Source organism: Lactuca virosa, chromosome 4, assembly GCF_052849685.1.
Source record: "Lactuca virosa cultivar CGN04683 chromosome 4, Lactuca_virosa_CGN04683_v6, whole genome shotgun sequence".
Classification (NCBI taxonomy): domain Eukaryota; kingdom Viridiplantae; phylum Streptophyta; class Magnoliopsida; order Asterales; family Asteraceae; genus Lactuca; species Lactuca virosa.
In genome coordinates, this window is record NC_136429.1 from 334,137,892 (window position 1) to 334,209,980 (window position 72,089).

Genomic DNA, 72,089 nt, shown 5'->3' on the forward strand with positions numbered 1-72,089 from the left:
ATGATTTTGATAAAGTTTTATCAAAGCATCTCGTATCAGAAATCTGAACTTTGGTAAGAAAGTCAATAAAGTATTGATTTCTAGAAGTCCAGCTAATTTCTGAGTACATGTCAAAGCTAGTGGGAGCATAAGTGTTATGCTAATAATCATCATGTTAGTGGGAGCATGATAATTATTGTTAGTGTTGCAAGTTAGCAATGTTAATTATAGAAAACAAAAGTTTCAATTCGTGAGGCTGCAGGGATTGAAAAAGTTGTTTTTCTATAATTAAGGGAGAGGATATACTTCATTTCAGTTCTAAAGGCTTAGATTGAGACCTTAATCATCTTTAGTCAAGAATATATATATATGAATTTCATGTTGGATTGGTTCAACTTAAGGAAATTCTATATATTGCGTTCTCAAAATTCGATTATGATTACGGCATCCCTCTTCATAGTCAAATTTTGAAAACATGGCAAATAAAAATATTGTAGCAAAAGACTGGTCTAGAATCATGTCTTTATGTGAGACATCATGAATCGTGTACCATTTGCTTTGGGTACAGGATCGATTGCATGTGCTATAATATTTGTCATTTCAAAATTTTTCCAAATGCCCAGAGGCATTAAGAAGGGAAAAGGTCTAGAACTGGATATGACTAAAATGATTAAGCAATTGTCGAGGACAATCTGAGGTTTACCAAAGATTGGTTGCTCAGGGACAGTTGGAAGTATAGTGCTAATTTTGGAAGGACCATATTGACATATTCTGAAAAGAGGCATCTCTTATTCAGAAGTGATAGTCAAAATGAGAATATGGAGTTGTCTCCATAGGTGGAAGTTATCTGTGTAAGATTAGAAAACTTAATGCAAGAAGCATGTCCAAAGCAATGTACTTTGAATATGAGACTTAGTTTCCATGGAGTTGATCTCCATTGGAATACCTTATAATGACTGTTGACAAGTCTTTGTGACTTTGTACATATTCATTACAGGAGGGTCAGTGCATATAAGTTTAAAATCTAAACAGATTTCGATAAATGATAGGAATTTGAAATTCTCATATTTTTCGATAAAGATTTGGGAGTGTGAAATTAGAATCATTGAAATTATGTTCAATTGGTTTATTTCACAAAGTAAGGATCATAGACAAACATAGAGTGCATACTTGGTGTATGGCAAAGCTATTGTTTAAGAAAAACATAGTGTACATGCTTGGAGCATGGGACAACTAGTGTTTTTAATTCAAGTATAAAGTTGATAAAACCGAAACAATGAATAATGAGTAATCAGTATGGTGATAAATAAAAGTGTTTATTTATATTCATAGGGTTTGATACCATATTTGATTCATTTATTCTTGTGTTTCACTTTGCATGTTTTGACTTCCAGAATAACTAAGTCGCTCTTCCTGAATGATTAAGTTATTCAAACCATCCACAGTCGGTCATATGTTGGAAGTAGATATGAATCAAGACTGTCATGGGTTGGTTTGTAGAGGTCCAAGTTGGTGGACAAAGTGGTGCTATAACACTCATGAGTGCTCATAAGTTCTGAGTATTGGATTCAACCCGCGCTCATTTGAATCACTTCATGGATTTTATCACGAGTGATCATGAGACGATAATATCTTATATTCTTCAAACCTAGAGATATGAGTTGTTAGTATGAGTTGGTTATACATTGATTGCACGAAAACGCATTGGTAACTCGATGTTATAAAACGTGCCTTTGTGTATGATTCAACAAGTAGTAGAACAAGCCATATGAGTCGAAGTTTATCCATTCCTTTTACCTTCGGGATAAAAGCGATATCTGTGGGCCCCTCGATGATTTAGCGATGACACATATGAGTGCTTGGCCAAGCCAGGACTGATTTGATTTGTTCAATCAGTCAGTCATCATAAATCGAAAATCGGGAAACAACAAATGGACAGAGAGAATGATTATAATCCATGTCTCAGTCCATATGATATCTAGAATGGAGGAATATATGATCCCTTATCTAATGGACGCGTCATTGATTTGTTCAGAGTTCGACAGTGGCTTTAAGAGCTACGATTGCTAGTCGGGTTATGAAGTCGTACTTGCAATAATAGTTTTAGACTTATCCAAGTGGGAGACTGTTGGATTAGATGTCTAAGCCCATAACTATTATTGGTATGTACTTGACCCGAGAATAGCATGGTCCATTTAGGTTGCATATCATCAGGACAATTTGTTAGGATGGACTTTTGAGAGAAGGTTATTTATGGTTTATTAATATATTATAAGTTATAATATATTAATATGAAATCATATGTTTTAATTAGTATCGATCAAGAATTAATTTGGAATTAATTTAGTGATCAAAAGAGACTAATTAAATCTATGGGGACTAATTATGATAATTAGTTATATTTATATGTGTTGGGCTTATGATCCATGTTGGACCAAGTTTATGTATGGATACATAAAGAGTTGGGCCACATGAACCATGGATCATAAAACCCATGGGTATGGATTATGGGTTATACCCATGACCCTTGGAATCCTACATATAAATAGGTTACTCCATAGCCAAAATCACCACTTCTTTTCTTAGAGAAATATGGAGGTGTTTTGGTGCATGAAATTCTCTCTCAAGAGCCACCTTTGTCCAAGGTGTGTTGTGATTCCATTTGAGGCATTTCATACTATTGGTGATAAGCTTTTAAGGCCAAATACATCAAGACTTCAAGCCGCATAAAAGGTATGTTTCCCTAACTAGTATATTATATGGTTTATGTCAAATGCATGCTAGTTATAGGTTTAATGCCTTGGAAATCATTTGCATGTATAATAGAGAAAACATAGATCCAAGGTATTTAGGGTTGTATGTGCACCATAGGATGTTGTAGTATACTAAAACCCAACAACAAGGAAGTAGAAGAAGCCTTGAATTGTAAAAAGGCCTTGTTTCCCTTATGGACGAAAGAGACACTTATCAATCAAGTTATAGAGTTTCCACCAGTTTATTGGTTGGAACCTGTTGCTTCGTTTGACTGTGATAATTCAAAGGACTCGCAGTTTGACATGCCAATTACAAGGAAGGCATTCACATTCCATTGTTTTGATTCAACTGCTGAGGTTCCTTTTCCTCATCCTAAGGTTGACCGAGAGCTGATTGACTTCTATTTGAAGTATGGGCAACCACAATACTTGACTTGGAGTGCACAGAAGATCATTACAGTCAAGGTACTCAAACCTTCACCTGCTGGGAGATTTATAAATGTCAATTTCAAGATCACTCGTGGTACAGCAAACATAGTGTCGACTATCTCTCTAGCAGACCTTCCTAATCTCAATCCCCATGATTGGATTTTGCTATACAACATTCTGCTCACTAATCCGAAGGAATATGAGCCCATTCTAGAACACTTGAAGAGAATGTTGGCCTCCTATATCCATGAAGTTGCACCTATGGATCGGGAGATAGAAAAAGTTATGAACAAGAAGCCAACAGTCAAGCCTACACCAAAGCCAGGGGATGTGAACAAGATGAAGATGGGCCAAATAGATTCAACACATCTCACTGTGATGTTTACTAAAGGTGAAGCTCACAGATTTTTGTTTGCTCTGGTTGATAAGCACTTATTTTCTACTGACTGCTTGGAGCACATCATCAACATAATACATCGGTGCAAGCAAAATTCAGAGGCTGACAGGAAGAATTTTACAGACATGCTTCGGTGGTACATTACATTTCGCTATCATCTTTTGGCCATCATACCGAAGGTGTTTAAGACTGTGAAGAAGACTTCTGTTGTTCAACAGAATTGAGGTTTCGGCTCCAAAGACGCAAAGGGGGAGATTGTTGAGTCCATTTGTGTTGCGTCACGGGCATTACGTTTTGCATCCGGATTGGGCCTGTCCATCTGTGATTATCTAGATTAGCTAGTAGGGTTATACTATATATATGCATGCATGTATGCATTATACGATGCTGATAATTACTTTCATAACTTTTGTAACCCTAACCGCCTCTACAGTAGCAGTTCTTAATCGAGCTCTTCTGAGGTGTTAAAGTTTTAATCATTCGACACATTCAAAGTCATTCTTGTATTCGTATTTACATTCTTAATTGTTTGCTTGCATAGAATCTAACGATACTAATAGAACTTTGTTCTAACACACTGAAGCACGACGTGAACCTCCTATGTTCACGTTGTGTACCCAGTCTGAACACAGAAAATTTCTGAAACTGTTCCGGCTTATCGTCCGGCTTTAACGTTTCCATCTCAAGCTAATCTTAGTCCACTGGAAAGGGAACATTTGGAGTTTATCAAGGAAGTAAAGGGTAATCTTATTAATACTCCTTTTATCGAATCATTATCCAAAATTCCTGAATACGCAAAGTTTCTATAAGACTTGATAGATACTCGTCAGCAATTGAAGAAGACTTCCACAGTTATTCTTAGTGATAAAAGCTCAAAAGTTGTATTAGGAGAGATACCTAAGAAGATGGGAGAACCTGGACGCCTCACTCTTCCATGTGAGTTTGGAAATAATTTGAAGACTTATGTTTTAGCTGATTCTGGGGCTAGCATAAATTTGATGCCTTATTCCTTTTATCAGAAGTTGCATATTCAGAAGATGAAGGCTACAAAGATGACTATTCACATGGTCAATCGTTCAGTGACTCATCCTAGGGGGATTGTAGAAGACATCCTGGTGAAAATTGGGAAATTTGTTTTCCCGGTTGATTTTGTGGTAATGGATATGAAACAAGATGTTAATATCCCAATCATTCTTGGTCGCCCATTACTTAATATTGCTAGAGCCTTGGTTGATGTTCGTGAATCAAAGCTTACTTTGAGGGTTGGTAATGAAGAGGAAACTTTTTGAGTACAAGATGGATTCCAAGGAAGTGATGTTCAAGGTGAGGTCTTCAACATTGATGAAGATGATGAAATTGAAGAATTAGAGAAGCTCATGGAGGACGAAATCAAGACTGTTAGGTCATAATTATGTGGTTTGGGCTAGGCAATTATCTATGTATAGGGTTTGGTTGTATGTTTGCGATTGTGTAGGTGTTCACGGCCATGAACCTGTTCACGGCCGTGAACCATGTGTGCGCCCAGTCTATTCCACTATATATATAGTGGCAGAGTCTGTCAGAGAGAGTAGACGTTGTCAGAGTGTTTACGGTCATAGTGTGTATTCTCAAGGTGTACCAGATGTTTCTTCTAATAGACGTGTGCATTGCTTGATAATCTTCTTCTTGTGTTGACCGTAAACTTATCTTGGACCAAAAAGTATTGTTTGACCGTAAACAGTTAACCGTGAATTAAGTATACGGCCGTAAACAGATTCCGGCCGTAAACACTTATATTGTTCTAACATTTTGTTTTCAAGTATCTTTTCATTTAATCAAGAAAATTAAAAATATGGATTCACTAAACTCTCACCAAGAACTTGATTCCGTTATGGGCATAACCACGCGCATCCCACGTTTGTTATCTGCTGAGGGTTTGCCGGAATGGAAATATCGTATGGAAAAATATATCAAGATGAAAGATTTCAAGATTTGGAGATGCATCTTGAAAGGACCTATCAGAATCACCACAACACTCCCGGATGAAACAATCGTTGACAAGGATGCCGAAGACTATACCGATGAAGAATTTGATAAAGTTGAACAGCAATAGAAAGCACTTGCTACACTCACTATGGCTTTGTCACCAGAGATTGCTCAGGGTTTCTATGAATACAAGTCTGTGAAACAAAGTCGCCAGGATATGCTGAGACAAAAGTTCAATATGTTCAACCACATTGTTGGAGAAACCCTGGAAGCTCAACTTCAACGATTCATCACATTGACCACTGAAATGAGTTCGGTTGGGATCTCAGTGCCAAAATCTGAAATCAACAAGAAACTATTGAATTATCTTCCAAAGGCATGGGATGAATGTTGTTGTCATCAAGAAAACAAAAGATCTTAACCGAATTAGTCTGGCTGAAATCATGGCCATCATCAAAGCATGTGATCTTGATGAAAAACAGAGATAGATTAATCACATTAATTCATACTCCACTGCTAATATCGGGATTCAATCCAACAATGCTTTCTCATCCTTCACCACTTTTCAAACTCAGCCGTTTGTTGCTCCTCAACCATTATCATATGCCACTCCATTCATGTCAAGTGTTCAACCTCAAATATCTTATCCATAAGTTGCTTCTTCTTCAAAATCAACTGCTCCAGCTTCTGCTCCCAAGGAAAATATTGAAAATTTGGCTCTTGCTACTGGTCTTGTCAATTGCTACAATGCTTTCGTGGCTGACGAGCTACCTCCTTAACTATCTTTTGCTGATTTGGATCAAATTCATCCCGAAGATGTTGAGGAGATGGACATCACATGGCAAATTGCTATGGCGGTGTTTACGGCCAAACAGTTCTCAAAGAAGACAAGCAAAAATAATTAGGGAATAAATGCTGAAAAGAAGGTGGGCTTCAACAAAGGCAAACTTCGCTGCTTCAACTGCCATGAGCCTAGTCATTTTGCCAGAAACTGCCCGAAGCCTGACAGGAGGGAAAACAACGAAAGAACTATGGTGCCAGTGGGAAGCAGCAGAGGAGCTACCATCATCAACCAAACCGCAAATCTTGTTGTGGTAGCTCAGTCGTTTGACTGGAACGACCAAATTTAGGCCCTGAACATCTCAGGAGCTGAAAATGTGCATCTTGCCCAGATCAACGACATTACAGAAGCAGAAGTTGAGGTGGACTCAGAGGCGTAAATGATGGATCTACAATTTGCGTTCATGGTTCAAACTATGCCAGAGCCTGCAAAGCCAGAGGTCAGTGAAATCACTTGCTCTCCATCTTGTATTAAAACTATCAAATTTTTACGTGAACAGGTTGATTTGATGCGTAGAGAGATAGAGGAACTAAAGTATGAGGGATATCAACTTAGGAAAGGCCAGAAACCACTGAAAGATTAATTAGAGGCCAAAACAAGTGATTATAAGAAATTACAGGCATAATACAGTGACAAATGTGTTCATTATAAATATCTTAAAAAAGATTTTGATGCCTTAACTGCAGAATTTGACACATTGAAGACTCGTTTTGCAAATGCCGATTTTAACTTCAAGAAATTCGATGTGTCAAGTGAAAGAGTTGCAACAATAATTGAAAAACAAATGAAATGGAAGGATCATAAGCAAGTAGGAATAGGTTATGAGAGTGTCCCTCCCCCATTCAATCACACTTATGTTAACACTCCATTAACTCAAACTGAAATAGACAGAGAACCATTCATGGTATATGGTAAACCAGCTGCTGAACAGGCGACAGAATGTAGTTCTAGGAAATTAGATACTAACATTTCTACTTCATGTGCAGATTCATCTTTAAGTCAGGAAAAGCAAGAGGCTGGAGAGAAAGTGTCTGAAAATAATTTGGTGTCAAAATTTGGTGTTTCTATTGACTCTGTGTCTGATGTTAAAACTGATATTTTAATTTGTGATGATTTGGTGTTAAACTCTAATGTTTCTGATAAATGTGGTGATTTTTTTTGTGAAATCTACTGAATCTGAATCTGACACTAGCACATCCACATCTTCTACATCTCTCACACAATCTGACTCATGCACTTGCACGTGTGGGAAAGTTAGAAAAGTCAACAAGAGCATGAAATTTGATAAAGGCTGTACCAGGTCTAATGATAATAAGCAAATTTGTTTCAACTGTGGTACTGCCGGCCACATTGCTAGCAATTGTCCCAACATGACATTTGTGCATTTTTCTACACCGAGAAGAGAAAACGAGTCTCGAGGAAGGTCTCTAACGAGAAAGTCCTCAAGATTTCGTCTTCGTGATGATGATCGGAAAATTCATAATGATATGAAAAGGGCTGATCTTAAAACGAACAAACAGGTTTTCACTAAACCAGCCACGGGTGCTTTGCCGAAATCGAATACGGCTAAGCCAAGGTCGATTTCGTCAAAGGGTGCGTCTGGATCCCCGACTAATCCTAGCCGAAGATCTAAATTCTCAAAGCAAAATAAAAATATTTCTAAATCACCTGTAATTTCTTCAAAACTTAACTATCAGTGGGTGCCCAAATCTACACTTGTCCAATCATCATCATCTTCTGACGGTGCATCTGATTCTAATTCAAAAATGAAAAATCAAAATGATAAATCTGTGAATGTCAAGGGTAAAACCAGGGATGTAATGAACTGGGTCCCTAAATCTAAATGATCCCGCTCATTGTGCAGGAACAGCTGCGGAGGAATGTCACCAGAGCGTGGTATGTCGACAACGGTTGTTCCAGGCACATGACAGGAGACATTTCCCAACTGCACGTCATTCAGACTCTTAATGGGGACTATGTTTCCTTCGTGGGAGGAGATGGAGAGAAGATCACACAGAAAGGAACAGTTACAAATGGAGTTATGAGTTTTGAGAACGTCATCTACGCTCATGAGTTAAAGTGTAGCTTGTTGAGTGTCTCACAGATCAGCTTATGGACTACGGTTTGAATTTTCTTGAGACCCATATTTTCTAAAAATGCTACGTTTTGAGGACTGATTTTTATTTTTAGGTAGTTTAAATTTGCGCATTTAAATTCCATTCTCTCCTATGCACAAATTTAGGTGAAGAAATAAAAACAAAACAAAAATCAGAAAATTCAAAAATATAAAAATAAAAAAAATTAGAAAATCCAAAAATAGCTGGTCTGTAGGTGATGTGTTGGGAAGTGATATATTCATGTGATAAACAGACAATTTGAATCTGTGTAATGTACCAAAGTTGAATTGTCTAGGCTCTGTGTTCGATGCGCTGGTAGGCACGAAAGATTTAAATGGACTTGACTAGGTATAGATGAACTTAAGGAATCTAGAGACTTGACAAATCTTAACTTAGATAGTTCCATTTAGCCTGACAATGCAACTCTTGGGTAGGTTGAGCAGGGAGATATACATGAGAATCCATCGGTTACACTAAATAATATGTATCTAGAACCGTGGTTTACTTTTCCTTGATGTGCAGACTTTGTCCTTAATTTCGGTATTGACGGGGCGACTGGGGAATTCCGATAAATTAGGTCTGTAGAAGGTTATTTTCTTGCTTTCTTTCTGTTAGTCATATGTTGTCTCCTCTGTGTGATCGAAAGATCTGACCTGCACTGCAACATATGCAATTCTATTTCTCTGCATCTTCTATATATGCAATTCTTCCTGTCTGTTACTCATATGTTGTCTCCTTTACGTGATTAACAATCTGACCTAGTACACAACATATGCACCATTCTACTTCTCAATCCCTCCAAACTCTAGTTAGTCATATGTTTCACCCTATCCGTGATTGGAAGAGATGCGACCTCGGTGTATAACATATGCATTCTAAATCTGACTTCTCCCATAATAATTGGCTGCTCACCTAAAGTAAGGAGTAATTTGGAAGTCCCTGATTATTGGGATATATCAGGAAGCGGGAAACATGTTCTAGTACATCTAAAATTGAACAATCACTAGGTTGTCTGTAGATCTCGCTGCTCAATTTAGGTGGACAACAATATCCTTGGTCTTCATCAAATGAATGGTCCTTAGGAATTTTATCTAGAAACATAAGGTCACAATGCCTTGTCATTTATAGTATGTCAAAATTTTGTCACAATCTTTCGTGTTTAAGTGGACCACAATACCAGCGATTAACCAGATCTATTCATGAAAAGGGAGGTACCAATAAACGATTAATGATGTCTAATAACTTTGAACCCAAACTCACAAAAATATTATTAGCATGGATGAAAGAGAAATTAGTGTTAATTCATTTTAATTTCAAATTTTTAATTTTAAAATTTTTAAGTCTTCAAAATGTCTTATTTTTGAAAATTTTGGATGTATTTGGTTTGCAACTCATGGGTTTTGAGCAGGATAATGATATAAGGTTAAGCAGTGAAGACCTCGATGCTTTCTTTAACACTTTCCATGATGTTGTGCAACCTGCAACGGAGACAGAAGGAGTTAGTGGTGTTCTCAAAGTGACATCTCCAACTTTTGATCAGATGGCCGACACCTTTCAACCGATATGGATACGACTTCAAGGATTCCTCCCCTTCTAGTTTTCACTCCAACTCCGGTGCCGTCTGAAAGTGATATTGAATTGACAAATGCCTCCCAGCCTCTGTTGAAAAGGAGGCGAGCTTATCTGAAACTCGGAGTGCTTATTAGAGATCAAGCCCTGCCAACGTAGCCTACAACTACAGCCGCCGCTACACCATCACAGTCAGCCCAAGTTGATATTCAGGAAGGTCCAAGCACTATTTTTGAAACCGGGAGTTCTTCAGCTCCTGGGGATTCCTTCCCTCCAAGGCCTATGCATGGCGCTGCCTCTAAGAGGCTCGCCAAGTTCTTGGAGGAACATGATGATGATCCTAATCCTCACGGAAAAGACATATCTACCAGGGAAGGCAGCTCATGGGGAGTGGACCCATCTGTCCCAGAGATAAGAGAGGAGATCACTAGTATTAAACAGAAAATCATCGAGGAAGACGTTCTGATCGGAAACCTCGATATTCGAATTTTCGAGCTTGAAGAAGAAAACTTTCAGACGTCTAAACATATCTCCGATCTCCAACTTGATCTTGGTGCCCTATCAACAGACTACTTTGACTTGAAGAACAAGCTTATTGCAAAATTTGGTGACAAGTTCAAGACCACAGTCGAAGATCCTAGCACAACTGCAGTGATCAAGTTTCGAGATAACGATAACGCTATTCGTCTTGTTGATGCTAAGAATCTTCTGCGGTTCAAGAAGCGAGACATACACACCTTGGTGATGCTGATCAAGAAGACCTGAGTTCATGCTAGTCCCAAACCAAGGGGGAGATTGTTAGGTCATAATTATGTGGTTTGGGCTAGGAAATTATCTATGTATAGGGTTTGGTTGTATGTTTGCGGTTGTGTAGGTGTTCACGGCCGTGAACCTGTTCACGGCCGTGAACCATGTGTGCGGCCAGTCTGTTCCTATATATATATATATAGTGTCAGAGTCTGTCAGAGAGAGTAGACGTTGTCAGAGTGTTTACGGTCATAGTGTGTATTCTCAGGGTGTACCAGACGTTTCTTCTAATAGACGTGTGCATTGCTTGATAATCTTCTTCTTGTTGTTATTGATTGCTTACTGTTTTGATCACTGGTTTGGATCATTGGATTGGGACTCTATAAAGACAATTCAACAAGTCAAACGCACCAAACCAAGAGCATTCATTCTACTTGTTTTTGAAGTGTTTGCTTATAAGACACAAACATCTTTGGTGTGTGAGGAAAGCAATGATTTTTCGAGTGATGAAGACGAGGTTAGTTCAAAGGAGACGAGTCCGGTAGTGAAAGAAGAAATGATTCCTATGGATCTGAAGAATGAAGAAAAATTGGAGACTAAAGGGATCAAAAGAAAGCTTGATGTGGACGAGGTGAAGGCTAAAAAGGAGAACTCGAAGAAGGCGTACATTAGACGCGTTCAAGCTTACAAGAGGCGATAGAAAGAGCAGAAGGTTCAGGTAGTGATGGACTGTTCTGACAGCTCAAAGTAGGGAGGCACGGAGTCCGGCTCACGACTCCATTAAAAAGAAGCGCTTCTCGGGAGGCAACCGGAGCTCGGTTTGAATTTTCTTTCCTTTTTAGTTTTTGAAATTTTTAGTTTTTAGGAAAATCAATTGTATCATGTAAATCATTTTATGCATGGTAAAACACTAAGTGTGGGGTCCCTAATTTAAGTGGTAATTAATTAAGATTTGTAGTCAATAAAAATTGGATAAATTCGCCCAGACAGACTTCACGACGTGAGTCACTATGATTCACGACGTGAGTCCAGGAAGGCTTACGGATTACATCTGTTAGCCCAATACATGTCCCAACGCAGTTGTTAATTAATTTAATGGCCCAACCGTGCAACCCAAGACGACTCACGACGTGAATCTTAAGGATTTCACGACGTGAATTTTGAATGAACACATGACCACAGTTAAGGGACAGGAGAAATATGACTTATCCCACTTTCTTTATTCCTCACGAAGTGAAGCTGTCTTTGGTCGCCCCTCTACTTGATTTCGGTCGAATCTCGTTCCTTTTACTTGTGTGCTCACGTAATCTTCCAATTTAGGTAAACTAATCTTACTTACATTATTTATTTTTGACCTATTTGGTTGATTTAGGGGTTAGGGTTTGCATTTCATTTGAATATCAAAATCAATACCCTAAATATGTGAAATCTTTACTGCATGTGACTGGAATGTGTTTAGACTTGTTCTAGGAATAAACCCCAACCATTATTTTGGCCTGATTTGAACACTGCATTGACCGATGCTGACTTGAATGGACGAACTCACGACGTGAATCTTAAATGATTCACGACGTGAATCCTGGGCACCATCAGACCAATTTTCTATTTCATTCTAATCTATTGGATCTTACTTGTTTGGTTGTTTGTTGTTTCTTTTTGCATAAATGGCTCCTAGACGCGAGGTTCCAACAGGGGTGGCTAGTTTACACCTATTTTACGTTTTCCCAACAACTTTATCACGGGATGTTTTTATACGATGCAATAACCGGTTAGGATGGTTGTACAACCGGGAAATCACTCTTGCACCCACTGTTAATTGGTCAAGATTGAGGGAGATTGGCATTGTTGATCGGTTGTCCCCGTTTCTTACGAAATTATTTGTGGGAAATGGATTTTCTTTTACATGCAAAGGATGGCAAAATTTGTTTGCTATTCAGGAAAGGGCATATAAGGAGCTATGTGTGGAGTTCTTTTCGACTGTGGCATTCCATGAGAATGTCCAAGATCCTACCTACCAACAAGCCCTTGTTTTTCGTGTCGGCGGAGAATACCGGGAATGCAGTTTGGTTGAGTTCTCGTGGAGAATGGGGTTATATAAGGCCCAAGAAGCCATGACTCCTGAGTTTGTGATGTTTTTGTAGGAGGCTGCCTGAGGTTATGAGAATGGGGCATCAGGGGTCGATTTTTGGAACAACATCGCATCCGAAGTTTTCAATTTCGGGGTGTAGCCGGAAAGCAGCATCAAATCACCCATTCACCGCCTTATCCACCGAATCATCACATTTTCTATCAACCACAGACGCCATGGGGACAAGGTTACCAAGATGAACTTGTTCTTTTTATGATCCATTTTACATCCGGGAGTGTGTTGCAACATCCCGTACTTTCTGGCCCACTGCTTGGCGGATTATGCCGTGAATTCCCGCGCCGGGAGCCCTATTTGTGGAGGCCATTTTATTACCCATTTGGCCCGGTCCTACGGTGTTATAGTTGCAGACATCACAAGATCTTTGACTTGTATGGAGGGGAATGAATTTACCTTGGGATATTTGGAGACGATGAGGGTGGTAAGGAATTATGGATCACATTGGGGAATTGTGAATTCTGATGATGATGGTGATGAGCAGCCGAGTGACCAACCCAAGCAACAGCCGCAACCGAGACCTCGCCGACGGAATGTGCGAGCATATAGAGATACGGGACGAGTTCAAAGGTTTGAAGGAGGAATTCCCACCGACCCATTCCAAAGTCGGGTGGGTTCATATTTAGACAACCTTCGTGGGGGTGTTACATATAATACCCAACTTATCGAGGGTATTTATTCCCATTTGGGTGTGATTCGACCACCCACCGTGCCGCCACATTGCCCGTATATCCCGACATGGGAAGAACTATGGATGCCACGAGGGGATGGAGCCGGTGCTAGCGGAGCGCAAGAGGATGAAGATGACGATTGATCATTTTATTTTGTTTATTTTTAGTTTTTAGTTTAATTTAGTTTGATTTGTTTTTTTCTTTTGTTTTTCGAATTTGATTTGGCTTGTAAAACTCTTTAAATTATATTTTTACTCTTCTATTTCCTTTGCTTACTATTTCAGATTTGCTAAAAGGAGTCACGGGAAGGGAAAGTCGAGATGAGAGCGTTTACGTCTAGCCCAACGTCATTTAGAGTTTAGAGGCGAGAGTCGAGACCCACGATTAGAAATAAGTGTGGGGTGAGTCACGATAGAGGATAAAGTTAGAGAAGAGTCATAAAATCATGCATTAGAAAGGTCTTAATCCATTAAGACATTTGGTTGAAGGCAGAATCACTTTCTGTTTGACCAATACACACATCGTGAATCTTTAATGTTCATGCTATGAGTCAGATTCTCAATGGTTTCCAAATTTTACGTTTTAGCGACTTCACATCGTGGCTCTTAGGATTCACGTCGTGAATCTTGTTTTTTTTTTTTACAAAAATGAAGACAATTGGTGGATTTTATCTCATGGGTCACCATTCTTCTTCTTGGGGTTATTATGAAGACAATTATGGCTCAGTTTTTCAACCATCCAATGTGGCGTTTGCTTTCCCAAATTGTTCTTTCTACTTTGGAGGTGTCCAACACATTTGTTGAAGACTGAAGGCTCGATTCTATATTTTGATGACACATCTACATATCTCGCAAGTTTCAAAATCCAAGTTCTTTATTCAAAGAAGAGGTCCATATTCAAGATGCAAACTTCATCCACACGATTAGAGTTCGATCTTGCCACTTCTATCCCAGGGGAGTCTGTTCCTTTTTCTCCCTTTTATTGCTTTTAATTTATGTCATGCATACAATGAGGGCATTGTATGTAATAAGTGTGGGGTAGGGTGTTGAAAAAGTTAATTGCTAGAAAATTTGGTAAAATTTAAAAATTTAGAAATAAATTTTAATAGGTTTGAAATAATAATCTAATAATTAATCTAGTAATGATAATTTAAACTTAAGTTGCTAGTGCTGTGTGGGATGATTTGATGAGAGCTCAAATGTTTAGTTGAGCCAATATACGTTATAGTGCATTTGTGGCCCCCTTCATTCTAGTGAAATCATGGGACAAAAACATAACCTCGCTTAGTTTGAGGATCGAAATATGTTTAGCATCGTGTACCAGAAATGTATCCAGGAAGACCAATACCTTAACCAATAAAGGTTGAAGTTGAGTGCCCCTGCTTAAGCATGTAGGTTTTGAGTGAAAAAAGTGAGTACATGTAAAAAAAGAGAGGGAAATTACCAAAAAGTGAAAGAGTGTAAGAATTTTTGGAGCAATAGAAGTATAAAGTATGAAGATCAAAGGTCATAAATTTTGAAGAAATTTAAAAGTTGAAGATACCAAAAATCACACAAAAAGGTGGTGAATTCAAAGAAATTGAAGATCGGTTATCAAAGAAGTAAAGAATTCAAGAGCTCCATATTGTGGTATTTAAAAGTTGTAATTTCTAGATTATGTATGATTGGGTAGCTTTACAAAAATACCTTAAGGTTAGAAAGTTTTCTGAGGATGGATTCGGAGGGATGCATAAAATAAGCGTTGTTCATAAGAAGTGGGCAAGTGTTTATGAGGATTGTGAGTATTTCGAATTAGGGGGGTCTTTAGGAAAATTTTAGACACAAATGCATGCGTTGAGGTCTTGGCATAATGGATGAGTTTGAGTTGGATTGTTCTATGTGATGTTAGTGATAAAGGTTTGAGTTTTAAAATAATTAGATTTGCTTGAGGGCAAGCAAAGAATAAGTGTGGGGTATTTTGATATTGCCATATTTATACATGTTTGAGGGCAATATTTATTTACATTTTTATTGATATTTTGGTTATTAGCATAGAATAATGGTACTTATAAGCTTAAATTATATTTTGCACCCAAATAGAAGCATTTTTGGAGAAAAGGACTTAAATTGACAAAACATGGAACTTTGGAGGCTTGGAGAATAAAAGAGAAGGAAGCTTACGTAATCTTCTATATTCACATCGTGAGGTTTATAGATTCACGACGTGAGCACGAATCTTCCAGAAGATAAACAACGTGAAGAGTAGTCCTTGTCCAACACGTATATCTACTATTCACGTCGTGAGACATATCCATTCACAACGTGAGTGCGGAAAAATCAGAAACTATATATACTCTTGCTCATTACGTATGGAGGGACTTTTGGATGATTGAGGAAGTTCCTGGAGATGAATTGCAGAAGGAGAAGTGTTCTGGAATTGGCTTTCAACACCAAAGGAGAAGAGAAGTTCATAATTGGATTCTATTTTTGGTACCTTAATTATGTTTTTAAGTATGAGTTATTTGAGTTTGTTTGCTAGTATGTCCAGCTAAATCTAGCTGCTTCTGTTAGCTAGATGAAGCTGGAACTCATGGTTTTAATACTCTAGCTTTGATTTACTTGTTGGTTAAGACTTGTGTTTGATTGTTTGAACCTAGCATGTTTGATTTAATATTTGTTTGCTTTACATTCTTGTTCTGTGTAGTTAGTGAATATGAATCTGCATGAATTTGAATACCTAATAATTCAGTGAACACTAGGTTATTAGAGCTAAGATCAAACCAATCTTAGAAAAGTAATTAATTATTAAAATTAGGTTGTGCTAGAGAACTCGTATTATGACCATAAGTGTGTTTTTCAAATCAATCTTACATGGCTCCAATTCCATTTAATAATTGATTATGTGTTAACTATTGTGTGACTATACATAGATTTACATGAATTAATTAATGTTAATAGATTTAGAACTAAATTGCTAATACTATCTTAATTGGTAACCAACAGTAATTGTCATAGCTAATTTATAAACCATTGAGGGAAAGTGGATTCGAACTAACAGAAGTGCTTTGTTTACTGATTGAATTTGTGTTAAAGAATTAAGTTCATCTAAACTTGCAAAATTAGATAAATCCCCTTTCTTTGTTAGTATTTAGGTTAATTTAGTAGTAGATAGATTAATTAGTCAAAATCTTTCCTGTGATCGACACCCGACTTACCCGACTATTCTATAATTTGACTAGGTATACTTCCTAGGTGCAATTTAGTTAGTTAAGTTAGTTAGGTTATAAATATAAAATTAGGTGTAGCTATTTGCACGCATCAGAAGCTCATAGTCTGAACAAATCAAGAACCAATAGCGGATTGTGTGTTAGTAGCCAAGGAGGTGATTATTATGGTAAGGTAGAGGAAATTTTGGAAGTCGAGTACCCTGGTTACCTAATTAAAACCACGGTTTTGTTTAAATGTCATTCGTACGATCCAACACCTAACATAGGAGTTAAGGTTCAGAAATAATATAACTTGGTCGAGATAAACGTCAAAAGAAAATACAACAAGTTCGAGCCATTTGTTTTAGCCATGCAAGCCACTCAAGTGTGTTACATTCCTTACCCAAGTTCGAAAACAAACAACTCGGACTGGTGGGCTGTATTTAAAGTGAAACCTCGTGGTGGGACTGATGAAAATCATCCTCAGAAAGACGTTGCTTTCCAAGAAGATGAAGTTGAATCAAATGAAATCATTATACCAAGTGCAGCCGATACAAACAATTATGATGTAAGTATTAGACTGGATGTCTAAACCAATAACTAAATTAGTATAATCTTGAATTATTAGCAAAGTCCTTTTGGGTTGCCCTCAAACTTAGTACTTAACTGGAATTCTTTTTGGAGAGAGAGACTGGTTTATTAATTTATTATATGGTTAATAAATTAATTTGAAATCAAAATAAATAATTTATTAATATATTATGAGAATAATATATTAATTAGAAATACTATTGTTTAATTAAAAAGTTAGTTAGAAATTAATTGGAATTAATTTTAGGATTAATTAGACTAATTACAAGTGAAAGGACTAAGGGTGACAATGTTCAAAAGTTTAACATTGACCAATTCTAGAGCCTCCCATAGAAGGGACGGTTTCTAGAGAGTTTCTAGAGGTTCTTTAGATCTTTTCTTGGGCTCTAAAGAAGCATGCATGCCTTATGGGAAAGCAAAAGGATTAGGGTTATCTAAAAGGAACCTGCCTTATCTTTAGCCTCCATGTCACCTATATAAACCATCTTGGCTTTGATTTTCAAAAAGTAGCTCATTCCATAGCGAAAATCCAAAAATTTACTTCCCTCTCCTCTCTCCTCGTAAGCCTCCAACTAGCTAGGGTTTGGGTGTGAGCCATTAGAGGCACGAGACTTCTGGTGCTCGCTTTTTGAAGACCAACAAAGAAGGAATATTATTTTATTTGCAATAATAAACTAAATGTATGTATTTTTCTAATACCCCTTTCTCATTTTCGAAAATAGTAACATACTTTTAGGGTTCTTGATATTCAATAGTTGTTTGCAAATCATAGTGAGAACATAGATCATGTAGGTTGCATGTGAACTTAGGGTTTATGTTTTTCTGCCAAAGTAAGATTTTTGTAACCTAAAAAACTCGTCAGTGGTATCAGAGCCATTGTTCTCATTGACCTTACACAAAGTTGAATAGATCAAAATTAGGGTTTATAGAAACTAAACCCTAAGGAGACAATTTTCGAAAATCCCAAGGGTTCTTGAAACCCTAACCTCCACCCTCATATTTTTGATTTTAGCGAAGGTTATAGAAACCCTAGCCTCCTTTGCCCATTTACAAAAATTGAGGTACCCCTTTTAGGGTTTATGTTGTTTCCTTATTTGTTATTTTAAAAGCATTAAAATTTGAACAATTAAAACCTGATAAACCCTAGCCTATTTTCGAAAATCATAAGGCATAGGATTATGATTAAATTTGAATTTTTTATTAATTGGTTTATTATGAATAATTATTTAATCCGTAATGATTTAATTAATTTAATTAATTGCTTAATTAAAGGATAAAGATTAATCAAAATTGGTTTATTTTTAAATTAAATTAATTTTATTAATTTCGAAAAAATTTAAATCTAAACCTATTTTAGAAAAGTTTTAAAATACACCTTATACTATAATTAAAAGTTTAATTTACTATATATATTTGACAACGTCGGTCAAATCAATAGTAGACCTCATTCACGAAACCATACTATAAATGGAGTTTAAAGAAGCGACTTATAAAATGACCACCATTGGGTATCCATTCTTACCCACGGCTCTGTTGTATGGTGGAGGGTTGTTAGCCGAATGAGTTTCGTAGGACATAATCTCATTATTAACTATGATGATATAAAGTAACTAAAGTATTTTTATAAAATCTCACTCTTAGTTACTTTAGGAAAGATGTGAAAAGTATGCTAATCCATTAAATTGCACATTATGCTTTATATGTAGTTAGTGGAGTGTGTGTGGTTAACTGACACACTAATAGTGACTATAAAGATGACTGTGCATCCCGCAATTATCATTATTAACGGAGCGAGTGTGGTTAACCGGCATCTTAATTAGAGATGATAAATGACATCGAGAGTGCCAAGGATATTTGTATGGTTATTTACATCTTGTTTTTGATCCTCGGTATCCCATTCACAAATGGAACAACATAATCTGAGATTAAACATGCCATTTATATATTCAATGAATCTCAAAAGATCAAGGAGTTTCATAGTTCGAAATTGGTAATTTGCTTTTACCTACCTTTATAAATTCGCAATAAGATTTCGATATCCCTCTTCTTAGTTGTGAATTGTTATTTTGGATCCTAGCCTTAAATATTAACTATGGGTTAAAATATTAAGGATTATTGTCATCTAACTAAAACTTTTTTCTCTATAGATGTCTATTTCTGGTGATGCTTGTGCTCCTCCAAACTATTCCCTTAATTTTTCGCTTCTCTCGATTGTGTCCAAGGTGACATTGGATAGCACCAACTACAATGATTTGATGTGCAACATCAAGATAGCTATTCGATGTGAGGGAAAATAGTATGCCCTTGGGAAACAACTTATCGATATCGATGAAGCCATTGCTACTCCTGAAGAAATAGCCTCCTACAAGAAACACTATGACGATGCGACTAAGGTGGCTTGCATCATGGTTACCACCATGATTCCCGAGTTGCAAAAGTTCTACGAGGACTACTGGCCATACGGGATGAACTTGGATCTTGTGTAAAAGTTTAACAAGAGAGCTCGCCAAGAAATGTATGAGGTCCTTAAAGCTTTAATGGCTTGCAAATTGAAGGAAGGAGAGTCTTTTTGCAACTATGTACAAAGAATGCAAAGACACGTGGAGCGCCTTAAAAGGCTTAATGTGAATTTCGATGAGGAGTTGGCCATTGACATGGTCCTTAACTCCTTGCATCCTTGTTATGATCAGTTCATCATGGCTTATCATTTGAACAACACAAAAACCACATTGGCCCAACTCCACAACATGTTGCGAACTAGCTGAGTCAGGAATGAAGAAGAACCAAACTCCTACTTCTACAAATGCCTCTGTCCTTTCCATTGGGAAAAACAAAGGAAAGGTATTCCAGCAGAATTGGAAGGGCAAGGCCCATGTTGGTTCGTCTAGCAATGACCCAAAATTAAAGCCCAATTAGTGATCCCAAAGAGGCCATTTGCTTCTATTGCAATGATAAGAGACATTGGAAATGAAGCTCCCCAAGTACTTGCCGGACATCAAGGATGGAAAAGTGAAGCCATCGTCAACAAGTATTTACAATATTCAAACTAATAACTCACAACCTACTTGTTCTTGGGTCCTTGATACATGATGTAGTTTTCACATTTGTTTTGATTTGCAGGGACTAAGAGAAAGTGAATGTGGAGCATGGAAGGATGAATCTAATCATGGGAAATAGGCGATCTTATTTTGTTACCAAGACTTAAACTTATAGTCTTATGCTTAGTAGTGATGTTAGATCAGATTTCGTTAATTGTTGTTATTCATCATAAATGACACGAAACATTAATTCTCTTCATGCACTTTTTAGACAACGTTTTCGATATTCGTTTAATGACATGAATGGATCGATTTTGGTTTATAAAAATGACATTTTTATATTTGAAGCTTTACCTTGTAATGGTGTGTATGAAACTGTGATTTATGTTGATAACATATGATATGTAATAGTGTATTACATATTTATTCGTCTAATGGTTTAGACAAGGAATGTTTGTGGCATTGTCGTCTTGGGCATATTAACAAGAAATGCATCGCCCAACTCCAAAAGGATGGAGTGTTGGAATCATTTGACTTAAGGCCAAATGATGAATGTGAATCTTGTCTTTTGGGGAAGATGACAAAATCACCTTTCACTGGATCTTGTGAAAGAGGTGAAGGTTTGATGGATCTCATACACACAGATGTGTGTGGGCCCTTCAGATCCGCCATAAGGGATGCTAATCGATTTTATGTGACATTTACATATGATTATAGAAGATATGATTATATATACTTAATCAAGCATAAATCAAGAATCTTTGAAAAGTTCAAAGAGTTTAAACATGAAGTCGAGAATCAATTGGATAGGAAGATAAATATGCTCCGATTTGAAAGAGGCAGAGAGTATCTTAGTATCAAGTTCCACGAATATCTCAAAGAATGTGGAATTGTTTCACAATTGACTCCTCCCAAGACACCACAACTTCATGTTGTGGCTGAGAGGTGTAATCGTACCTTGTTAGACATGATTCATTCCATGATGAGTCGAGCTTATCTTCCCATTTCTTTTTGGGGGTATACCTTAGAGACAGCCTGCCATATCCTTAATCTTGTCCCTACCACGAAGGTTGCCAAAACATCTCACGAGGTGGGGACAGAAAAAGTTCCCTTGTTAGTACATATCAAGGTTTGTCGTTGTGAAGGTTTCGTTAGACGAGAGATTCGGGAAAAGCTAGAACCTAGATGTGAGAGATGTATTTACATTGGCTACCCATAAAAGTCTTTTGGATATTTGTTCTACAGACCTACTGAGAATTTGGTTTTTGTAGCACAAAGAGGAGTCTTTCGCAAGAGAAAGCTCATATGTAAAGAGAGTAATGAGAGTACAATTGACCTTGAAGAGATTCAAGACTCAACAAATTAAGGAACCTTAGAAGATACTAGCGCTCAACCATAGGGTGAGACTCCTATTGAACCCATTGAAAATTAAGGAACCTTAGAAGATACTAGCATGCCACCAACTATGTATGGTTTCCATATAACGTCACATGGTGATACGTTTATCAGTGATCGTACATTGGTAAAGTTAGATGATCCAACTAACTACAAGGAAACAATGGAAGGCCCTGAAGTTGCTAAGTGGAAAGAGGCAATGGATAGCTAGATCATGTCCAAGTATGATAAAAAAAGTTTGGAATTTGGTTGATCAAGAACCTGGTCGAAAAACAGTTGGTTGCAAATGGATCTTCAAGAAGAAGACTGTCATAGATGGAAAGGTACACACTTTTAAGGCATGACTGGTTGTGAAGGGATCTACTGAAACCCCAGGGATTAAATATGATGATACTGATAGGATTTAGGTAAAAAAAATAAACTTAAAACCCTTAAGTTCACATGCAACCTAAGGATCTATGGCGTGCCTATAATGGTTCACACCCAAGCTAGAAAGAAGGAAGACTATAGGGAGAGGAGAGGGGATAGTAGAATTTTGGCTATCCCTGAAGGAGAAAGAGTGGCTAAAATTAGGAGTCCTAAGGGTCCTTACACAGTGGCAGAAGGAAACCCTAGATAACCCTGATTTGAATATTTAATTAATATTTCAAATATGGTGTTTATCTTATTCCTTATTTATCCACATAGGATATTCTAGAAACCCTATAATATCCTCCCAAAACCGTCCACCCCTAGGGTTGGAAGGTTCTGGAGCCTTTTGTTCAACTATTGAACAATTGAACTTTAGACCCCGCACTTTCAATTAATGATATTAATCCCAAAATTTATTCCAGTTAATTTTTTTTATCAATTATTAATTAAATAATAACTTTTCTAATTAATATATTATTTTCATAATACATTAACAAACATTTTATATCAATTTATTAATCACAAAATAAATTAATCTCTCTCTCTCTCTCTAAAAGTCATCATTTCCAATTGCTAGGTTTTAGGGCAACCCAAAAGGAATGTGTTACTATCAATTCAAGTATATATCAATTATAGTTATGGAATTAGACACCTAATCCAACAGATACCTTCTCACCAGTGGCCAAGATAAAGTATATTAGGATAATTCTTGCCATAGCTGCCTTTAATGATTATGAAATATGGCAGATGGATGTCAAAACTGCTTTCCTTAACGGGAAGAAGGTATGCTCAGTTTACTGAAATGAGTCGAGTCCCATATGCTTTGGCTGTAGGATCGATTATGTATAATATGACTTGTACTCGCCCTGATGTGTCTTTTTCTTTAAGTATGCTCAGTTGCTTTCAAGGAAATCCTGGCAGAGCTTATTGGACAGCAGTGAAGAACATTCTCATATGTCTACGAAGGACAAAGGATCTTATTCTAGTCCTTGGTGGCACTGATGCATTAAGAGTAAGTGGGTACAGTGACGCCAACTCTCAAATAGATAAAGATAATCTTCGTTCTCAATATGGTTGGGTGTTTTTGTTAAATGGATGACCAGTCACTTGGAAAGGTTCCAAGTAGGATAGGGTGGTTGATTCTACTTGTGAATCAGAGTACATAGCAACAAGTGAAGCATCAAAGGAAGTGGCTTGGCTAAAGAATTTCATTAGTGATCTCGAAGTAGTTCCGACCATTCATGAGCCAATGTAACTTTTTTCCGATAATGAAGGAGTAGTTGCTTTGACCAAAGAACTGAGAGATCATGGTAGATCAATCCATATCGACAGAAAGTACCATTATATCATACATAGAGTTGTAGAAGGTAATCTCATAGTAAAGAGAGTTTCGTCAGAATAGAATCATGCAGATCCTCTCACAAAGGCTCTGAGTAGGGTTAAGCATATACAAAATGCTAGGAACATTGATTTGAGAGATGACATTAGTTTTACTAATTATATGATTAGGTTGAAACTTGTAAAAAATAAAATGTAATTGATTTTGGTGATTGAATAATAGAGACTATTTATGAGTTTGTTTACTACCTTTGGCAATTAGTTATTCTTGTGTTTCATTTTGCATGTTTTACTTCCTGAATAATTTGATTATTCGAAACTCCATAGTCGCTCATACTTTAGGAAGTAAGTAGTGAATGAAGACTTTCATGAATTGGATTGTAGATTGTCTGAGTAGTTTACACATGGCAATTGTGTTGCTACATCATTCATGAGTACTTAGAAAATAGATGCTTGAGTATTGGATAAACCCACACTCAGAGAATTACTTCATGGATTATATCACGAGTAATTCCAAGACTATAATATCTTATATTCTTAAATGGAGATATATGAGTTGTAATTTGCAAGTCGGTTGTATATTGGTATTGCGAAAACACATCTGTAACTTGATGTTATAAAACTTAGTGTCATGTGCAATTTGGTGAGTAAAGGATAAAAGCTTATGTGTAAAAAATGTATTCGTTTCTTTTTCCCTAACGAGAAAAGGGATATCTTTGGGCCCCTCGGTGATTTGGTGTTGACTTATAGTGTTGGGCCCAGTCAGGACTTAATTGGTGTGTTCAATTAGAAGTCTTATGATGTCATCACAAATTAGGAAATCTAGAAACAAAATTTTGGATAATGAGATTGGTTCTAATCCGTGTATCATATCCATATGATATCTTTTAAAACGAAGAAATATTTGATCACTTATCTAAGAACCAATATATGATCGGATCAAAGTTCAACAGTTGCTTTGAAAAACACACTTTGCTGTTTGATTTAGAAGTTGTAGCTGTAATTTAGTTTTAGAATTATCCAAGTGGGCGACTGTTGGATTAGGTGTCTAAGCCAATAACTAAATTAGTATAATCTTGAATTATTATCAAGGTCCATTTGGGTTGCCCTCAAACCTAGTAATTGACTGGAATGCTTTTTGGAGAGAGAGAGAGATTGATTTATTAATTTATTATATGGTTAATAAATTAATTAGAAATCAAAATAAATAATTTATTAATATATATGATAATAATATATTTATTACACATAATATTGTTTAATTAAAAAAATTAGTTAGGAGTTAATTGGAATTAATTCGATTGATTAAAATTGGAAGGACTAAAGGTGACAATGTTCAAAAGTTGAACAATGACCAATTCTAGAACCTCCCACATAGGGGACATTTTCTAGAGGTTCTTTAGAGCTTTTCTTGGTCTCGAAGGAAGATCTGATGCCTTAGGAGGAAATCAAAAAAGATTAGGGTTATTCCAAATGAATCTGTCTTATCTTTAGCCTCCCTGTCTCCTATATAAATCCCCTTGGGTTTGATTTTCGAAACCCACCTCATTCTAAACAAATAATCCTAAACTCTCTTTCCCTCTCATCTCTTATCTTAAGCCTCCAACTTGTTAGGGTTTGGGTGTGAGCCACTAGAGACACAAGACTTCTGGTGACTGCTTTCTGATGACCGACAGAGAAGGAATATTAGTTTGTTTGCTATAATAAACTAAATGAATGTATTTTTCTAATACCCTTTCTCATTTTCAAAAATTATGAAAATAGCAACATACTTTTAGGGTTCTTGATATTAAATAGTTTTTTGCAAATCATAGTGAGAACATAGATCCTTTAGGTTGCATATGAACTTAGGGTTTAACTTTTCCGCTAAAAAAAGATTTTTGTAACCTATAAAACCAATCAGTAAGATCGTGTCGGAGGTAGGGTTTGTTTGGTATTCAAAGTATGTTGTTAGGAAAACCCACTTTAAACACCTTACAAAATCTAACATAGACATCATTCCCGTAAGTAGATCAATCAATATTATGATTGGAATCACTGATAAATATTATTTATACATTTATAGTAACGACTAAAAATATAAATATGAGTTACACTTAAGCGTAGTAAGTGCAGCTTAACTTATAGGAATTTCTAGCGTTAATTTAAAAAGTCGTGGGTAGAACCTCGACCCGAAAGCTTCTTTTTGTCAACGTCTCGCTAAAGTGTTCCACAAACTTAAGGAAAATCAGACTCAAAGGTCGAGAGAGGTAAGATAGAAAGGAGATGGGAGTTGTGAGCAAAAGAGTTGAATTGTGGCTTCTATTTATAGGGAAATACAGGGGGAATGTCGCACCATATTAGAAGGCACGCTGCGTCTTCAGTTGACGCATCCAGTATCGGTTGGTGCCACATGTCAGCATTTCAATGGTCCATGTCAGTCTGTTAACACTGCCTCCGACTAATCCATGTGTCATCATATCGTGGCGCCATGTGTCCTAATCACGTGGTGCCAAGTCGACGTGTCGGTTGGAAGACCCGAATCTCACTCGGCCACATGGCGCACTCCGGTACTGCCACGTCATCACAAACATGTATTTTTTGAAAACTTTGAAAGGCTAAAACTTTCGTATACACGCTCCATTTTCGATGTTTTTAATATCCATGTGTAGGTAATCTTGAGTACTGCAACTTTCATGTATGCATCAACAACTAATTCTCAGTTTATTTGAAATTCATATTTTGATAAAGATTAAACTGTTAAGGTCCGTGCAAAAATCATAACTACTTCATACGAACTCCGTTCTCGACTGTCTCTATATCGACGTCTTTGTTTTTACGAGATCTTCAACTCTCAACCGATCTAAATTTTGATTTCTGTGTCGCACACTGTTATATTGTGTCGCATCGAAACTTCAAAAAATCATAATTTCCTCTTACGAAATCAGATTTGGACGTTCTCTATATCTACGAAAAATTTATTAACGTCTACTGCATTTTATGATAGTTATTTTGGTTAAAAAGTAATATATTTCCACTTCAAATTTTATAAATAGTCGTTTATATTAAATTCTACTGTAAAATCAAAACGAGATTTTATAATTACATTGGAGAGGAAGCAATAACTTTCAATGGCGGGATTCCAATTTTCTCTTGGAGGGAAAGGAATTTTCATGACGATAGAAATTTTTCGATGGAAGGATGAGTTCATCGTGTTATATGCCCAATTTTTTGCCAAATTCTAAACACTACACATTTTGGTATAAACATTGCATCTAGTTTATTTATATATAATTTTTATTAAATAAATAATTAAAATTTTTATTTATTCTGTTATGTATAATATAGCATGTATGATTTTAGGAAACTTTTAATGGCATATTTTAATTTTGTGGCATTAATAACTTCGTATATTAATAACAAAAAATATAAAATGTCACTAAAACTAGTATTTTTTTTGGTGATATGTACAAAGTGCCATTAAAAACATAAATTAGTGGCACAAAAATCAAATGTCATCAAAAGCAACGACATTTTGTTTGTAGTGGTACCAAGCCTAAGCTGCTTCTCACCGGAAGCAAAAGACAGAAGCAAAGCAAAAGCATGAAGCAAAACGAAGCCGAAAAAACTAAACCTTTTTTTTTTAACGACAAATTTTATTAAGGAAGGCCCCAATTAGAAAGTGGCTAGAAGCAAAACCAACAAACAAGAGAAAACATAAGAGTTATAAAGCACAATTTCAAGTACAATTTCAGGTACAATGAAATGGAAATGTGATACGATGTTGGCAACCTGAGTTTATGGTATCCGGCTAAACCCAGTTAGCCAACATCATGGCAAATTAGCCAACATTAAAGCGGATTAACCCCAGCTGGAAACTAACAATTGTTCCTAACCCATGTATTGATTTAATATGTATAATAATTGTTTCGTGTCTAACGGGGAATTTGTTTGTCATTATAGGCCTACAAACAGTTCAACAGTTCCACTTGATATAAATTAACATCATTATTTAACTTAGATTAAGATAAGTCAAATAATGAGAACGGTTCAAAACCAAATCATCTACCGATCGTTAATCTGCAAATTCATTTAACAAAATTTAATTTAATTCAAAATCAACTCACCCAGCAGCAAAGACTGCTTCTGTTTACAAAACTAGAATAAAAAAATATATATATAATATCATACAAAGAATTGAAGTGTAATCAAACACCCACAATCGGTGTGTTTAGTAATCTAATAATATACGGCCATCTGGAGCTTCGCCTGAGTGGACAGCCGAGATCTTTTTGCAGGGTGAGGGCTTTCCACCTCCTCATCGGCATATCCTGACAAACTATTTTCCGGCAACGCCGGCAGATTCAAGTCAAAACCGCGTTGGCTATGATAGGAAGAGGTGACGCCGGTGCTGACGTGTCCACCGCCAACGGTACCTTCGTAGTGACACCTCTTATGCCCACCCAACGCTTGTCCTGTGGAGAAACACCGGTGGCAGATAGAACATTCGTGACTCCTCCCACTACCGCTAGTTGATGCAGTAGTTGAGGTGGTTGTGACGGAGGAGTATTGTTCCATGACGTCACCTCCACCGGCGTTGTTCTTCCTGTGACTAGCTTTATGGCCACCGAGAGCCTGATAACTACCAAAACCCTTGTCACACACGTTACACTTGTAACTAGTTTTCGAATGATGTAGATGACTCCTTTTCTCAGGTGGATCGACTGTAATTCTCCGGCGAATTGGTTGAGGAGTAGAATCAGACCCACGAGCGAGAAGCATGAGACATAGAGCGAGGTACTCTTCCTCAGTAGGCGGGTGATCAGTTCGGGGACGTTTGGATCGTTTTCCTTTAGTCCATGACTCCAAATGGCGAAGATGATTGAAGGAGTCCTGACGGAATAAAGGAGCAGGTCCGGGAGTTGGAGAATTCAGAGCTTCAAGCGCCATTAGAGAGATGAAGAAAGTTACAGAGAAAAGAGAGAGAGAGAGAGAGATGGAGGTGTGGATTGAGTGAAGAGAATTTTGGGGGTATTATAAAGGGGTGAGGGGTGGGAGGGAAGTTGCGTGAGGAGTGTGGAGGTTTGAGTGCCAAATGGAGTGAAGTCGGTTATGAATGTTCGCGTGTTGTTGGGGAGAGTTGTGTGCGTGTAACAATTAAGAAACGACTGGCCACCCAACTATCTCATAAGTCATAATTAATTACAAGGGTTTGCCACCGGATCCATTATGTTCAGTCACTTTATGTAAGTATTAGATATATGATCAAAGTCAACAACTTAGAGGTTTAGCCAAATCACATGTGAAAAGGTGTTTGTTTTTATAATATTCATCTTAGCCTACTGCCCATTTACAAGTCAACACCATATCATATAATTTTACCATTTAATTTATTTAACTTTAAATCCATATAATGCAAAACTTAAATAAATATCAACTAGATATTTCCACACATTCGTCATTTGACTAAACCATACAATATAGATAAAATATAAATGCTTTAAAGATCAAGGAACTTTTATGTTATGAACATTTCTAACATAGTCGGGTGTAACTAAACAGCAATAGTTGTATTCAACACATTTTGATACACCGGGACTAATATGGTACATGACCAATCGTACATGTACCCTCCTCGGACAATAGTTTCCGCTTGTGGATTGGGATTGCCGAACCACAAATGATCATTTTGAATGACTAAACTAGACTTGTTTGTCGGTATGTTACATATGACCGAACGCCACTTGTGATGAGGAATACAATCTACACGATAGAAGAAGTAATTAACGAACCCAATGCATTCACTATCAATGCCAGCAAGATTGTAACGCCCGTGTTTCTAGGCTAAGCATTAGTATGATGATGTAATAGTCTAGGTCAACCATTGTAACTCATTTTGAAGTAATAATGATGAATTACTTGAATATTATGTGAATTATGTGATTTTATGTGATTATACTTGGTTGCAAAGATATAATAAAAATGAGCGTCAAAAATAAAATGTTAGATAATCCTGATATCTATCAAGAAAGTTGTGGTAGTCGTGACAAGGATTTCGGAGATATAAAGAACGCGGAAATCCGAGTTATAACGAAGAAGTTATGACCTGTTGAAGTTTCGCGACAAAACCGGCACGACACAGGGAATCGTAAAAAGTGAGTTTGCGATAGAGTACTTTTTAGCTCTAGAGTTCTAAATGAAAGTTGTAGAGTACGTCTCCACCTTCGCGTGGATATAAACAACGTCAAAACGGAGCTCGTATGCAAAAGTTATGACCTTCCGAAGATGCAGCTGTCTGAGAGCATGACACGTGTCAGAAACCTTAATTTGACTGAGCTCACGACGTGAGCATATAAATTCACGATGTGAGGAGTCAAAACGCCACTTTTTAAGGTTAGAATGCAGATGACAAGTCTACGTTCAAAACTCACGATGTGAGCATGATTTCTCACGACATGAGGAGTCAAACGGACACCATTCGAAGCTAGGGACACATGGCGAAGCTACAAGGTGATACAGCCATGGATCATGACGTGAGCATTGATTCTCACGACGTGAGAGACCAAAAATCAGCCTATAAATAGCCATTTCGACCGCAAGGCTCGTTACACTTTCTACTTTCATTCTCTCTCGTTTCCGAAGGCCATTTCCGCTTCCCGAGCCCGACGATCACCAACCGCTGACCGTTTCTAGATAGATTCTATTAAAGCACGGTACAAGTTAGTGCATATTATTTTCATCTTACACATAGGTATGAAGTATTTTATAGAAATTACATGCTATGTGTGCATATTATCTGTTTACTTGAGATCTATGTTGGATGAAAGATTTAAACTTTGTTTTTCAGATCTAAACCTTTTCTTCATATCTGAACTGTTCATGTATTTTATATCTAAAAATATGTTGGGTAAAACATGGGTAGATGAAATAGTTGGTCTGTGGTGAAAAATGAGTTGGAAGATGAGATGAGAGGTGATATAGATCATGAGATGAGGGTGAGAGGTGAAAAGTGAGAAGAGCCTTTACCCAAACGTTGGCCCTGTCATCTAGTAGAGTATGGATGACAACCATGGACTATTATAGACGGTCCGTGGAACACTAGCATGCTCGCAACCTGTAGGTGTTGTGAACGATATGTTCACTGGTGTACTCTAAAAACCCATTGACATGTATATCGGGTGGATTCCCGAAAATAATACTGTTGACAAATGGGCTATGGACTTAGCACCCGTTGGATGAACCCTGACAACTATGGATTTAGTGCCTGTTGTATAAACCCTGGCGACGATGTATTTCGTGCCTATTCCTTAGGAAAATTCCTTAGGAATGAGTGGTAGATAATTCTTAGGGTAGACCCTTAAGAAATAAAGAAGATAATGGGGATGGATAATTGGGTTAATTGTTTGATGATAAAACATAATAACTTTATTATTGTGGGTTGAAAACCCTATGTACTCACTAGGTTTCCCAACCTGACCCACTCAGTTTATTTGTATCACTGGTGTCGATACGAAGCCACATTACACTGAGAGATTAAAGGAGATGTAAATCACTAGTGTAAATGAATGTAAGTGCTGTTTATGCTTATGTTTGATCGGATGCATGGTCTATTGCCGACCGGATCTGAAAATTTTATGTGTTCAGATTTCTAAACGTTTAATTACGATATTAGAACTGGCATGTAATTTTTCAGAGTAATAAGGAAGATTACACAGCTAAACCTTCTCTCTCTATATTCTCGTCCTGGTGCAATGAACGCCTTCTTCCATGAACATAACGTCATGGTGAAGACTCATAGTGAACTGAGTAAATGGAGGAAACGAGGAGTCTTACGATAGTGAATGACACTTATCGGAAGATATCGTAAGAGAGGTATCTTGTCTTTATAATACGTATGATAAACTAACAATACGTTTAGAGAAGTACGGTACATCCGAATGTACATATTTGATTGGCGGGATGATAGAACGATTGGTGTAATTCCCAAAGTTGTCCTATCGTCTGGCGTTTCCATCACCAACCGAGTTGAAGCAGAATTGATGATTGAAGATACGCATGGAAGAAGTCCTAGTAGAGTCTAGGGAATATTTTTATGATTATTTGGACACATTCGTATGTGTTAAATTGTTTTGTGATTTTAGGAAATAACATCTTAGGGACTGCGAGACAATACTTGGGACGAGTATGAGTAGGTGTGAAAGGTAGCAGAGGCCTATACTACCGGAATCACATGACTTGCACTTGGATCGGGGAAAGTCACAAGGTTACCAAGAAGCTAGTATTGATTCCGTTTTGTTGAAGTATGTTGTTACCATCATTTCGGTGATGACTAAGAAGATGATATTTATTCCGACCCTAGTGGTCATATCAAATCGAGTCTAACTAAGAGGAGTATGTTACGTGGTGCAGAGAACAAGATACGAACATTATGAGTTCTTGGTTATGTCATTTGGACTAACCAATGCTCCAACAATGTTCATGGATTTGATGAATAGGGTTTGTAAACCATTCCTTGATAAATCCGTGATAGTGTTCATAGATGACATTCTGGTTTACTCAAAGAGTCAACAACAGCATGCCAAGCACCTGCGAGAAGTGTTAGAAGTTCTAAAGAAGGAGAAGTTGCATGTGAAGTTCTCTAAGTGTGATTTTTGGATTCGAGAAGTCCAAAGCTTGGGTTATGTGGTTAACCAGGAAGGAATAATGGTTGATCCAGCAAAGATTGAAGCTGTGATGAAGTGGGAACGACCAAAAATTCCCACGGAGATTCGAAGCTTTCTAGGATTAGTTGGATATTACAGAAGATTTATGCAAGACTTTTCTTCGATAGCTGCTCCATTGACAACTTTGACCCATAAAGGAGCTACATATACTTCCAATGAGAAACACGAAGAAGCATTCGGGAAGCTAAAGAAGAAGTTGTGCGAAGCACCAATTCCTTCTTTACCTGACGGAGTTGAAGACTTCGCAGTTTATAGTGATGCATCTAGAGTTGGGTTAGGTTGTGTTTTGACCCAAACGGATAAGGTGATAGCATATGCATCTCGACAATTGAAGGAGCATGAAAAGAACTACCTCACTCATGATTTGGAGTTGGCAGCGGTAGTATTTTGCCTAAAGATATGGAGGCATTATCTTTACGGCACAAAGTGAAAACTTTTCATTGATCATAAGAGTCTTCAGTATCTCTTGAATCAGAAGGAATTGAACATGAGACAACGACGCTGGCTAGAGTTACTCAAGGATTACGACTGTGAGATACTTTACCACCCTGGTAAAGCTAATGTTGTGGCTGATGCCCTAGGTTGGAAAGTGAGCCTTGAAAGGAAAAGGCCAAGAGCGTTAAGAATTGAAGTTGTGTCAACGATTGTGGAAAGCATCAAGAAAGCTCAAGAAGAAGCTTCAGAGAAAAATGAACGAAAGGAAAAACGTTAGTGTTTGGTACAAACAATCAAGAGTTGAAGGTATTCCAGGATAGAATTTGGGTACCTAAGACGGGAGGAATAAGAAATCTTCTGATGGAAGAAGCTCACAAGACCATGTACTCGATTCATCCCGTCAACACTAAAATGTATAGGGATCTGAAACCCTAATACTAGTGGCCGACGATGAAGCTTGATGTTGTAAAGTATGTGGCCGAGTGTGTAACATGTGCGAGGGTTAAGGCACAACATCAGAAACCATATGGGAGTTTAGAACCTTTACCTGTACCCATGGGTAAATGGGAAGACATCATGGATTTTGCCACTAAACTGCCCCGAACGAAGGATGGTCACGACATGATTTGAGTGGTCGTGAATCGATTCACTAAGAGTGCACACTTCATAGAAGCCAATGAGAAATGGTCTATGGATAAGACGCAAATTCTTACGTGAAGGAGGTGGTAAGACTTCACGGTGTTCCTTTAACGATTATATCAGATTGTGATAGTCGTTTCACGTCAAGGTTTTGGAGGAGTCTACAAGAGGAATTGGGTACGAAGTTGTGCTTAAGTACATATTACCATCCACGGACTGATGGTTAGATTGAAAGAATGATTCAAACACTTGAAGATATGCTAAGGGCATGTACCCTGGAATTCCAAGGTAACTGGGATGAACACTTACCTCTGGTAGAATTTTCCTACAATAATAGTTTCCACTCGAGCATCAAGATGGCACCATACCAAGATTTGAATGGAAAAAAGTGTCGTACGCTGTCATGTTGGCTTGAGGCTGGAGAAACATAGTTTATGGGCCCCGAGATAGTCCATCAGATTGCTGAAAAGTTGAAGGTGATTAGGGAAAGGATGTTAGCAGCTCAGGATCGTCAAAAGAGCTATGCTGACAAGAAAAGATAACCGATGACATTCGAAGTTGGAGATTCGGTTTTTGCGTAAGGTCTCGCCGTGGAAGGGACTTATAAGATTTAGGAAAAGAGGAAAGTTGAGTCCAAGGTTCATTGGACCGTTCAAAGTTCTTCAGAGGTTTGGGAACCAGGCTTACAAGCTAGAACTACCAGAAGAACTAGATGGTATTCATAACACTTTCCATGTGTGTTATTTGAGGAAATTCAAAGGAGAATTTCCCGACATAATTCCAATTTCAGAGTTAAGGATGACGAAAATAAGAGGCTAATCGAATAGCCAGAGGCGATTATTGACAGTAAGACAAAGAAGCTGTGACGCAAGATGATCGACATAGTGCTTGTGCGATGGAAACATACGAATGGGCCAAATCTCACCTGGGAAATGGAGAGTGGCATGATGAGTCGCTATCCGCATTTGTTTGCTGATGCATGATTTTGGGACAGAAACATCCTAAGGGGGAGAGAATTGTAACGCCCATGTTTCTAGGCTAAGCATTAGTATGATAATGTAATAGTCTAGGTCAACCATTGTAACTCATTTTGAAGTAATAAAGATGAATTACTTGAATATTATGTTAATTATGTGATTTTATATGATTACATAGTTGGTTGCAAAGATATAATAAAAATGAGCGTCAAAAATAAAATGTTAGATAATCCTGATATCTATGAATAAAGTTGTAGTAGACGTGACAAGGATTTCGGAGATATAAAGAACGCTGAAATCCGAGTTATAACGAAGAAGTTATGACCTGTCGAAGTTTCGCGACAAAACCGGCACGACACCGGGAATCGAAAAAAGTGAGTTTGTGATAGAGTAGTTTTTATCCCTAGAGTTCTAAATGAAAGTTGTATAGTACGTCTCCACCTTCGCGTGGATATAAAGAACGTCAAAACCAAAGCTCGTATGCAAAAGTTATGACCTTTCAAAGATGTAGCTGTCTGAGAGCATGACACGTGTCAGAAACTCTAATTTGACTGAGCTCACGACGTGAGCATATAAATTCACGACGTGAGGAGTCAAAACGCCACTTTTTAAGGCTAGAATGCAAATGGAAAGTCTATGTTCAAAACTCACGACGTGAGCATGATTTCTCACGACATGAGGAGTCAAACGGACACCATTCGAAGCTAGGGACACATGGCGAAGCTACAAGGTGATACAACCATGGATCATGACGTGAGCATTGATTCTCACGACGCGAGAGACCAAAAATCAGCCTATAAATAGCCATTTCGACCCCAAGGCTCGTTACACTTTCTACTTTCATTCTCTCTAATTTCCGAAGGCCGTTTCCGCTTCCCGAGCCCAACGATCACGAACCGCTGACCTTTTCTAGATAGATTCTATTAAAGCACACTACAAGTGAGTGCATATTATTTTCATCTTACACATAGATATGAAGTATTTTATATAAATTACGTGCTATGTGTGCATATTATCTATTTACTTGAGATCTATGCTGGATGAAAGATTTAAACTTTGTTTCAGTGAGATAAGATTTGGGTTATTTATATTCTAAGGGAGTCAATTGCAAGGTTCAAGGGTAATGCATGGGTTTGGTTTGATGGTAGCTTAAGCCATTGCAATGTGTCTTGGGCTGGTTCTATCAGTGATATAGCCACGACATGTTTGGAATCAGGAAAAGATGGGTTGTTGGGATTGTGTATGATATGAGGTTGTGGTGGGTCATGTATCATTCATTCTTTTAGCAGAAGTTTTGGTAGCAAGATGTTTTTGAGCAAGTCTTGTGTAAGTCCCCAAAAACACTTGATGTATCAATCAGATCCACTTGATGGTGCGGAATCCCAATCAAGTGGATGATGCAAGATCAAATGGAGAAGAAGAAGAAGAAGAACTAGACGAATCTATGATGTATTGATGATAAGAATGAAGCTCCAACATACAAGATCCAAAAAACACACACTAGTTCTCTCTCTAACTTTCTCTCTCTATCTTTCTCTCTCTAGCACATGCATATGACAATGAATGATCCTCTAGAACACCCCTCCCCCCTAGACCGAAAACCCAGGGCCCAAACTCAATACCCAGACCGAAAACACGAGACTTTTCGGTCCAAGCTACAAATAAACCAATAATATTTTCGGCCCAAGACTAAAAACAATAAATGATTAGAAAAGCAAAGTATAAACCATATTTTTGACCCAACAATCTCCCCCTTGGTTTATAGCTTTTTTTCTTTTGACCCAACAAACTCCCCCTAGGTTTGTAGCTTTCCTTTCTCGTCAATCTTCACTTTGAGCATGGCTTCAGCGTTAATCTTCAAATTCTTCACAGCTTAAAGATGAACATATGAATCTTCTATGTGAATAACTTCATCTTGAATAGTTGGGTTTTTCTTCAAAAATTTGACTCTGAACGTACATTGGGTGAGGAGGCTTCTTGCAAAGATTCTTGAAAATCAGCACTTTCAGCTTGAGAATCTTCAGAGAGAACATAGAACGAAACTTCTGGATCACTTCAGTAGGTTCACATATAGCAGCAAATTGATTGAGGAGGCTTCAATGCAATTCGTCACATAATCTTCAAGTCAGCTTCACCTTGCTTATGGGGTTGAAAGATTGAATGTTGAAAGAATAATCTTCATTTCTTGTTCCTTCGAATGACAATTCTTTGACAATCACGGATGAGGCCTTGGCTCAGAACATCTCGATACAGTCTCCATGAGTCTCACCTACATCTGAGTTCACTTTTCAAGACAAATAAATTTTGATATAAAAACAAAACTAAAAGAAAACTTAGCACACAATATTTTTGGATTTTTCATATTTTCTGAAAAAATAAAACAGAAACAAAAATATTTTTGGATTTTTGATTTTTTTGATTTTTGTTTGATTTTTAAAATTTTTAATTCTCCCCCTAAATTTGTGCATAGAGGAAAACTATGAACAAATTTAACAAAAAATAAAAATAATAGCTAAATTGAAGACTGATTTGGGATCAAAGTTGTCAGGCAATGCAATATCGTTTATGAGCACACACCTGTATGTTTAGATCTGGTCAATCACTGGTATTGTAGTCCACTTAAACACAAAGGATATTTGACAAATTGGACAGATTATAAGTGACAAGTCATTGTGATATATATTCCTAAATGGACCATTTGGCTAACGAGGACCAAAGATATTGTTCTCCACTTAAATTCAGCAGCGAGATCTACATACAACCTTTTAAGCAGTTCAATTTCAGATGTACTAGAACATGTTTCCTACTTCCCGACATACCCCGCTAATCAAGAACTTCCAAATAACTCTTTACTTAGGTGAGTATTCAATCATTAAGAGAGAAGTTAGATTTAGAAGTGCATATGTTGTGCCCCAGGTCGGATCTTCCGATCACGCAGAGGGGACAACATGTGACTAACACAGATAAAGGGTTATAGAGATAGTAGGGTGCATATGATGTGTCCCATGTCGGATCTTCCGATCACGCAGAGGGAACATCATATGACTAACAAATAGAAAAATTTTCATAGATAAGGATATGCAGAGAGATAGAGTTGCATATGTTGCGTTCCAGGTCGGATATGTTCCAATCGCGCAAAGGAGGCAACATATGTCTAACAGATATAAAGCAAGAAAATAATTTCCTACATACCTACTTTATCAGAACCCCCCAGTTGCCCTATCAGTACCGGAATTAAGGAAATGATTCTATACATCAAGGAAATGTTAAGCCGCAGTTCTAGATACATGTGATTATTAGTGTATCATGCAGGTTCCCATGTTTATCTCACTGCTCAATCTACCCGAGCGTCGTATTGTCAGTCCTAATAGAACTATCTAAGTCCATACTGTCAAGTCCTTTCATTGTCAATCTATGTCTAGTCCTTTTGAATCCTTTGTGCCTACCAGCACATTGAACCCAGAGTCTAAACAATTCGACTTTAGTGCATTATATGATTTTCAAACTGCCCTTTAGCACTAAGCTTCATATCACTTCCCAAATGATCACCTACAAACGAACCATCATGAGAACATATTTTTGTGTTTTTTTTTTAATTTTTCTTAATTTTTTTTGTATTTGGATTTCTCCCCCTTAATTTGAGCAAAGGGAAGAAATAAAATAAATGCACAAAATTAAAAGAAATTTGTCTTTGAAACGAATCATTTTTAAAAAAACTCAGGAGTATCGAGAAGAAAACTCAAACCGTAGTTCACCAATCGAATTTTCGTACAGATGATCTGACAACAACACACATATTTCAATCTCGGAACAGATCCAAAAATTCTTCACATCGTTAGGCACAAACCCCATTTGTGATCCTTTCCTTTCTTCCTTTCCCGCAAAGGACACATACTCTCAAACAAAATTCTGGATGTTGTACGGTTGAGAGATGCCTCGTATCAAGTGTCAGGAACAACCACTATCTACAAACCGAAGTCTGATGTTATGCCTCCGTTGCTGCTCCGACATAGAGTGGGATTCGTTGGTCTTTGGAACCCAGTCCATTTTGAAACTGGGTTGACAGTTACGTCTACGCAATGTACTCTCTCCCATGACATGTCCTGCTTATCACAAATAGAAGATGAAGAAATATTAGAATCATTAGAAGATTTGGTAGATTGAACCTTTTATAGAGACCCATTTTTATAACGAACAGTGAGTGCAGAAGAAGGATATCTTGAGATTAATCGTGTTTTTGGAAGTATGAACACGAAGAACATATTATGAGTTCATAAGAAAAGACTAAGAACAAGAGAGAATAATCATAATATTGCATGAAGAACATGGTGGGAGAGAAACTCTCCCTGGGTGGGAGAACCCACCAACTTTCTCTCTCTAGGATTACATTGTAAGAAAAGTAATCTCTAACTAAGGAAAAGATAAGCTAGCTAAAATAAGATATGACCAACTCTCCCTTTATATAGGAGGGAGAGTATTTACACCATAAATACATAAAGGGAAAATACAACCTAATAAACACTCATTATTTGTGGAGCATTTCCATGCACCAACATTCTCTCCCTAAATGCTTACAAATGATGAGAGATCCAATAAGTGATACAAGGCTATAATACAATAATCCGACTAGCAAGTGTGGTAATAAAATGAAATCAAGTGCTGAAATGTCTCTGAAACTCTGAAGTGTCTGTGAAGTCTGAAACTGGCCATGAATCTCTAACAATGAAGGTCTTCGTCTTCAAAGCACAACCAATGAAGCAGAAAAAATAAGATCCAAATCTTCAAACCAGTTTTAATCACCCGAAGAAGGAGGTCACCATGAGCAAGTAGAAGATCCAATAAAAGAAACACTTCGGCTTCAAAAGTCTGAGAAACATCTCGAGTTCTCGAATCATAATACACCAAAATTCTTCAAAGAATAACCTGCTAAAAATGTGAAGCATCCATAAAATGAAGTCCGGATAAAAATAATGTGAGTCCAAAAACATGGTCCAGCAATGCCGAAAATTTGATCCAAGGACCAAAAATAAGTGTCACGTCACATTGCCAAAATAATCTTCGTCTTCAACATATCACAAATCCAAACTCGTGAAACCATAAAATTTGAACCGGATGTGAACACAAAATCATCCTGTGGTAGAGTCCGAATAATAAATAATCTGAATCGGAAAACATCGAGTAATGCCAAAAATTTGATCCGTAAAGACCAAAAATAAGTGCCACATCGCATCACTAGATAAATAATCGTCTTCAGAAGTCTTCAAAAATCCAAACTCAAACAATCATAATAACCAAATCCGGATGATATTCTCTCCCTATTTTTGATAACTAATGACCGGATATCAAAAATCAACAAATCATCGGATGGAGAGTGTCGGATACCAAGAGCTAACAGAGAAGCTCTCCCTAGATGTATGAAGGGTCTCGATAAGAAACGAGACAGAGTAAAAGAGATACTCTTGCGGTCATGAGGAGGCGGGTGACATAGTTGCTGAAGCTGTGCTGAGAATAATCTGTTGTGCCAAAAATATATCCAAATATCCAAACTGCGGTGCCGGAACACTTGAAGTGGTCTTCAATAGAGAATAAAGTCCACATGCTCAAGATCGGCTGAATAAAAAAAAATTGGTATTAAAAAAAATAATCGGCTGAATAAAAAAAATAATTGTCGTTAAAAAAAATAATTTAAAAAAATAATAATAATAATAATAATAATAAAATGGCTGAATAAAAAAATAATGAAGTTTAAAAAAAAGGGGTTTAAAAAAAAGGAAGGAAAAAGGAGGGGAGGGGAGGAAAAAAAAGGTGGAAAGGAGGGGGGAGGAGGAGGGAAGGAAGGAAGAAGGAAGGAGGAGGGAGGAGGGAGGAGGAGAAGGAGGAGGAGGGAGGGGCTGAAGGAAGAAGAAGGAGGAAGGGAAGGAGGAAGGAGGGCCGAAGGCTGCTGATGGAGGATGGTCTAGGGAAGGTTGCGGATGAGAGAGGGTGGCGAGGGTGGGAGGTAGTTGCGGGTCCAGGAAGTGGGAGTCTTGGGTGTAAGGGCTGGGTGTAGGTCTAGGCTGAGTGCGGATGGCGAAGGCTGTTGATGAAGGGGTGCTGCTGATGGAGTGATTTGGATGCGGATGAGAAGGTGTTGGCTGCGGTCCAAACCGAAGTGAAATGCCTGCGGTGCGAGGAAAGCAGGCTGCGCATGCTAGACTGCAGTGGAGCGCCTGCGGTCCGAACTGCGGTCCGAGGCTACGGTAGAGGCGAGACTGCGGTCCAAGCAAGGAAGAGTCTGAACCGAGGGCAACAGAGGGTTTTTGGCTGCGGGTCAAGGGCTGCTGACCGAGGCTTCGGATGGGATCTGGGAGGACCTCGGATCATGGCTAAGAAGGGGCTGCGGGTAGGCTTCTAAGGGGACTCCGGTAGGCAGTTTTTGGCTGCAGTTCGGGGGTCCGGAAAGGGCTGAATAGGTGACGAAAAATGCTATTTTTTTCATGAAAAATGGTACCACAAAGGCCATTTATTCATATTTTAATAAGGAAATCTTTTTATAAATCATTCTAAGTCAAAGGTGGGTCTTGGGAAGGCAAAAAGTGGAGTGTGCAGGGGGTTTTTAGGGACAAAAGGTGATGGGATTGGACAATGTCACATGGTTTTTGTCTTTTTGAGGGAGCAAATAGTGGAATACTCTTTACCCAAAAGAGTAAAAAGGACAAAGTGCTTTATGCAAACAACAACTTACGTCCATATTTCTTCAAATTAAGATTCACAGCAAGAATAAAGAGGAATAAAAGCTTCATACCTCAAGAAGATTTTCAAGCTGCTGGGTAAAAAAAAAGAGCACCACTTCAAAGAAAATAAGCCCATTAATTGTGTCTTCTCATCCAAGCATAAAAGAACTTCTGGAGCAAATTCTTCAACAATTTGGAGACCACAAAATTAATTTCTTCTCCCTTTTTTTCTTCATTTCTTCAACAGCAAAATAAAAATAACTTTTAAGAACATCTTCTTCCAGCAATAAATAGAACGAGCAGCAGCAGCAACAATTTATTTTACTAAGATAGAATCACCCATAAAATAGAACTAAGAACGAACTTCATAAAAAAAAATTCTGGTAAGAAACCCGAAAATTTTTTCTTGCAGAAACACGGAAAAATCACAAGATAATCACTGAACGGGAGTCGTTCCCTTGAAATAATCATGAGATCTTCAAGGTACGGCTCAGATACCAATTGTAGAGACCCATTTTTATAACGAACGGTGAGTGCGGAAGAAGGATATCTCGAGATTAATCGTGTTTTTGGAAGTATGAACACGAAGAACATATTATGAGTTCATAAGAAAAGACTAAGAACAAGAGAGAATAATCATAATATTGCATGAAGAACATGGTGGGAGAAAAACTCTCCCTGGGTGGGAGAACCCACCAACTTTCTCTCTCTAGGATTACATTGTAAGAAAAGTAATCTCTAACTAAGGAAAAGATAAGCTAGCTAAAATAAGATATGACCAACTCTCCCTTTATATAGGAGGGAGAGTATTTACACCATAAATACATAAAGGGAAAATACAACCTAATAAACACTCATTATTTGTGGAGCATTTCCATGCACCAACACCTTTGGTACCCATCTGTAGTCGGGTTAACCCATTTCTTGTTCGATCGGATGGGTGCCTCAGTACTTACTTTTTAACTTGAAGTCGGCCGTCGAGACGGCTTTGACCTAACCGGTTTTGGTTTCACATGAGCATCTCTTGAACTTGTCTTCTTGGTCGGCATTCCCTTCTTGACCTTGGGAGTTTGATTCTTGGCTTTCTGCGCGTTCTAGTCACCATTGCTTGAACGTGGCCTCGGAGGGTTTCTTTTGAAAGATCTCCCTCTTGGCGCGTTCTGCCATTCTTGTGCGTAGTAGGGAACGTATGCGCGATTAGGACAGTTTCTGGCAATGTGTCCAGGTGTTCCACAGTGAAAACACGTCTTTTTCTTCACGTAGGAATTGTTTCTACTTGCCCCTGGAAGCACTCCCTTGCCTTGTCTCTGATTGTTCCCACAAGCATAGTTGCAGCAGGCACTCTGATTCGCTTGTTTTGGTGGCATGTATTTACCAACATCAGGTTGATTAGAAGCAACAAATTCAGAGTTCAACGAGTCAAGGTTTGACAGTCAACAGAATTTGTAGAACTAGAATTAGTTATGTTCTCCTTGTCTTCATCCTCCACTACTTTACCTGCACATGAAGTAGAATTATTAGTATCTTTCATCTCAACACCCTCAGTTGGCCCAGATTGTTCGGTTTTAACTGAAGCTGGTACAGGGATTTGGCCACATTGAGTATGTGTCACTTCCTTGTTGGTCTCAAGGGGTGGGTTATAGTTGTCATTAAAGGGAGGTGGAACACTATGATACCCTAGACCCTTGGATTGATTATCTTTAAAGGTTAATTGTTTTTCAATCATCGATGCAACTACCTCACTCGACACATCAAATTTCTTAAAGGTAAAATTTGCATCTTTATATTTAGCTTTTAATGCATCAAGTTTGGTAGTCAAACTGAGAAGTTGTTTCTTAGCATGGGTATAATTTACACATTTATTGCTATATTCTTCTTGAAGTGTTCTAAAGTCCTTGGTTTTGGCCTCTAGTTGTGCTTTTAGGGGTTTTTGACCTTTCCTTAGTGTATATCCTTCATATTTAAGGTCCTCGTTTTCTCTTTTTAATATATCGATTTGTTCACGAAGAAACTTAATCGTAGTTTCACAAAATTGAGAGCATGAAACTTCATTGACCAGGATGTTTGCGGAACTCATTTTTTAACAAAAATGCCCTTTGACTATAAACCTCAAGAATCAACCTTAAAAGTCAAGTTTAAAAAGTCGAACTTAAAAGTCAAACTTAAAAGTCAAACTTGAAAAGTCAAAGACAATTTTTTTTAAAGGTGAAAAGTAAAAAATGATAGTCAAAAATTAAAAGTCATAGTTTTGTATTGAAAACAAAATTTAAAAATTCGAAAAAATGATTTTTGGGCTAAAATTGTCAAAACTCCGAAAATAGAACCGAAAATGCGAAGCTATTTGAATTAAATCGGGAAGCATATAACATGAGGCTTGCTAGACGGATTGCTAAGGGCGTGGGTTGTGTGTGGGAGAGACCCAGGTTCGAATCTTTTTATACCCCATATTTTTTATGAACTAGCTGTTGACCGCAAACGAGGACTGCAATTGTACTCGGCCGAAAACTCTTCGGAAGTCGAAAACGCCGATGACCGTACACGTGCTAGAACTGCTGGCCGAACACGTGCGCAATGTCAGAAGCCAAAAAAGTATCATGGCTATAAACGCTTCGGACCGCAAACTCGGGCACGCTCCTCCTGACCGCAAACCTCGTTATCGGCTGCGAACTGCTGAACCGCAAATCGTTTCCGTCCGAAAACACCTCGGACACGCAACCTGCTGTGCGAAAATGGCCGCCGGAACTCGCTGATTACGACCAAAAAACGCGATTTTTCGACTTTGTAGCTCCAAAACTCGATCAAAAAGCCATTTTTATGAAGAAAACGAAGAACAAACCCCCAATATTTTTTCAAAAACTATCCAAAGACGCAAAATCCTTCAAGAAAAAGTGCAAAAACGCTCCGGATCTTGCCAAAAAGATTGATACAATCCAAGCTCTGATTCCAACTGTAAGTCCTCAAAAACGCTTGATGTATCAAATGGAGAAGAAGAAGAATAAGAAGAAGAAGAACTAGATGAATCTATGATGTATTGATGATAAGAATGAAGCTCCAACATACAAGATCCAAAAAACACACACTAGTTCTCTCTCTAATTTTCTCTCTCTAGCACATGCATACGACAATGAATGCTCCTTTAGAACACCCCTCCCCCCCTTGACACTATATATATATATATATATATATATATATATATATATATATATATATATATATATATATGTATGTATGTATATATATATATATATGTATGTATATATATATATATATATATATATATATATATATATATATATATATATATATATATATATATATATATGGACCGAAAACCCATGGCCCAAACTCAATACCCAGACCGAAAACACATGAGTTTTCGGTCCAAGCTACAAATAAACCAATAATATTTTCGGCCCAAGACTAAAAACAATAAATGCTTAGAAAAGCAAAGTATAAACCATATTTTTGACTCAACATCTTTCCAGTCGGAAGGAACGTGGGGATGGTATGTGTGTGTATTTTGGCTTAGCAATTGGGTAGGTGTCCGGTGCTTCAGGCAGTTGGCAGACAAGTTAGGACCAGGGAGGTCCCGGTTGTTTTAAGAAAGGCAGCTATGTGGCAGCAAGGTGAGTTGGAGTGCTTTCAACATTGTGGGATTCGTGTGTGGATTCATTTGTTATTCGGGGGAAAAACGCTAAGTTGCTTGTACTGGATTAAATAATCTTAGAGTGGTTGATTTGACCCTGTCGTGCAGCTCTCGTCTGAGTCTAACCGTTGCAGGGATGAATCTTCTACTGGAAAGATTATCTGAGCCTTCTGTCAAGTATAAGATTTCTGCATCTGTTTCTGATCAGTGATTTTGTTCTTTTGGAAGGACCAAAGAATTTTCTGGATGGAAAGTATTTTGCTTAGGATGGTTTCCTTGTGAAAATATTTGATAGCAGTTTAGTGCGGGTCGTCTATCGGAAAGTCAGATCAATTTGAGTTTTCAGGTTTCGGAAACGTAGAGGTGGTTTTCTGCAAGGGTTTAAGGATTTGTTTTTTTCTAGGTTTGGTAAGTTCCGTTAGGGATGGTTTCGGTTGCCCCGGGAAGGCTGTATTATCTTGGAGTTGTATTTGTCTGTTAAGGTTGTTCGGCGTATTGAGAAAAGTAAGGACATATTTTGAGGGCAAAATCTAATTTAAGTGGGGGAGAGTTGTAAAATCTTGTTTCAAATTGTTCCCATTTTTGGATGGTGATCGAGGACTGGATATTTTCATGTTTTGAATCCTCGAGGGATTGGGTTTTGGACCCAGTTGGAGTCGGATAATGTATCTTGGTTGCTTGGGTATTCAGTTTGAGTTTTTGGGCCATAATGGTAATTTGGTAATTTGTCAGCTTGGACTTTTATGGAAAGTGGATTTTAGTTCGGGATATCTTATGGCGAGTTTGAATTGATAATAGGGTTGAGCGTCTCGATACCTTTTTATGGATATATGAATGGTTGGAATCGGGGTTGTACCGAGTGAGTTATGGCCTTCGGAAGAATTAGGGTTTTGGGGAAAATCGCTAGTACGCAGGGCGTACCAAGGTGGTACGCAGGGCGTACCGAGGAGAAGGAGCTACACGAGGAGTAGCTGGGAAGAACGCGGGGCGTTTGTGCGAGGTTGGGTCGGGGTGCGTGGCCTTATACACGGGGCGTACGAGAAGCTACGCTGGGCGTACGAGGGTCAGATTGAAAAGCCTAATCCAAGGGTTGTACCCTATATAAGCATAAGGTTAAGCCTCCTTCTTCATTCTAAGTCAGCCCCCACCCTCTAAAACCCTATAAATTGTCCTTAATCATTCATGGTGCCATTTTGAGCTTATGGTGTCCATTTTTTGTGTCTTTGGTTCATTTTCAAGAAGGTGGAGTTTGAAGCAAAGGTGGGAATCAAGAAGGAGCTTATGGATCTTGATTATATGTCTCATTTCTAGCTTGTTGGAGGTAAAAAGTTGTGAACTTGGTCATTTCTATCTTAGATTTCCCATTTGTGAGTTTTAGTTTATTTTGGTCGTAAGGATGAGATCTAGTGGTCTTAATTCCATTCCAGGAGCTTTGAGTTGCCCCACTTAGTGTTTCGGAGGTTCAACGTCCATAAATTTGGCACCTTTAGAGTTTAAATTCATCCATGCATGAGTTAGAACCATTTCCATGGTACTAGAGTGCTATATTTTGAGTTTGGGTCCATTTGGGGCATTCAAAGTCACCATGCCAGTGACTTTATGGGTGTAGAAGTTGTTTAGGAGATTTGGATTTATGGGCTAAGCATTAAGTGCTTAATGGCAAAAGTCGATTAAGAGTGGAGTACGTTGCGCGTACAAGCCTTTACACGCAGCGTACAAGCCATGCTTACTCAGTCATAATGGATTTCGCATTAATGGGCTTCGGGTTGGGCCATTTCTTGGACTTAGCTTTTATGGGCCATCGTGGGTCATTTGGAAACAGGTTTCTAGACTAAGGAAATTATTGGGCTTTAGGATAAGGCCCATTGGAAAGGTTTGGGCCCAATTTCCATAATTGGGCCATGATTAGGTTTTAATGTTTATGGGTCAGTGGGTCATCTAAATGTTAACTGTGCTGGACCAGAAAGAATGGTTGGGCCTTAAGGCAAGGCCCATGTAGAGGCTTTGGCCCAATTTGGAAAATTGGACCATTGGTTGATTAATTTGGCCTTTAGGCCTTTCAGATGATAGTTTGGGACATAGTTTTGGATAAGGATAGGTTAGGGGTAAAATGGCCTTTTTACCCTAGGTATGAAGTTATAGTTATGGATTAGAACCCAATTGCTAACTGGGTGTCATTTGGTATTGTTTGCTTGGGAAGTTGTCAGGGCAACAACGAGGGCTTTCTTTCAGGAAGCTTCTGCATTCGAGGTGAGTCTCCTCACTATATCCATGGATCGAAGGCACCAATGTCGGCCCATTATGTGTTATGTGGTATGCTAGTTATTTCTGTGATATGTGGTATGCTAGTTGACTTTGTGTTTCTTGAATGGAAGACCCCGGTGGGAGCCCATGGCATTTGGATATTAGACCACGGGGGAGCCCATAACATTCCAGGTAAAGACCATGGGGGAGCCCATGGCATATTAGATAAAGACCATGGGGGAGCCCATGGCAACTATATGTATGTTGCATGATATTCTGTGGTTGTATGTTGTGTGGTATTATCGGGAACTCATTAAGCTTTATGCTTACGATTTGCAATTTATGTTTCAGGTTGTAACAACTGGATTTCCATGGACATGTTTGTGTATGTTAATCTTGAGATTTGAGGAGAGACTCGACGAGTTTAGGGACCAACTCGCCGAGTCGGGTCGAGATTGCCGCGTGGATTTAATGAGCGGACTCGACGAGTCCAAGGATGTACTCGCCGAGTAGGTACTGGGCAGAGAAAACTCTAAGTTATGGGGTTGGAGCCTATTTAGAGGAACTTATGACCTTGGGTGCGCCTCATATCTCCTGTGAGAAACCCTAAATCGCCATTGGATCCAAGGAAGAGTTCTTGTGATGAAATCAAGTAATTTTGGTGTGGTTTTTCAAATGAAGTGAAGGGATCCAGCTTGAAGGACAAAAGGAGGTTGTTATTCTGAGACATCTAAGCAAGGATCTCCATTTTGAGGTAGTATTTCGCCCCTTCCTTCTGTTTTTGTATAAATCCTTGAATCTAGGGTTTTCTTTACCCTTTCTTGGATAGTATATGATGCATATGAGGTCCCAATGTGGAGAAAGTCTAAGATCTGGACCTTAAGAGGTCCAGAGAGTCCCAATCATTCGGTTTTATGCTGTTCCTTTGGAGATATGAACCTAGGTTGCCATTTTAGAAGCTATTTCACCAAAACAAGCCTTATGTGTGTTGCATGAGTGTAAAGATTGGACCTTTACGTGATTATTTAGCATTGCGAAGTCAGATATATAGGTTAGAGAAACAGATCTGACCTCAGAAGGTCTTTTGAGTGTTACCATGGGGGAAACTTGCCGAGTCCATAAGGGGACTCGACGAGTCGAGTCGGGTTACTCCTCGACTGTGACCCGTGGTAACCCATCGAGTGAAGGGTTAACTCGACGAGCCGAGAGAGGCCATAGGAGGATTCAGAGGACACGCTTGGACTCGCCGAGTCACCCATGTGCACTCGACGAGTCTGGTCAAAGTTTGACCGTTGACTAGAGTTGACTTCAGTTGACCTTCAGGTTTTGGTCAAGCTGATTCAAGAGAGGTCAGAGAGGGGTAGAATGGTCTTCTACCCATTATTAGGGATGAGAACATGAGAGGATTTTTATTTGAGATGTTATCGTTTTGATAGGAGGAGGCTAGGTCGGGTTATCGAGCACGAGAGGGTATCCGACATCATGCGAGGTGAGTCTTCTCACTATACTTTACCTTGAGTGGTAAGTAGAGTTATGTGACAGAGTATCTTGTATGTTATGTATGTGATGTGTTGCACTGCATTATTTCTATGTGATTTATGTTGTTGTGTATTCCAGAGTTACAGAGTTAGGACCGGAAGGTCCACAGAGTTAGGACCAGAGGGTCCACAGAGTTAGGGCCAGTGGGCCCATAGAGTTATAGCCTCGAGTGGCTAATATGTGTTATATGTGGTATTTTGGGGAACTCACTAAGCTTTGTGCTTACAGTGTTATGTGTTATGTGTTTTAGGTTTTCTCAGGATCGCGGGACGGCACCAGCTTGATTGTACACACCAGAGAAAGAGTTGTATTTTTGAGGATCCTGGATTATTAATGGAGTTGTGCTTGTATTTTGAATAAACGATATTTCTATATAATATGTTATGAAAAGTATGCGATTTTCAAATGAAAAATCTGTTTGAAAAATTTGGGTGTTACAAGTTGGTATTAGAGCCTTGGTTGAGGGATTCGGATGCGCCTTCGGGTAAATCTGGACTCAAACTGAGGATTTGAGAAAAATTTTCAAAGAAATGATTTTTCTAAAGCAAGCAAGAGTTTCTAAAAGAATACGAGTTGGAACAGTGTGTACAATCAACCAGAGCCCGAACGGTGATTTCCCAAAATACCCTTACGTTTGTATTATGAGATATTTATGAGATATGCTATGAGATATTATGCATGCTAGAGATAGGGTAGGTATTTCATATGTTAAGACTAGAGTGGCCTGATTTGTGATGCCTTATCCTAGGAGTTACTATTATTTGTGATGTGCCGAGTAAGAGTATCCAGCAGGAATCCCCTAGAGAGGGATTTGAGTAGAGGAGAAATCTAGGAGAGATACCTAGATAAGCATTTGAGGAGTCTACTGAGGGAGTAGTCAGATGCCCACGTGGGGTATAGTCGCTTGGGTTCGGTGGTATCCTTTGAGTATGAGGAGAGCAAGTGGGTAATAACCTAGAGTGGTTTTGCATGTTGGTAGAGATTATTCGATGCCTGAATGCTGCTTGCTTCGTGCTTTGTGGAACTCTTGATGATGAGAGTCAGCTACTAAGTGAATATGACGATATTCAGGAGGTAGATGGCTGGCATCATAAGGAGTTCTTCAGCAGCTGATGGCGGAGAACTGTGAGAACCTAGGAAGAGCCTAGAAAAGGGTGACCCTAGTCAGATGAGTACGCTGACAGAATAGGATATTTCGCAGGGGAGCGAACACGCATGACGGGGTTGGTGATTGAGAAGGTCGAGCAGCTACTTAGGAACTCGGGGATGGTCTGTGTGGAAAGTATGGGTACATGTGGCAGGTAGTATGGGCCCGTACTACTGAAAGCAGAGGACCCATACTCGATACAGGGAACATTCCGGAGGTTTTAAGTAGCAGGTCGAGAGGTGATTTCCTGGTTCGTGTACCATGATTTGCAGCAGATCGAGAGGTGATTTCATGGTTCGTATACCATGATTTGCAGCAGATCGAGAGGTGATTTCATGGTTCGTGAACCATGATTTACAGTAGATCGAGAGGTGATTCCATGGTTCGTGTACCATGATTTGCAGCAGATCGAGAGGTGATTTCATGGTTCGTGTACCATGATAAGTAGCAGACCGAGAGGAGATTTCATGGTTCGTGCACCATGATTTGTAGCAGATCGAGAGGTGATGTCATGGTTCGAGTACCATGATTCGTAGCGGATTAAGAAGAGATAACATGGTTCGGGTACCATGATTCATAGCAGATCGAGAGGTGGCCACATGGTTCGAGTACCATGACCGGTGGCAGTTAGTGTTATTGGTTCTACCAGTTATTCCGTGGTGATTGGTTAGACCAAGATCAGAGGTGAAAGTGTATGGGGCCAGAGGGCAATGATGAACGAGTTTTAGTGAAGCATCCCTTAAAAGGGAAATCGAGTTAGCTCTGAGGGATTGATGGTGAGATGCCAATTGGAGTCGCAAGACTCAAGAACGAGTAGAGATGGCGGTTATGGAGGATTACGACATGAGTTAAGCAATCAGCCGATGGTGGAGATGTCATTTTCTGTGACCTGAGCGGTGCTATTTCTGTTCTTGTGGAAAATAGGAGGGGTATTGATATTTTCGGTTTCCCAGGGTTGGGGGTGAGCCCTGTGGGGTAGCTTTGGTTATGATCTTTCATCAGAGTATTTGGGCAGTATGTCCGCCGAGAGGTAATGTTAGAGCATGAGCAGGTTGTCAGCGGGGACTGAGATGGTTAAGGACAAGGATACACCCTATTTGAGCATAGTATTAGCTGCAGCGGCAGACGATCAAGAAGAGGATATTGGGGCGGTGGCTCTTATTGTCTATGATGACTATCGAGTGTGGTAATGAGGACTCCACTCTTATTACAACCCACGTGATGGAACGTTGGTTGAAGAGTCGAGGATGAGGAATATGATTGTTCGTTATTTTCAGACTGAGAGTCAGGGCTACGACTGGACAGTCGAGATGTCCGGTAGTGGGATGGTACGAGAGTTTGAAGGACTAGAGGTAGTCATGATGAGAAGTTTATGAGGATTTCATCGGAGATTCGGGGTATTTGGAATTGCTTGACTTCCATCGGGGAGATCATCGAGCATTGCGTATCACCTTCCAAGAGTAAGTGCGATGTTATTGGTAAAAACAGTCTGTGGGTTACATTGTTGGTGAACTAATTGGTGATGGTTCGAACCCTGAGTGGGGGAGAACCGGGTACTTTTTGAGGAGATAAGAGATTTGTTCAAGAGCGGTTAGAGAACTGGATAGAGAGGCATGTGGTACGGATTCCTGAGACCAGGGTTATTGGTTGTCAATGAGAGGTGCAGAGTGAGATAGTGTATGTGGTACGTGTTTGATAAAGGATGAGTGTCTCTACGGCAAGTGGCCGTTGGTCGGAGACCTTATGATGGTTAGGAATCCTTCAAGGTTAAATGGTGAATTCGAGGTGGTTGGCTTGTGAGGGTAGTTCGGCGGTTGAGAATTTCTGGATCAGAGTATGGGGTATTATATGCAGTATGGGAAGGGAAGAAGTTGTTGGGCAACCAACTTCAGGGTCGTTAAGAGTATTCTTGCATGAGTTTTGAGAAATAGAGGAGGAAGTTTCGGATTGTCATCTTCGTGTTCTGAGTCGTTGGCAATTTCTCCGTGTTTTAAATTGGGAGATGGAGTATTCCGGGGTTACAAGTGGCACGAGAGAAAGACCGGTTGCGAGGTTCCGAGGAAGCAATACGGTATCTGAGTATGATGCCATGAGTATGATATCAGTGGTAGAGTCAAGACACTGCGAGGCGTTGTGATGATATTCCGGGGTATCCGAGTTTAATGTCCAAAAATCTCGGATTATTTTGAGTTTGATTTTAAGATGACAAGTGGTGTATCAAGTGTCTATGGTTCTGGTGGGGGCCCTTCAGCCAATTGGCATCAAATGGATTTATTTGAGAACGCGAATCGCTGCGAGAAAAAGAGGTTTTGTCACGACGGTGGTCGTCCGAAGTAGTGATGCTTAGCCCGGATGGTTGTGTGTGTACCTATATATGCTGGGCCGCGGAGCATGAGTTAATGATCGCAGCATGGTGTCAACCTGAGGATGAGATTGTGGAGTGGTAAGAGTAAGTGCGGTAAGGCTGCGGGGAGCTGCAATTTCAATGAGTCAGTGCAGAGAGGTGTGGTGATGCTACAGAGAGCCGTAGTACTCACTAGTCAGTGAGAGGTTGTTGTGATACTGCGGGGAGCCGTAGTACTCACCAGTCAGCGAGAGGGTGTTGTGATACTGCGGGGAACCGTAGTACTCACCAGTCAGCGAGAGGGTGTTGTGATACTGCGGGGAGCCGTAGTACTCACCAGTCAGCGAGAGAGTGTTGTGATACTGCGGGGAGCCGTAGTACTCACCAGTCAGCGAGAGGGTGTTGTGATACTGCGGGGAGCCGTAGTACTCACCAGTCAGCGAGAGGGTGTTGTGATACTGCGGGAAGCCGTAGTACTCACCAGTCAGCGAGAGGGTGTTGTGATACTGCGGGGAGCCGTAGTACCCACTAGTCAGTAAGAGGGTGTCACGGTGCGGCAGGGAGCCGCGTTATTTGTTGATCAGAGCATGAAGTAGGAGAGTTCTTAGGCTTGAGTAGCCTTATTTGGGTTGAGTATTCGGGAGCCTGGGGGCCAGATCAGGAAAGAGACGGAGGTCTCTATATTTGTCGGGAAACGTTATACTCTGAATTGAGTTGTGGTTGTCGCAACCCAAGGGAATTGGAGAAGCGGTTTACGCACGGGTTGCGGGTCATGAGTCATGAGTTGAGTGCTTCATCGAGTCGAGTGGTTCCGACTCTGGGTCAGACCAAACTCTCGAGTCTGAGTTTGACTCTGGTGGTGCGTTGGGTAGAAAAAAATGAGATTCCGGATTCAGAAATGAATTTCCTTTGGAAGGGGGTATTGGTTCCATCTGGTGTCTTAGACCTGAGTGGGCCAATTCGCGTGTATGAGAAAACCGCGAAACGCATGGAACTAATGAGTAGTAGACGACAGAGGTCGAGGGTGAATGAATTCCGTATTCGCTTGGGGAAAAGCGAACTTCGTGACTTGTGTGTGTCACACCAGGCCGAGATAGCTAGTGTGGGAAGGAAGTCAGTGAGACATGTTGAGATATGTAATGGGTAACCCTTTGAGGTTCAATTGCTGGGTCGGGAGATGACCTGGTGCTCAGTCTTGAAAGGGATATTGAGAAGGGAGCTGAGGTTTATGTTTGTCAGATGTCGGGGGACGCTTCTGAACAAGCATGGCCATTGTTCGTGTCTGAGGACAGGGTGTTGAGGGTTCGTTGTTCAGAAGGGTTGTGATTGCAGTACAGTGGATGAGCCCCTAGTGTGATGTGATCTTTCCACTTCTTGGCATATGATCTGGATTGTTTATCATGTCTGGGTCGAGTGATGGGTAGCCAGTTTTGGGCATGGACTTGTTTTATCGGTTCCAACTAGAGAATCAGAGGGGCAGTGAGCTGTCGGGGTTTGTTATTCGAGGAGCGAATAACGTGGTGACATCTGGAGAGGGCGGTCTGGCTGTGTGTCAGGCTACTAGAGTTCCAGATTCTTGAGAGTCAGAAGGGGTAGCATAGTGGCAGATGGGTCTGTCCTTTTCCAGGGAGGAATTCCTATTTGGATTCAGGTGTCCAGAGAGGAAGAAAGTGGTGTGGTATGAGACCCTTTCGATGGTGTTGTTTGGTTAATGAATTGGATCTATATGTGGTGGAGGAGCGATTTCGAGGGCGAAATCTAATTCAAGTGGGGGATAATTGTAACAACCGGATTTCCAAGGACATGTTTGTGTATGTTAATCTTGAGATTTGAGGAGGGACTTGACGAGTTGAGGGACCAACTCGCCGAGTCGGGTCGAGATTGCCGCGTGGATTTAATGAGCGGACTCGACGAGTCCAAGGATGGACTCGCCGAGTAGGTACTGGGCAGAGAAAACCCTAAGTTCCGGGGTTGGAGCCTATTTAAAGGAACTTATGACCTTGGGTGCGCCTCATATCTCCTGTTAGAAACCCTAAATCGCCATTGGAGCCAAGGAAGAGTTCTTGTGATGAAATCAAGTAATTTTGGTGTAGTTTTTCAAATGAAGTGAAGGGATCCAGCTTGAAGGACAAAAGGAAGTTGTTATTCTGAGACATCTAAGCAAGGATCTCCATTTTGAGGTAGTATTTCGCCCCTTCCTTTTGTTTTTGTATAAATCCTTGAATCTAGGGTTTTATTTACCCTTTCTTGGATAGTATATGATGCATATGAGGTCCCAATGTGGAGAAAGTCTAAGATCTGGACCTTAAGAGGTCCAGAGAGTCCCAATCATTCGGCTGTATGCTGTTCCTTTTGAGATATGAACCTAGGTTGCCATTTTAGAAGCTATTTCACCAAAAGAAGCCTTATGTGTGTTGCATGAGTGTAAAGATTGGACCTTTACGTGATTATTGAGCATTGGGAAGTCAGATCTATAGGTTAGAGAAACAGATCTGACCTCAGAAGGTCTTTTCAGTGTTGCCATGGGGGAAACTCGCCGATTCCATAAGGGGACTCGACGAGTCGAGTCGGGTTACCCCTTGACTGTGACCCGTGGTAACCCGTCGAGTGAAGGGTTAACTCGACAAGTCGAAAGAGGCCGTAGGAGGATTCAGAGGACACGCTTGGACTCGCCGAGTCACCCATGTGCACTCGATGAGTCCGGTCAAAGTTTGACCGTTGAGTAGAGTTGACTTCAGTTGACCTTGGGGTTTTGGTCAAGCTGATTCAAGAGAGGTCAGAGAGGGGTAGAATGGTCTTCTACCCATTATTAGGGATGAGAACATGAGAGGATTTTTATTTGAGATGTTATCATTTTGATAGGAGGAGGCTAGGTCGGGTTATCGAGCACGAGAGGGTATCCGACATCATGCGATGTGAGTCTTCTCACTATACTTTACCTTGAGTGGTAAGTAGAGTTATGTGACATAGTATCTTGTATGCTATGTATGTGATGTGTTGCACTGCATTATATCTATGTGATTTATGCTGTGTGTATTCCAGAGTTACAGAGTTAGGACCGGAAGGTCCACAGAGTTAGGACCAGAGGGTCCACAGAGTTAGGGCCAGTGGGCCCACAGAGTTATAGCCTCGAGTGGCTAATATGTGTTATATGTGGTATTTTGGGGAACTCACTAAGCTTTGTGCTTATAGTGTTATGTGTTATGTGTTTCAGGTTTTCTCAGGATCGCAGGACAGCACCGGCTTGATTATACACACCAGAGAAAGAGTTGTATTTTTGAGGATCCTGGATTATTAATGGAGTTGTGCTTGTGTTTTGAATAAACGAGATTTCTATACAATATGTTATGAAAAGTGTGCGATTTTGAAATGAAAAATCTGTTTGAAAAATTTGGGTGTTACACAGGTACTCCGGTTTTCAAATGGAAGGGCTCAGGATGATTGCAGAGCACACACCACATGTTTCTGTTTTCTGTGAAATACTCTGATTGACAATGCTATGTTAAAAATTAATTTACCCTGGTTTTTATGGGAAAGACGCGTACTAACGATTTATTAATCTAAAAATAAAAAATTTTAAGTCATGATTTTGGGGCGTTACATGCTTGTTTTGTGCTTTTAGGAGTTTTAACAAGCTTCAGCTAACTAGTAAGCGAATATGCTAAGTTACATATTATGGGGACTAAATAATTTTAGAGGGTTAGGTTTTAACTCTATTGTGCAACTCTTGTTTGAGTCCAACCGTTGTAGAAGAATTATCTAGTTTTTGTAATATGTAATTGTATTCGTGAGCTAGTTAAAGGAAGTTAGCGGGAGTTCCTTCTGCAGCTGATGGCGGAGAGTGGTGTGGAGTTTGCCCTAGGAAAACTTAGGATGAGATTTAGTGCTGGGAGCCTTATTTGTGAGAGAATTGTTGGATATAAAGAAACTTGTCTTAGTTAAGGGACTTCTTGAGGAAAGTACGGATAGACGTGGAAGGTAGTATAGGCCCGTATTACTAGAAATAGAGGATCCGTACTCGATTCAAGGAGGGATGCAATGAATCCAGGGAGCTGGTTGTAACGCCAGACTCCTGGTATGTATTTTAAAACAATTTATTCATTTTTGTACAGGAACTCGACGACTTGGAGGCCCCAAACTCGCCGAGTAGGAATGGAATCTGGACGCGGGATTTAAAGTCTACTCGGCGAGTTGAGAGCCTCAACTCGACGAGTAGAACTGCCAGAGTGAAACACTAATTTTCAAGGTTTAGCACCAAATTTAAACACCTTAACCTCCTAAGGTTGGCCTCATTTACAGCCTCCATCACCCGAAACCCTAGCTGCGAAACCCTAATACGTTTTTTAGAGTTTTGAGCCATTTTTGGTGCATTCTTGAGGTTTTGAAGAAGAAGAAGAGACTTGAAGAAGGAGCAAGGAAGTTAAGGAGAAGAGTAGATCCAGAAGTTGAGCTCCATTTCTGGTTCATTGGAGGTATAAAGCTCCTATCTTGTCTATTCAATGTTTAGATCTAGTTTTGAAGTGATTTCTCCATGTTTTGGTCCAAGAATGCTAGCTTTTGGTTCTTGGACGTCCCAAGTGATTACTCTTTCAGATTTGGGGTCTAGAAGGGGTTTCATGGCATAAAGGTGCAAACTTTATGGCCATGGAAGCCCCATGCAAGATTTAAGAAGTCATTTTGGCCTTTTAAGCTCCAAAAGGCCATGTATGGAGAGAAATTCATAGACTTTACGTGTTCATTTAGTCTCTAAGGTCCAGATCTCTGTTTGTGCACCCTATATTGAAGTATTGATGACTTGTGGACCAAAATCTAGGTCCTAGAGAGTTAGGGTTTGAGCTAAACCCATTAAGTAGGGCTATTTCCGGCTAATGTTAGAAACTTTACCCTTAAAAGGACACTTTCAGTATGTAGATGAAGTATGGGGGTTAGATCTGAAGGATAAGAGCTTAATCTATTAAGATGGCTCAACATACTGAAGAACTCTTCGAGTCCATAGAGGAACTCGACGAGTTGGTTCGAAGAATCCCGAGTCTGTAAATGGCAAAAACTCGACGAGTTGATTGGAGAAGTCCCGATTCTATGGATAGGAGGAACTCGACGAGTTGTGAAAGCACTCGACGAGTTGGATCGCGATTTCAGGATTATGATTCATGGAACTAGATGAGTTAATGGATTAACTCGACGAATTGAGTCAACCCAGGATGTTGACTTTGACCAGAAGCTTGACTTTGACCAGGGTGTTGACTGTGACTTTGACTTTGACCAAAGATGACCCGCAAGGGGTTATGAGTATGAAAGGATGATTAAAGGAGATATTTTATGTGTAGGAGTTTGAGTGGAGTTGATTCCGGAGCTGAGGGCAGTTCAGCCACTTCACGACAGTTGAGGTGAGTTACCTTCCAGTAGAAGTGGGTCGAAGGCACCAATGCCAACCTACTAGTAGATGATTATAGTAGAGATGATTGTCTTTGTGATAATTATCTGGTATGCCACCATCAGTTATGCTTTATGTGCCAGTATGCTATGATATTATGTGATAGTGGTAGGAGCGGTAGGATAGACCCCATAACCGGGTGAGATAAACTGGAGGGTAGGTCAGCACCCCAGATATGCCTGACAGTATGTTATGTGATGTATTATGTGGTAGTGGTAGGGGTGAAATAGTCCCCATAGCCGGTTGAGATAAACTGGAGGCACCCCAGATATGCCTGATAGGGTAGGTCGAGCACCCAGATATGCTTGACATGGGTAGGTCAGGCACCCCGGATATGCTTGACATGGGTAGGTCAGGCACCCCAGATATGCCTGACAGGGTAGGTCAAGCACCCAAATATGCTTGACATGGGTAGGTCGGGCACCCCAAATATACCTGACAGGGTAGGCCATGCATCTAGATATGTCTAGCAGTATGTGTTTATGTGATATGGTGGGGGAACGCACTAAGCTTTGTGCTTACGGTTTTCAGTTTTGGTTTCAGGTCCTTCTTCTTCGAAGGTAAAGGAGCCGGCATGATAGCAGCGCATCACACACAGTTTTCTGGACATGAGATCTATGGGAGATGTACTCTAACATTATTTTTATATGACATGTTTTGAGACATATGATACATGGTTTTTGAGTATGATGTGAGATGACATTATCGATGTTTTCAGATTACCGTTTTATAATAACTTAATTAAAAATAAAATTTTTGGTCATGAATTTTGGGACGTTACAAGTTTGTATAAGAGCCTTGGTTTGAGGGATTCGGACACACCTTCGGCGGTTTCTGGACTCAAATTGAGGGTTTGGAAATTTTTTACAAAGAAAACAATTTTTCAAAAATTAGAATTAAGAGTTTTGAGAAAGGACAAGGTGTGTGATGCGTACGATCGGCCGAGCTTAAGTAAGTTTTCGCCAAGATATCAATACATGTTTATTATGATATATCATATGATTATGAGAACTGCATGGTAGATTAGGGCTAAGGATCTAGGAAAGATGCCTTATATGCCTATTGTATGTGTGTGAGAACTGCATGCTAGATTAGGGCTAAGGACCTAGGAAGATGCCTTATATGCCCGCTGTATGTGCTTATTGAACTGAATGATGGTACTGACTAGTCAGTGATATGATAGCCTGAGTAGGAGATGCTTGGTTTTGGTTACTCAATGCCTGAATGCTGCTTTCTTTGTGCTTCTAGGAGTCCTAATTGTCTTTAACTAACTAGTAAACGAATATGTTAAGTTACATATTACGAGGACGAAATAATTTCAGAAGGTTAGGTTTATCGCTATTTCACAGCTCTCGTTAGAGTCTAACCGTTGTAGGGAGAGACCTCTCATTCAAAGAATTATTTGGTCTTAGTAATATGTAATAGTATTCGCGAGCTAGTTAGGGAGAGGTAGAAGTGACTTCTTATGTAGCTGATGGCGGAGAGTGGGTTGGAGATTACCCTAGGGTAAGCCTATGATGGGATTAGTGTAGCGAGCAGTAGTAGTGAAGGGGACTTGGTGAACTCAAGGCAATTCTTGAGGAAAGTACGGATAGATGTGGAAGGTAGTATGGGCCCGTACTACTGAAAGCAGAGGATCCGTACTCGAGTCAAGGAGGGCTGAGATAGAAGCAGGGAACTTGTAGAGTGTGTGAGACCTCTCGAGGTTATGTATGACCTTGAAGAATATGTATTTTGTTTCAGAATAGTGGTGACACGTCATGGAGCGGGAGGTTCAGGGTCTGCGTTAGGTTCGGGTACAGGTTCCGAGCCAGTGGATGACGGATTGCGCGAGTTCATTGCATCCGAGATTACGAGAGGCATCCTTGAGTCGATCCTAGTGATTTTCGAGTCGATCAAGGAAGGTATCATTGAGATGATGGAAGATCGCCTCAGGGCATTCAGGAGTGATATGGCATCTTTCCTGTCAGGGACTCACACGCTCTCCTCCAAGGACTTCAAGAGATGTGGTGCGCCTGACTTTCACGGGGTGAAGGACCCCATTGTGGCCAGGAGATGGATTTCAGGCATTGAGTCTGCATAGTTGACGGGCTTCTGCCCTGAGGGGTCGAAGGTTCGGTATGCTGCGGGATGTTTTTGAGACAGAGCTAGAGACTGGTGGGAGGCAGTCAGTGATTCGTTGGGAACCCTAGCCATTGAGGCTATGACCTGGTGGGACATTGTGACCAGATTTAGGGCTGAGTTTGCGCCAACTGTGGAGATTCAGCAGCTAGCCAGGGAGTTTCTTGATATGCGACAGACGACTGAGTCAGTGGCGGAGATTACCGCCAAGTTTAGGGAGAGGTCCTTACTCGTGCCTCAGTATGCGGGTGAAGAGGAGATGAGGAAGACCTGGTACCATGACATGTTAAGAGTTGACATTCGGAAACATGTCAGCTATTCAGCATGTCCGACCTTGGAGGATACGATAGCCAGAGCAAGGGAGAGGGAGATTGACATAGATCACGTGAGGAAGAGGAAGGCAGAGGCCGGACAGGTGACTGGGGTTTCGACGAAGAAACCCAAGGGATCTGACTCGAGGTCGAAGGGCCACTACGGCTGGAGCCGCTATGGGAATTGCGGCAGGCCACATGAGGGAGTGTGCATGGCTTGGGCATCAGGCTGTTACAAGTGCGGCAAGACTGGGCACTTTAGCAAGGATTGTACAGCCCCTACCCCCACTATTCAGACATCAGACCTGATTTGCTTTCATTGCAATCAGAGGGGCCATAAAAAGGCCAACTGCCCTAGACTGACATCAGCAGTGCCAGTGGCGGCGCCATCTGCAGCGACCCTGCGGATCACGGATGGCCAACAAGGCAAGACAGATGCTCCAGTGGTGAGGAGCCGAGCCTTCCATATGACCGCCGAGGAGGCGTGTGCCGCACCGGATGTGGTGACGGGTATGTTTCTTTTCCTTACCTTTGTTTATATGTTAGTTTGGATATTTATGTTTCATGTTTCATGTATTCTATTAGGATCATTCCATGTGAACGGTATCCCAGTATAGGTGCTATTTGACTCGGGGGCTACCCGATCATTTATATCTCTTGCGCTCAGCAAGAGGTTTGGTGAGTCTTCAGGCATGTTGCTTTGTCCTTTAGAGGTCGAGATTGCTGACGACCGATCTGTCCGGGCATCGGAGGTCTATAGAGATTGTGTCTTGAGGATGTGTGATGAGCGTTACCTCATGGATTTGGTACCTATTCCATTGCGTGGGAACAAGGTCATCATCGGTATAGATTGGCTGATCGCTAATGGGGCGGTGATCGATTGTGGACAGCAGTTGGTACATGTCAGGACCCCAAGTGGGGGAAAGTTGGTGATTCAGGGCGAAAGGTCGCAACGTGGACTACCTTTGGGTTCAGCGGCGAGGGCTAGGCGCTACCTTCAACAGGATTGTGCAGGTTATGTCGCCTACGTCATGGATACCCGGGAGGCGTGTAAGGCGACTGTGAGTGATGTGCCAGTTGTGAGGGAGTACCCAGATGTGTTTCTGGAGGAGTTGCTTGGGATACCTACAGAGAGACAAGTGGGGTTCAGGATTGACCTAGTTTCGGGTGCAGCTCCGATAGCCAAGGCACCATATCGGTTGGCTCCTCCCGAGATGCAGGAGTTGTCTACACAGCTGCAGGAGCTGTTAGACAAGGGATTTATCAGGCCGAGCAGTTCACCTTGGGGAGCCCTGATCCTGTTTGTGAAGAAGAAAGATGGGTCGCATTGGATGTGTATAGATTACCGGGAGCTGAACAAGGTAACGGTGAAGAACCGTTACCCACTCCCGAGGATTGATGATATCTTCGACCAACTACAGGGGGCATCTTGGTTTTCCAAGACAGATTTGCATTCAGGCTATCACCAGATGCGAGTTAGAGACGAGGATGTACAGAAGACTGCTTTACGAACGCTCTATGGCCACTATGAGTTCGTGGTGATGCCCTTTGGGCTCATCAATGCCCCTGCCGCGTTCATGGATCTCATGAACTGCGTATGCAGATCAATGTTGAATCGGTCTGTGATAGTCTTTATTGATGACATCTTGGTTTACTCCAAGACACAGGAGCAGCATGAACAGCACTTGCGAGAGGTGTTGGATACCTTGAGGAGGGAGAGATTGTATGCCAAGTTCTCGAAGTGCGAGTTCTGGTTGCACGAGGTGCAGTTTCTGGGCCACCTTGTTAACCAGAACGATATTTTAGTTGACCCGGCCAAAGTGGAGGCCATGATGAGATGGGAGGTTCCGAAGTCCCCATCTGAAATTCGGAGATTCCTCGGGTTAGCATGCTATTATCGAAGATTCATACAGGATTTCTCCAAGATAGCAGTACCCCTGTCCCGACTGACAAAAAAGGCCGTTGTATTTCGTTGGGGGCCTGAGCAGCAGGCAGCGTTTAAGACTTTGAGGAAAAGGTTGTGCGAGGCACCGATCTTAGCCCTGCCAGAGGGCGTTGAGTATTTTGTAGTATACTGCAATGCGTCCATCTCGGGTTTGGGCGCAATGTTGATGCAGAGAGGGCACATCATCGCCTACGCCTCGAGGCAGGTGAAGCCTCACGAGCCGAACTACCTGACGCACGACCTGCCGTTGGTGGCGGTTGTTTTTGCCCTCAAGATTTGGCAAGACTACCTCTATGGGGTCCCTTGTACCATTTACACGGACCACAAAAGCTTAAGGTACCTCATGGATCAGCCGATTCTGAACATGAGACAACGGCGGTTATTAGATGTGGTGAAGGATTATGACTGTGGGATCCTCTACCACCCGTGGAAGGCCAACGTTGTGGCCGATGCACTTAGCCACAAGGCATTCACAGCCCCGATCAGAGACATCTATCTGATGATGAAACTAGTAACTCCACTTTTGGAGCAGATCTGGGAGGCCCAACAGGAGGCTATGAAGCAGGAACACCGGAAGAGTGAGTGTATCATGGGCCAAATTTCCTCCTTCGACTATGATAGTCGGGGGCTGTTGACACTTCATCGCAGAGTGTGGGTTCCGTACGCAGGCGGTGTGCGCCAAATCCTGATGGAGGAGGCGCACAAGTCTAGATTTTCCATCCATCCAAGGGCTACAAATATGTATATAGATCTTCGTCCTGACTACTGGTGGCCCTGCATGAAGTGGGATGTAGCCTGGTACGTTGAGAGGTGCTTCACCTGCAGGAAGGTCAAGGCCGAGCACCAGAGACCTCACGGCAAGACACAACCGTTGGATATCCCTGTGTGGAAATGGGAGGATATTACTCTGGATTTCATCACAAGGCTTCCCAGGACCGCACGAGGAGTGGATTCGATCTAGGTCATCGTGGATCGGTTGACCAAGAGTGCCTATTTTATTCTGATCCAGGATAGCATTTCGGCCGAGAAGCTGGCCGACATCTACATCAGAGAGGTAGTAGCTCGACACGGAGTGCCAGTTTCCGTGATTTCTGACCGAGATGTATGGTTCACTTCCAGATTCCTGGAAGAGGCTTCATGACGAGTTGGGTACTCGTCTGCACTTTAGAATGGATTTTCACCTGCAGAAGAATGGTCAGATTGAGGGGACCATTTAGACTTTGGAGGATATGTTGCGGGTGTATGTCTTAGACTTCGGTCATAGCTGGGATACCTACCTTCCCTTGGAAGAGTTATCCTATAATAATAGCTACCGCGCCAGCATCGACCATCCTCCTTTCGAGATGTTATACGGGAGGAAGTGCAGAACCCCGATATGCTAGGGTGAGGTCAGACAGAGGGTCATGGGGAGTACCGAAGTGGTACTCAAGACGACATAGAGGATCTAGCAGGTCCGGAATAGACTCCAGACGGCCCAGAGTCGGCAGAAGAGCTATGCCGACAGACGACGATCAGACCTGGAGTTTCAGGTCGGAGATATTGTACTCCTGAAGGTGTCACCTTGGAAAGGTGTCATCCATTTCAGGAAGCGAGGAAAGTTGGGCCCCAGATACATTGGTCCATTTAGGGGATTGGCTCGGGTGGGCCGAGTTGCGTATCGACTGGATCTGCCAGCCGAGCTTAGTCACATCCACAACACCTTTCATGTCTCCCAGCTGCGGAAGTGCTTAGTAGATGACTTCGCAGTGGTGCCTCTGGAGGATATTCAGGTGGATGACAGTCTGAACTACATCAAGCGACTGATAGCCATCCTCGACAAGAAGACAAAGGACGTGAGGAACAAGAGGGTTGAGTTAATGAAGGTGTAATGGCATCACCGTAAGGGCTCGGAATGGACTTGGGAGCTGGAGGACGAGATGAGGGAGCACTACCCAGAGTTGTTTCCAGACACATAGACTTCGAGGATGAAGTCTAGAATAAGTGGGGGAGATTTGTAACGCTCAGCTCCTGGTATGTATTTTAGAACAATTTATTCATTTTTGTACAGGAACTTGACGAGTTGGAGGCCCCAAACTTGTCGAGTAGGAATGGAATTTGGACGCGGGATTTAAAGTCTACTCGATAAGTTGAGAGCCTCAACTCGACGAGTAGGACTTCCAGAGTGAAACCCTAATTTTCAGGGTTTAGCACCCAATTTAAACACCTTAACCTCCAAAGGATGTCCTCATTTCCAGCCTCCATCACCCCAAACCCTAGCCACGAAACCCTAATACGTTTTTGAGAGTTTTGAGCCATTTTTGGTGCATTCTTGAGGTTTTGAAGAAGAGACTTGAAGAAGGAGCAAGAAAGTGAAGGAGAAGAGTAGATACAGAAGTTAAGCTCCATTTCTGGTTCATTGGAGGTATAAAGCTCCTATCTTGTCTATTCAATGTTTAGATCTAGTTTTGGAGTGATTTCTCCATGTTTTTGTCCAAGAATGCTAGCTTTTGGGATTTGGACGTCCCAAGTGATTACTCTTTCAGATCTGGGGTCTAGAAGGGGTTTCATGGCATAAAGGTGCAAACTTTAAGGCTATGGAAGCCCCATGCAAGCTTTTGGAAGTGATTTTGGCCTTCTAAGCTCCAAAAGGCCATGCATGGAGAGAAAGTCAGATTTACGTGTTTATTTAGTCTCTAAGGTCCATATCTCCGTTTGTGCACCCTATCTGTAAGTATTGATGGCATGTGGACCAAAATCTAGGTCCTAGAGAGTTAGGGTTTGAGCTAAAGCCATTAAGTAGGGCTATTAACGGGTAAAGTTGGAAACTTTGCCCATAAAAGGACACTTTCAGTATGTAGATGAAGTTTTGAGCACCTTAACCTCCAAAGGATGGCCTCATTTCCAGCCTCCATCACCCCAAACCCTAGCCACGAAACCCTAATACGTTTTTGAGAGTTTTGAGCCATTTTTGGTGCATTCTTGAGGTTTTGAAGAAGAAGAGACTTGAAGAAGGAGCAAGAAAGTGAAGGAGAAGAGTAGATACAGAAGTTAAGCTCCATTTCTGGTTCATTGGAGGTATAAAGCTCCTATCTTGTCTATTCAATGTTTAGATCTAGTTTTGGAGTGATTTCTCCATGTTTTGGTCCAAGAATGCTAGCTTTTGGGATTTGGACGTCCCAAGTGATTACTCTTTCAGATCTGGGGTCTAGAAGGGGTTTCATGGCATAATGGTGCAAACTTTAAGGCTATGGAAGCCCCATGCAAGCTTTTGGAAGTGATTTTGGCCTTCTAAGCTCCAAAAGGCCATGCATGGAGAGAAAGTCAGATTTACGTGTTCATTTAGTCTCTAAGGTCCATATCTCCGTTTGTGCACCCTATCTGTAAGTATTGATGGCATGTGGACCAAAATCTAGGTCCTAGAGAGTTAGGGTTTGAGCTAAACCCATTAAGTAGGGCTATTAACGGGTAAAGTTGGAAACTTTGCCCATAAAAGGACACTTTCAGTATGTATATGAAGTATGGGGCTTAGATCTGAGAGGATAAGAGCTTAATCTTTTAAGATGGCTCAACAGACTGAAGAACTCGTCGAGTCCATAGAGGAACTCGATGAGCTGGGTCGAAGAATCCCTAGTCTATAAAGGGAAAAAACTCGATGAGTTGATTGGAGAAGTCTTGATTCTATGGATAAGAAGAACTCGATGAGTAGTGAAAGAACTCGACGAGTTGGATTGCGATTTCAGAATAATGATTCATGCAACTCGACGAGTTGATGGACCAACTCGACGAATTGAGTCAACTCAGGATGTTGACTTTGACCAGAAGCTTGACTTTGACCAGGGTGTTGACTGTGACTTTTACTTTGACCAAAGTTGACCCGCAAGGGGTTATGAATATGAAAGGATGATTAAAGGAGAACTTTTATGTTTAGGAGTTTGAGTGGAGCTGATTCCGAAGCCAAGGGAAATTCAGTTACTTCACGACAGTTGAGGTCAGTTACGTTCCAGTAGAAGTGGGTCGAAGGCACCAATGTTGACCCACTAGTAGATGATTATAGTAGAGATGATTGTCTCTGTGATAATTGTTTGGTATGCCACTATCTGTTATGCTTTATGTTCCAGTATGCTATGATATTATGTGATAGTGGTAGGAGGGGTAGGATAGACCCCGTAGCTAGTTGAGATAAACTGGAGGGTAGGTTGGCACCCCAGATATGCCTGACAGTATGTTATGCTATGTATTATGTGGTAGTGGTAGGGGTGAAATAGTCCCCGTAGCCGATTGAGATAAACTGTAGGGTAGGTAGGGCACCTTAGATATGTCTGACAAGGTAGGTTAAGCACCCAGATATGCTTGACATGCGTAGGTCAGGCACCTCATATATGCCTAACAGGGTAGGCCAGGCACCCAAATATGCCTAGCAGTATGTGTTTATTTAATATGATGGGGGACTCACTAAGCTTTGTGCTTACGGTTTTCAGTTTTGGTTTCAGGTCCTTCTTCATCGAATGGAAAGGAGCCGACATGATAGCAGCGCATCACACACGATTTTCCACACATGAGATCTATGGGAGATGTACTCTGACATTATTTTTATATGACATGTTTTAAGATATATGATACATGGTTTTTGAGTATGATGTGAGATGACATTATCGATGTTTTCAGATTACCGTTTTATAATTACTTAATTAAAAATAATTTTTTTTGGCTAGTTTAGACTTTCAGGGAGTTTCGGGCATGTGGAGCGCCAGATTATCATGGGGCGAGGGACTTCATGGCGAGCAGCAGGTGGTTGGCAGATATTGCTAACGCCTTCCGTACCAGCCGTTGTCCCGAGGGGGACATGGTCAATCTACCTTCCTGCCTGTTGAAGGACATGGCACGTGATTGGTGGGAGGAGGTAGGGTGTGCTATAAGAGATATTGCTGCTATTGATTCGTTGAGCTGGAGTGATTTCTCGACCAGGTTCCTGTTTTGGTAAAAAATTACACAAGTACTAATCAACCAAATTGAATGAGAGGTTGTGATGTTCAGATTGTGTAATAGCAAATGGTAAAAGAAAGTGACACAATGGTTTACAAGGAAAGCCCTTGATCCTTGCTAGGATCTCCGACATAAAACCTTGGGAGGTGATAATGATCACCTGCCTTAATGATTTTATTGATATAAAATGATGATTACATTGAATCCTTAATAAGAATGAGTAAAGAATTTCGTAGAGTAAGCTTTAACTAAAGAACAGTGTATCGTGTGCCAAATACAAGTGTCAATTTACAGTCTAAACTAGGCAACATGATGTCCGATATTTCCGGGATCCTCTATGACAAGCTTCATGAACGTTGTTTGACCAAGTATTCCGGGTCTTTTGCATAGTTGAGATGATTCTTTGTTGAGAATTGGTCTTCCCTTGACTACTTCTGCACACGTGTTAGTTGTAGACAAAATATGACCGTTACAAATATTAATAAAAATAATAACGGTAGTTAGCCGGGATCCTGAGGTAGCTGAAGATCCTTGATATTTGAGGATCCTGAATATTGTAAGGATCCTCGCCCTCACAGTTCCGAGCTGAGTTTGCACCGGTGATTGAGGTACATCAGCTGACACGAGAGTTCCAGGATATCCGTCAGACTACTGAGACGGTGGCTGAGATCACCACTATATTTAGGGAGAGGGCACTTCTGGTTCCGCAATATGTGGCGGACGAGGAGATGAAGCAGGACCGGTACCATGAGATGCTGAGGAGTGATATTCGACAGTTCGTTAGCCGATCCACCTGCAAGACGCTGGAAGACATGATAGCGAGGGCTAGAGAGAGGGATATTGATTTGGAGATGGAGAAGAAGAGGAAGCCATATTATGTGTCCAGTGTAGAGGGTTCGGGCAAGAGGCCCATGGTAGTTGATACGAGGGGGAAGGACCAACAGGGCCGAGGCCGTTGTGGCAAGTGCGGCAGGTCGCACGAGGGGACGTGCAGGGTGGGTGGTTCTGGCTGCTTCAAGTGCAGCCGAACTGGTCATATCAGCACGGATTGTAATTCTACCACCACCATCACCTCGATTTATGATCTGATTTGCTTTCAGTGCAATCAGAGGGGCAACATGAAAGCCCAATGTCCAAGTTTGGCTGCAGCCGGACTGGTGTCAGCACTCGCTCCTGCGACATTGAGGATTACTGACGACCGTCAGGGCCGGGCAAATGCACCTGCGACATAGAGCAGGGATTTCCAGCTGAGGGCATAGGAGACGCGTGCAACTCCCAATGTGGTGATAGGTATGTAGCTTCTCCTTATCTCTTTATTTATATTGAATTCTTGCTTATGTTTATGTGTTTTATTTTTAGGATCGTTCCTTGTGAACGACATCTCTACTTTAGTATTATTTGATTGGGGATACCCGATCATTTGTATCTCTTGCGCTTAGCAAGATATTTGATGGAGCTCCAGGGGAGCTGGATCGTCCTCTGGATGTAGAGTTTGCTGATGATAGGTCTATTCGGGTTGCGAGGGTTCATCGAGGGTGTACTCTTCAGTTATTTAACGATCAGTGTTATGTGGATCTGGTTCCCATTCATTTGCATGGGAATAAGGTTATCGTGGGCATGGATTGGTTGAGCCCTAATGGGGCAATGATCGACTGTGAGCAGCAGTTGGTTCGGGTTCGGACCCCAAGTGGGGGAGAGTAAGTGATTCAGTGTGAGAGACCGCATCGTGGGCCGTTTATGTGTTTAGTAGTGAGGGCTAGACGATATCTCCATTAGGGTTGTTTGGGTTTTGTCGCCTATGTCATGGATACCCGCGATAAGGGTAAGGTGACCTTGGATGATGTGTATGTGACAACCGTCAAATTCTAGTCAAGTCAAAGTCAAATAAAGTCAACAAGTCAAACCGGTCAATTCTACTAACTCTTGTATACTAGGGTTTACGTTATGTAATTATTGTACAACTCGCTATTTTAATAAGAAGTCGTCACTTGGAAAGTTCGTATGTGTAGGATTCTTGAGCCCTAATCGGGGTAAGTGATGTAGCAAAGCGATAAAACACTATTACATACCCTTCGGGGGTGTGTAAGACTCTTAAACATGGCTTAACAGGGTTTACGGACCTTACGTTACAAAGCCAAACACTCAAAAAGGTCACAAAAGAAATCACTCCCAAATCTCTCTAAGTATGCCAAATCTCTCCAAGTATGTCAAATCTCTCCCAAATCTCTCCAAGTATGTGAAATCTCTCCCAAATCTCTCCAAGTATGTGAAATCTCTCCCAAATCTCTCTAAGTATGTCAAATCTCTCCCAAATCTCTCTCAAAATCTCTCTCAACATCTTATAATCACTCGGGGCATCCCGACCCTTAATTTAGTCGAAAACCGCTCGAAAACGGAAGTTTACGCGAAAAACAGCCTTAAGGAGCCGAACCCTCTTAAGGAGCCAAACCTTCTTAGGAACCGAACCTTCTTAGGAACCGAACCTCCCTTAAGGAACCGAAACCTCTTGAGAACCAAAACCACCTTCCTGAACCGAACCTACTAAGAGACCGAAACTCCACCTTCGGTCCGAGAATGCCACCTTCGGTCCGAGAATACACCTTCGGTCCGAGAATGCTACCTTCGGTTCCAAGATGCGAAACTGCTCAAGACCGAACCCTACTCTCGGTTCCCATCTACTTTCGGTTCTAATGGCTAGGACCGAACCTCCGACCCTGAACTTCGGAAATCCGCAACTTTTACCCGGTTTTATATATTTTTACCGTTTTGAGCCCGTTTTTCGTGATTTTAACGCGGGATTTTCACCCAAACTTATATTTTGACATATAAGACCCCATATTTCCATTATCTAATCACATTTTGAGGGTAATCAATATCAAAGACTAAAAATATAGTGGGTAAGATATGGAGTGGAGTGTTGACTTATCCTTTGGGCAAGGACACAAGTCACCTCCCATACCCACTCCAAGACCATCCCCAGTTACTATTCCACCATACCTGGTCATTTCATTGGCTTTTTTCCCACTCTTTTCAGCCAAGTGTCTTACACAAGGATAGTAAGACCCTCATCTCTCCTCCTATTTCACTCACACTTCACCAAAAAGCAAAAACTAATTCTCTCTCTCTATCTCTCTCTAATCTCGAAAAGTCCAAGGCTGATCACAAGCTCTTCATCTACTCCTAGTAAGTAATATCACTCCTCACATGATTATTTCTCCTTCTTTCTACTTAAATCATGGATATATTACATAAACATCATCATATGTGTGTTAGATCTTCGAATCTTCAAGCATCTTCTAAAGTGTTCTTGAGGTGAACACTTCCTCTCTTCATCATCCATCTTCTGAAACCAAACAAGGTGAGTTCATACCCCTATCTTTTCATGTTTTCTTAAGTTTTTAGGGGGGGGGGGGGTGGGGAATACAAGTTAAAACACCAAGAACACAACTAAACTCATCCATCAGCTTTCATCAAAGAAGTTTAACTCCATTCACGGACTGTTTTGAACATCTTAAACTTTTTAGTTTTAAAAACTGTATTAGGTGTAAATAGCTCCAGTTTATACCTTTAAAATAACTACTTGCACACGTTCATACAATTTTTCTACTAATTATGGTGATTTTTACAAAACTGCCTATCACTATAGCTACGAATTCGGACCAATCAGTGAATATGAACGTTTTCACACTAGTTAGCAACTTTTAAAAAATCATAATAAAATTATGAACAAACTAGACACATTTTCTAAACTCTCAGAGTTTACGGATCTAGTTTCGGTTTCGTATGAATTTTCTGTGATTTTCCAAATCAGTGCAAAAATGGTAAAAACGAAGTTACAGTTTACAACTTTCATAACACTTGTAACCTGTTGAGCAAAGTGTTAAACCTTGATGACTTCATATTTTGCATGTGTTTTCTATTGTGATAAAATTATATAACAGAAAAATAGATATTAAGTTGTAAGAATCCTTATTATTACAAAATGAGGCATAATAAACCTACTTATGTTTTTGCTATAAATCTACTTACACAGAAAAAGGTTCTTTTACATCACAAACACTTATGATAAACTATGGTAAGTATAGTTTATGTTTCATACACATTACAAACAATTATGTTAAACTATAATAGGTATAGTTTATGTTTCATTAACCAGTCAAACTCATTACCAAGGGGTTTTCAGTTCAGTTCACGTAAATCTGTTAATGAATAAATTTGTGAGACATTCGCTTCGTGTTACCTTCATAGTAACAAAGTCAAAAGTCCTGTAAATTGTAACCAGAGTCTCTTGTAGGGAGAGCGTGATAGTTGTGTATCGATCTATATTGGGTCTGACAAACCCGCACCTGAGCTGCATGCAACAGCTAGACTGGCAGGTCTGAGGTGACAAGTGTCATTTAACTTGCGACGCCTGAAGAACGTCGTATTATGAGGCCGTCTGAGTCTTAGTATGGTTATAATAACTCACATGGGGTATTAAGAAAACATAAGATTTACGGGTTTTACTTCTAAATTAAACGAGTTTATGTCGATTTAAACTTGCATGAATTACTTAAAGTATGGAAAAATACTTGTACAATTCGGTTTTGACTTTTAAGACTACAATGCATTTTATAAGAGAAATATTGGATTTTTCTTGAACAAACATTTCTTTTACAAAGAAAAGGATTTTATCATCACCTTCCAAAGCTTATGAGCTCACCAACTTAATTGTTGACACTTTTTCCAAAACTACTTGTATTCTCAAGAAATCAGTAAACAGGTAATCGGCGGCTTTTGAGGATGGAACGCTAAGGCGTCAAACATTGTATTTTTGTCAACATAATGTAATTGATTCAGAAACATGTAAACATATACTATGATCTAACTTTTTCAATTATATTTATCTTGGTTGTCGATACTTTGAACACTATTATATTCATTGTTGTGATACTATACATGAAGTCCTCCACCCCCGGACGTTTCCGCCATCCTAGGTTTGGGGGTATGACAGATTGGTAACAGAGCAATGTTTATAGTGAACTAAGGATATCGAACCACATAAGATATACAACCTATAAACACATTTGGGACTAGAAGTCTCTGATTAAACATTTTCTAATGATTGTACTTTTAGAAAATAAACGGTTTCTTGTTAAAAGTATAAGTACATGCATACATGCTCGCATAGTGTCATAACTAGGAAGAACATAAAGTAAAAGGGGAGGAGTTGTACGTTACGAGTATGCCTTGGGATATGTGGTCAAGTCTGGGATGGATATAGCCTGATCAACTATATATGTCCGAGAAGTGACTTGCATATATTTGGGGATAGTCGTAGTGGACAACAAATCTAACAACCTAACATCACCCTATAATGAAT

The 72,089-nt window shown here is 40.2% G+C and overlaps 1 protein-coding gene across 1 annotated transcript; it reads right to left on the bottom strand.

Moving 5' to 3' along the window:
• Positions 1-27,638: 27,638 nt before the first annotated feature.
• LOC145108571 (zinc finger protein ZAT10-like) lies at positions 27,639-28,571 on the bottom strand. The gene has a single exon (XM_079045605.1). The coding sequence runs from the start codon at positions 28,495-28,497 to the stop codon at positions 27,787-27,789; it is 711 nt and encodes a 236-aa protein (XP_078901731.1). The 5' UTR covers positions 28,498-28,571; the 3' UTR covers positions 27,639-27,786.
• Between the last annotated feature and the right edge of the window lie 43,518 nt (positions 28,572-72,089).

Coding starts and splice junctions, on each gene's coding strand:
- LOC145108571 (XM_079045605.1), bottom strand. CDS start 28,497: ATGGCGCTTGAAGCTCTGAATTCTCCAACTCCCGGACCTGCTCCTTTA.